We start from the raw sequence: 72,089 nt of genomic DNA on the forward strand, positions 1-72,089 counted from the left end.
CAATTATCTTTATATTTAGTAATAACTAAATGACAAACATTACAAATCAGTACAACACTGATTTGTTAATAATAAAACGATAAAACGCCATAAACTAAGGGACTAAGATGGGAAGTTTGAGAACTAAGATGTTATGACTCTTATTAATATAGTTCCACTGTCACACTCGCCCTTCGAATCAGAACACAACAACACATACTCAGTGTTGTCGGTAGAACATTTGATGAGTGGGTGGTACCTACCCAGAAGGGCAAGTACTTTTTGTGCTTAGAACAGCGTGTGGTAATTTTTTTTTTTCATTCTCGCTTAATCCGTTGTTAATAAGCGGATAAACAAGATGATATTTAGCGCTACTTAGAAATAGCACTTGATCAAGTATGCCAATAGGCGTAAGATGTATACGCTACATTGCTTTTAACGACTCCGCGTCTAGAGAATACATCTTCTGAAGCGTTCTTGCATCGCTACAGTGGTCGCGTGCATTCCATACCGCGCAATCTTCGAAGCGAGACAGATAGTATGCACGTCATATGCAAAACTAGGCTCGGAATTATTTGGAATACAAAAAAGTAGGTGTTAATTAGCTATTAAAATATCAACTACTTTGTCACTGCTTGGCCGCATCTACACGAGTCGATTGTCGGTCGACCGCTGAATCGAAACATTCAAACAGACAATTCAATTAAAGAAACCAAAATTTAACGAGATCTCGATACAATTATTAAATGTCGAATTTCTATTTTCGTACGTTTTAAACGTCTCGTTGACCGACTAAAATTAAACCGAACCCACCGAAGCTCTACTGTAGAAAACAAATTTATTTAATTAATTAAATAAACAAAAACCCTATTTGATTTATCCGTACATCCGTAAATTAATGGCCTCAGTGATGGATTTCAGTTTGGACACCGATGTTATTGCAACTATGTTACAGATGCCGGGACATGCCGGATGCAATCGTCACGGTTGTATGCACAAGCGATCCCGTGGCGCTCTTTGAAGGGACGGAGACGGAACCGCTGGGTTTTTAGTGGGTATTCCGCCACTCGGATGCCACTGAGGTTCAAACCCCGTCCCGGTCCCGCTTCATGCGGGCGAAATGCATAAATGCGTTTTTCCAGCGAATAATTAAAGGCTGGATACTATCAAAGGAAGATTTTTTAGAAAAATACGTACAATATAAATAGGCCGGTTAGAAGTAAGTTTCGACTGGTCGCAAAAATACATGTTTTCGGAAAGAAAACCGTGAGCGTTGATGACACCTTAAGCTGCGATACATGTGCAGTTTCAATTACAAATATTTTTTATCGTTTTACTTGCACTGACGTTTTGAAAAATAAAACTTCAGACCCGATAACGTATGTTGCGAGTTTTGTGCGTAATTAACAATCATAAATAAGGCACAAATATGTATTTTTTCAAAAAAAACAAACAAAAGTAGTCATAATATAAATTCATTCTAGTTTTGTTTCCTCGTTTTAGTTAATATACAAGCGTGCTAAAAATGACGATGAATTCATAATATTTTTTAAACTGCCTTGCGCCAAACAGGTCACTCTCAAGGTGTGTTATAATATAAATATACGAATAATATTTGGACGCATGTTTGCCTAGCGATTGACCGATTGATAAACAGATTTAGATCGTTTAATATTTGTTTTATTGAGGTATCTTCTATATGTATATATTTGAACACCACTGCCTGTAGACATTTGCGTCGTAAGAATAACCATTTCTTATAATGCCAATGCGTCAACAATCTTGGTAACTAGTATGTTAAGTCTCTTACGCCTGTAGTTACAATGGCTTTCTCGTCCTTCCAGCTGGAATACAACGATACAAAATATCGCTTTTTGGTGCTATGATTATGCTATGAAGCCCAAGAAAATGTATATGTATGTAATTATTTTTTACCTTTAACACAGCCTTTTTTTATAGGAAGTACCATATTTATTGAAACGTCATTAAAGGATGTTTCTTTTAAGGTTTTTTATCGGTTTCAATATTATATTGTATTTATAGACTTTTTTATCAGTATGTTATAATTAAATATAAAGGTAAATATTTAGTCGTTAAATAATTAAAATATAGTAGAGCAGCTTACCGTCGCTCGATTAATGACAACCGATAAGTTTAGTTCAAATGATGTGACGCACAGTATTAATGCTTATCAAAATGAATAACATACATATTCATTTTAAACGTATTCTCAAAATAAAAAATTCCATTTACAATTTTATAATTTGCTATAATTTTATATTACTTTCAGATACGACGTTATAAAAAGAAACGTTAAAAAAAACGAAATTCAAAATAACAAAAGTGCACTAGATAGTAAAAAAATATTGTAATGGAAGTTTTTCATTGAAATGTTATACACGTGCTAACAATTTGTCTGAAGTCGGTGTCGCGTCCTGACTATGTTTCACACACGCTGCAAAGTAAACAACTTCATTCATTAATAACGGATACAATTATAATAACGGATATATTTATTGAGAGAAGCTATAAATTATACTATCAATTAATAACAACGATGGTTCACGATTGGCTGGCTAACCTGCTATGTAAAGGTGGTTTTTTATGTTTTATTTGTATTGAATATATGTAGTCTGATTGGCAACTCAAGTGGTTACCATCACCCGCCGTTAGATATCGGTGCTATAAGAATTATTTAGCGCTAGAATATATGAGGAGGGACCAGCTAGGAGAGGGCTCTACCAGCAAGAAAGTTTCGTAGGTTTCGCGTAAATTCAACGCCAAAGGAGGCACCCATTGTCATTATTTGTGCACTATCCATTTTAAATTTCGATATAAAAAGTATTACAACAAATATTTTTTCTTATATTTTAAATATAAAAAGCCTAAAAATCAAAGGTTTTATGTTTCAACTTTTTGCAGATCGAAATTGACTATATCGAAAAACATACCTTTAAATTAAAAAAAAAATGTGTCGTCATAATTGGCATAACCAAACATGCAACTGCACCAACAGTTCTATAAATACCCTTTGGGACGCACGTTTTCGACAACCAAAGATAACATTAATAAGGCTGCACAATACGCCAAAAGTGACATATAACAAAAGACGATACTTCTGTTTGTTTACATTTTATAGCACCTGCAGTTTAGGGCCATGACGAAAGCCCAATTGACTTCCACCGTTAATAGAATCATTTACAATAATTTCTCAATATTAATTCATGCCATTTCCGACTATATGACTCTCGTTATAAGAGACTTGCTTATGAAGGTGTAACATTGTTGTTTTAAATACAAATTTGTTACGAGTTAGGCGACTTTGAACTCTAATTGGCTGGTTATAAGGAGTTTAAGTAGGCAGAGTAGATTGGTCGTCTTACGCCAAAGTGAAACAGTACAAAGGTATTTTTTTATTGCCGACATTCATTTAACCGTAACAACATTTAACTTATGTTGACTTTAAAAGAAAAAAATAACAATTTAAATATTTAGACGTTTATTTTTAAGCGACGAAAATTTTATTTAATTTGGATTTCAAGACGAAAGAAAAGAACGCTTAAACATTGTATATGTTACGATATGTTACGAAATACGAATGTTCAGTAAATGTTTATTTTATTTATTAATAAAAGAAAGTCTAGAATAATATATGCAAACATTAATATTTAAAATTTAAACAAATCGAATTAATAAATATACTTAAAGTGTACTAACGTAAGAATTAATTTTGAATAAATTATTAATAATTTAAACTAACAACTCTCTCTATAAGAGAACTGACGATACTCTGTACGCGCATGACACACGAACCTGCAAATAACTGCAAAAAATAGTAATGATCATTGCTTCCAATAGTCAAAAAGAGAATTGATTTGCTTTTTCTTTTCTAGAACAGAGTGCACTAGAGTCTGCACGCACACTCGTACGCTATAACACGTTCCTCGCTGGTTACTCTGGTTTGAGATCGGCAACCGTGTGGAAGACATCTTCATTACACGGTTAATGTACTACCTAAATATACTTGAAATTTAGAGGGTTATTTGTAATATATAAGAGAAGATAATTTTTTGAATTCATCATAAATAAATAATATTGTCGTATACATGATTTGCATTAAAGCGGCCTAAAACATTTGATACGCAGACGGTTGTTAGAAAATTATACAATTCAAATATAAAACTGTATATGGATTAGTTGTAAAGAGTTTTATTCATTTTAGTTTGTATTAGTTGCTTCAGTTGTGGCGCAATTAAATTTTGTATTATTTATGATTAACAATATCCTACTTCTATGTTCATTCAAATAGATTTTATATTTTAACTTAAGTTCATAATAAAAATAAATAGAAAATATTTGGTAAATGTATATTGGAATTGTAAATACTAAAACGATTTTCTATAAATATTCAGCGCTACGTAACCGTCGTAGCAAGTCGAAAAGATTTCAACGCGTCATGTAAACATTTGGTTGTACAGTTATGCAATAATTAAATTAAAAAAATTAAGAGTCTCATCATGAATTATTTTACAAATTACACTTTAGTGTACCTTTGGTAAATACAATACATATAGATGTTTAGAAAGGTTTATTTGGAGCAGAAGCAGCTTGGTCTTTTCATGGGTGAACACTTCTTTAAGATAACAATGATTAGGTTTTGGGTAATAAATATAGGTTCAAAACGTTTTCTATAAATTAATACGAATATAAAATTAAAATAAATCACTTACTACAATATTAATATGTACTACTAAAATAGACTCTAATACTTTATAAATATTCCAAAACAATTTATATGTATATGGTGTTTTCAGATACTATTTTTAATGGATTTTTAAAATGTCGAAAGTTATTAAGGTTCTTATAAGTACCTAAACAAACAAACAAATAAACGCGATAAGCGACTTAGGTGTAAGTATAGGTGTATATAGGTATATATTAGGTGTAAATATATATATATAGTATACATTAAAATTTTAATATAATGTGTGCGAAAGAGAGACAAAAAGTGTGTAAAATTAAAATAAGTTTATGATACGATTTATTGATCTGTCATATCTGATTGTGTTTTCTTAATCTTAGACATAATTGCTGTAAAACATCTCCGATAATGCGACAAAAAAATAACATACCACTTACCACTTTGATCAAAATAACGCTATTTTTATTTATAGTCATTTTATTGCGAGCTACATTCCTCAGCATTTCGGCGCATGCGCAAGCAAAAACCAGCACTAATACACCGTTACCACGTAAAGGGGGCCACGAGTTGAGTGGTGTAGTGGTCTGTTATGTTCCCGGTTCGATGTATAATAGTTTCACAAGCATGGTGTGCATACTTGAAAGATTAAGATAAATATGCTTTGTTGTTTATGTTTCAAACGGCTTTCATTTACTCAAAGTGATCGTGTACGAATCCTTTGAGTAAATGAAGACTAGATTAACAAGAGTATTGAAAAAATAAATAAAATATTTTTTTATTATTATATATCCTCCACTGAATAGTTAACCTGGAATCACCTAGCTATGATTTCTTTAATATTTTCTTCTTCACTTTGTAATTTTGCTTTACTTAATGAACACAAATGTCATGTAGGGGGGGGGGGGGATTAGACAAGCCTCATGTTTGCTCTTGGCCTTTACTAATGTATTTGTTAGTGTATAAGCTACATGAAAGAAGGAATAGTTAACTATTAAACGCTTGTGTGCCCAACTTTGAGAATGCTTATCACGTCTGGATTGGTTGAACAACATACGATGGCTTAAGACGGTTATGGACTTATATTAAAATTGAGTAAATTGAGTATAAATTACTCAAAATATTCACGATATTGGTCCACCTGTTCTGCTAAAACTATAACACAATAAACAATCAGTATTTACCCTTAAATTAATAATAAATTACATTAAAAAATAGGATTTTTTTTTAATTCATTATTAAATTAGCTTATAAAAGAAGGTCATAAAGGAAATTATACAAAGGTTGGATTTCGTTGGATGACACCATATTGCGCAATCAATAAGTCGTGAATCAGGTAGCGGTATTGTTTTTTTGGATTCGTCTTACAGACCTGGATTTGGCCTGTGTGAAGTTGAAAACTAGGTATACAATAATTATTCCATTCGATTGTACTAGAATTGTACCGGATTGTAGCGCATTTAGAATCTGCTCTGGATTTTTACAGTAAATGTATACATACATTTCAGCACCTCGATATATTGCCGTTCGATAAATAAATAATAATTAACATACATTACTCTGATCCCAATGTAAGCAGCTAAAGCACTTGTGTTATGGAAAATCAGAAGTAACGACGGTACCACAAACACTGAATCGAACCCGGGACCTCGGAGTGACGCACCCATGAAAACCGGTGTACTCACTACTCGACCATGGAGGTCGTCAATCGATGTGAAATATCTGCAGTCAGTGGACAGCCCAGGCTGTTAAAGGGTCTCTCGTAATCACAAAATAACTGACGTGTTGTTTGGCTGTATTAATTTAATTAACATATCGATGATATTCACGCGTCGGAAAACATTTTTTTTTTGTTATTTTCTTTTTTTTGCTTGAATTAAATATTTTTTTTAAACTTCGAACTTCTCCTAAGATCCATGAGTTTTATAGACCTTCTCCGTTATTTAATTGGTTATTCACGCTAAGAAATATATTACAAATGCCGTCTGCACTGGCACAATACTTTTATAACATATATAGTTTAATATACAATATATAAACTTTGTTTCTGTTTTAAAACGACAGTAAATTATTGCTCGGTAACGACATTCCAAATATCTTTGTTCAGAATTAAATAGTCACATAAACATATTAACGAAATTGCTCATTTTAATTTGTATTTCCTATATATGTGAAAAATTGCTCAAATATGTTAATACTTTGAAATGTTCCGAATAAACTTGATTTATTACGAAGTAAAAACTGGCACAGTTTGTATGAAACCGTATTATTAAGCTAGTTCGAGAGGAATGATAACAGCAATAAATTAAATATGCCGTTTCTTCTGATTGATGAATTTAAATTTTAACACACACTGTAATTTGACTGTTTGTCTCATTTGTGTATAGCGGACGTGTGATGACACACTGCTGACCAAGTTTGGTCACGGTGGCTAATCACAAGTGTGGCTAACCAGCTCGCAGTTGTAATAGTGCTCAAATTTATTAGCAAACACTACCACGCCTTATTCCCTCACATTGTTAATAATTCAATGTATCGACTGGAAAGAGTTCTGGCACAGGGTCAGAGCGTCATTTCCAAAGCATAGAATTATTAAAACTGTCGAATTTTAAGCGTCCGGTGACTGAAAATTCCTTGGGATTAATCCAGAACCTCGAAATCTGCGGCCTTATAAGCTACTAGATCAACGAGTCAGCAATAGCACAAATATAAAATACTGGTGTAAGTAATTGAAATCGAAGTGAAATTGAAGAAATTATTTTATTTATATCTCATTGTATTTTGTTTTATTCTAAACTATCAAAAAAAAAAAAAAAATTATAAAATAAAAAACAAAAATATATTTCAACATAGCATTATGCGATCTGCGGTATCAAAAAAAAAAACCATTTAAAATGAAATAAAACTAATTCGCCGAATATTATATCGATTTTTTGAAAACAGAAGCCAGTTTAAGTCTGAGTATATTTACTCGCTGATTCTGATACTTCACAAATTTTACTATGTTTTCATAATCCTGTATCACTAATGAAACGGATGAAACGGCTTTATTTAATTAGGAGAATTAAAATACAATAATTATTATTTATTGTAATACGAATTATTTTTATTAAAGTTATAAACAAATCACTTCTAGAAGAATAATTGTATAAATAAAAGATAGAGCAGATGTTATATGAGCGAACAAAGTGAACGGGGAACAAAGACGAAAATCGCGGACTTGCAGATCGATGTCAGTAGGTCGACGGCGGATCATTAGACGCCGAATCCGATGAGACATTCGGTCTGGTTTTGGTTATGAGCTCTTCTATCTATTATATTATTTTATTTTTATATAATTTACACGAATATTTCCAAGAACTTTTGTTCGTTTAGTCCAAATTCTATCATAATTATTATTGATTTGAGACAATCATAAGTGTTTTATTTTTGTCTATTTTAAGCTATACTGGTTATTCTTTGCTCTAGTGAATAGCTTATATGATCAAAGTCAAAAGTCAAATGAAAGTTAAAATCTTTATTCAATATAGTAGCTTTGAACTTGCTCAATGACTGTCAAAAATCTGCCATCGGTTCAGAAATAAACAACTGAGAAGAACCAGCAAAAGAAACTGAGCGGTTTCTTTTTAAATTTAAAATTAAACAGTTTTAAATTAAAATAACATAATTCATTTATTTGAAATAGCCTGCTATCGTCTCATATCCAAAGTGTGCTAACGTCTAAAAAATGTAATAGTTATACATTATCCTGAGGGATGTTCACTGAAATGTTAATGTCACTCAAATGTTCCTTAACGATACATTTAAATTTTCATTGCATTGTCTCCACTAAAGAGTTATTAGCCGTATGCAATTGGATAAAAGCACTTACAAGTCTATGCCTGTTCCTAGTGTTAACGGTATGTACGACACAATATCTGCGAAAATCTTTAATGTTTTTGCGTAAATAAGTAACAATGAAATATATATTGAGAAGCGAGAGTTGTTATTTTAATTTATTTTTATTAACATCTGTCATATATATTTTTTTTAAATATATTAGGAAATTCCTATGAGCAGTCCTCTGTGCATGAAAAGTTCATGAGTTAAAAATATGCCTCCAAATATGCATGGTCAAAAGCCTGCATGTATTGTCTCTCCAATTGTTTCGGAGTCGCATTTTTTCTAAGGACGAAATATATATTATATTAAAAACTGTCTCGTTGGTGGATAAATATATCTAGTTATTCTATTTCATCCATTGAAACCATGTTATAAGAAATTTATTCGAAGTCGATCTTGATAATGACCGGCTTCTACTCCATGTGCTGACGTATGGGGTTAATACAACGGCTCACTTGCTGCAACGTGTAATTATGGGCAGGTCAGTTTGACATCGATAACTTATGATTGTTTATTTAGCATTTGCATTAAACAGAATTGTACTATTTCCTTTACATGTTTTTGAAACCAATTAAATCTATAAGAACTATTGAAAGTTGCAACATAATTCTTAGCTGTTGGTGTGCAGATATATACTTTTTTAATTTGTAATAAATAATAATTATTTATTTATAAAATTAAATCGTACAATAAACTAAACGTTATATTATTATTAAAATACAAATTTAATTTAAAGTGAATTCATAAAAAAAAACAAAGTTTACATGTCCGAAGTAAAGTTAGAATTTTTGATTTCCGGCTCGAATAGTGAGCCAGTGTAACTATATCCCTTGTGCCTGAATCTATGAATCACTATGAAGGCAATGGCCGCTGTAACCAAAATTGGTTAGGAGGACATCACGTATTAAATATATTAAATAAATAAAAAATAGAGATACAATCAAAAAACTAACATAGAAAGTTTCCTTATTTATGATAAATATTTGAGTTTGATTTAATTTGCTAATTAAACTGTGTTCATTGCATCTAAATGAGCTTATTAATTAGATATTCGATTTGTTTTACCAATGAATATGAATTTTTGGTATTTAGATAGAGTCATAAAATGTGAAAGTATTTAATCTACTGTTACTATTTGAATCATCTTACTTACTTCACTTTAATCTACAGACATACGAATAATCAACTCTACTTATATCTCATACAACATTTTTCGACTTAAGCAGATGTTTTATGTCATTGTTAGGGCGAAATATAAAAAGGTTTGATCGCGGTTAAAAACAGACTAAAAATATGAAATTAATAACATAGAAACTCTTTATTTATTAACATAAATATTTATTTGAAGCATTGGGTGGTATTCTAGAAGTCACTTGCCAGTCAATCTTTAGGCAAATCGGTAACAATATTGGTATCTTTACTTCCGCCGTCTTCGGCGGTGCCACGAATTCAAAGACAATACACAAATTATTAACACAGTAAATAAAAAAGGTTATAAAAAGTGCTTAAATCGCAGTAAGCGAAAATTAAAATAAAATAACCGGACGTTTATTTATTTATATAGTACAAACATCATTAAACATAACTTTTAGCATAGTGTGAGGTAAACAAAGCCAGCCATTATATATTAGTACAGTATATATTAAGCCTTGTTTCCTTTTTAAAATATACATAAAAATAACTTTTTATTTTTGTCAATATTTGACCCCATTGATTGAGAGCCAACCTACTAAGTGGGCTTCGTCTAATTGTCGCTATCGTGCATGGACTATTCTTAAATATACTTGATTTAATGCTAGTACAGTAACATTAGTTTACTTGGTGGTAGCACGTTGATTTTTGCAAGGACAAATCAAATCTACCGCCAATCAGCAATATTTAGCATGTTGTGTCCCGGTTGAAAGGGTGAGTTAGCCAGTGCAACTAAAATCAAATCAAAATATATTTTATTCGAGTAGGCTTTTACAAGCACTTTTGAATCCTCATTTAACAAACTATATTAAGTGAAGCTACCACCGGTTCGGAATGCAGATTCTACCGAGAAGAATCGGCAAGAAACCCAGTAGTTAGTCTTTTTCGACATTTCACAAAAAATACAAAGTCATGTTAGTTAAATAATTATATATATGTATGTAATATATCCTGCCTGGAAGTATTGGCTCCACGCTTTTTTATCATCTATATAATCTTGTATTGAATAATATGCTTTCTTTACCAATGTATTTTTTTACAAATGTCTGCGGAATTTTATTATAGAAACGGATACCTTGCCCCAAAAAGGATTTATTGACTTTACGGAGTCAGAAACTTGGCATTATAAATAGTTTAGACTTAGGACGAAAGAATTAAAATGTATTGATTTATGTGACATTTAGCTAGCTTTGATATCGTCTAACCTAACAGGCACGGCGGCCAATCTCAAGGGAGACTACGACTACGCAGGACATATCATAGTACGAGTGCGTGCGAAAACCTTACTTCTGTTACCCTTACTCTCATAATCCGATGGGATACCAAATCTGGCACGACCAGAAAGAGTTCCAGCGCAGAAACAACGGTTTTACTCGACTTGGGGTTTGAACCCCGGACCTCGAAATCCGGAACACTATATCAAGCCACTAGATTAACGAGGCAGTCAGAATAGCCGATAGAAAAATATTTATGAGCCTATTTTAATATCTTTATTCAAATAGGCTCATAAAAGCACATTTGAATCGTAATTTGTCATTATATATAATCTATTTAACTAAATTAATAATCGATTTATGCAAGAGTCTACCTCGAACAGCTAGAGGCAGCTTCATCTTTAAAAAATAATCGTGTGACGTAATCAAATATTATGCAAATTATAAATTAATTTCAAACGGTTATATTTACAACCGTTAATACAAATACATTTTTAAGTAAAGTCGCTATAAATTGGACCGGTTTTAATGAATTTCCTTCACGGTTCCATATGACGTCGAATATTGACAAATGACCCAAGAAACTTGTTAAACTTTAGACGAGCTATCAATAATAGTTTTGTAAAATACGACATCGTGGGTTCATTATTATTATGTGTGAATCGAATATTAAACTTCATTAGTAACTTTCTACCGATAAATTATTTGACACAAGCTACAGAGCAATTTGTCATAAATTGTATTCAATATGGAAGAATATTTATTGATAATTTTATTAGAAAAATTACGGCCTGTGATAATCCAGTGGTTGTAAGACTTGAATCTCAACCGATGATTCTGAGTTCAAACTTAATCTCGCGCTCTGCGTTTAAGAAAACATGGTGGGAGAACCTCCATGTGGCGGATACGAATCTGCCACGTGTATCCATCAAGTCGCATTGCAGCAGCATGGTAGTAAGATCTAAACGTCCATTTGAAAAAGAAGGCAAAAACTGTTACTCTTTTTTGTATTAGCAAATCAAATAATAGTGTTTGTGTGAAAAGAAGATGTTTGAATTGGCTCTAAGGCCTTAAAAATTGCAAGGTGCAATTGAAAATATACTTCTTATCTGAATCGGAGAAGGTAAAAGCGTAGCCGAATATCCATAAGCACAGGCCACACATACGTGCGAGTACTCAGTACCTCATTATAAGGCAGTCGCCCTTACTCTCGTAACTAATCGTCTTTGTCAAAACCTTGAAGCTCTATTCCTCAACATTTCACCATCTCGCATTACAGTAGCGTTCTGGATTAAGCTCCACAAATACACCTTAAAAGAAGAACACGTCCTTGATTAGCAGTGGGACATTGACAGGCTTTAACTTAACTTTGTTTTACTTTAGATGGTATACAATGTTATTTTAATACACCCGATAATCGCACAGCTAGCATTATTAGATACTAAACATTAAAACAAATATAATAAATAAATAAAAAAATAATTACCGTTTTTGGAAATTTTGAAACGTATGAAATTTAAAATTCAAATTGTACAATTTGAATTTTGAAACGAAATCCAATATTATTAAATTAGAAAACGAAAGTTGACAGTTAAGATGCGACTTTCCAGTTATCCTTTCTGCTTTAACTTTCCCGTTATGACCGTGATCCTGAGATATGTTCTGAATATTGTTTCGTAGAAACAGCAACACACAAACGGTTTATTCTTTCAACGACAAATGTAGTCTGGCAAATGTACCACCTGTAGGTTTTGTCGATGTGTATCACACGGGGAATATCAGTACAAGTGAGTAAGTGAACTGTCTGAATGTCGCTTGATATAAAAATTAAACAATTTTCGATATCGATGAATTCATGAAGGAATTATCTTAGAGCTATAATGAATCCATACTAAAACCAATATCGGGTTACAAAAAAAGTTACAATCATATAATATACATTCAGCCAGTTAGTCATCGCAGTGACTTGACCCGCTATGTTCTGAATATTTCTAGTTAGCGGTTGCTATTTGATTATCATTTTAGGAATTCAGAATTCTGTCATAACATATACATGATTGACTAATAATATTATTTTATTTAAGATTTAAAAAGACTACGATTAATTAATTTATAGCCAGTGGTATTTGTAGGAATACTAACGATACCTATGTATCCAATTCAGTAAAAGCATTAAAAAGTTATTGTGGAGTTAACAAACTCTTACACACACATGAATCCCGAAACATAACACATAATACATTTTGAGTATTCGCATAAAAACATAAGCTATTAATTTTTTTGTCGATTCTTCTCGGTACAGTGTATGTTCTAAAGCTAAATGATATTCGGCAAAGCGATAGATTATGTTATATAATAATGGCACATTGGGTACTCTGTATCCTTCCTTTCCTCTCAAACCGCGAGCGGAAAATAGTAAAGTGCAGGAAAGTATATTTTTGATGCTTACCCAGTCCATTTGATTGTCTATATTTTTGTTATACTTCCATTCTTGAGGACATAGTATAATCATCTATACCAAGATTTATTTATATGTTAGTTAATTATTCAACTCATTTTTATCGCAAGAATAAAAAGGTGCATTTGTTAGTACAATATATGACAATTTTTGCATATTTTTAAAACATGCTTCATAATAATATATTATAAGACTACTGTTGTATACGGTACCGATTGACACGCTTTGCGAGGAATTTTACGATCACCATTCTTATGATGATATATTATGATATGATGAGCCGAGATGGCCCAGTGGTTAGAACGCGTGCATCTTAACCGATGATTTCGGGTTCAAACCCAGGCAGGCACCACTGAATTTACATGTGCTTAATTTGTTTATAATTCATCTCGTGCTCGGCGGTGAAGGAAAACATCGTGAGGAAACCTGCATGTGTCTAATTTCAACGAAATTCTGCCACACGTGTATTCCACCAACCCGCATTGGAGCAGCGTGGTGGAATATGCTCCATACCTTCTCCTCAACGGGAGAGGAGGCCTTAGCCCAGCAGTGGGAAATTTACAGGCTGATTATGTTTATATGTTATTCTTATGATAGGCATACATGCCTACACATGGACGGAGGAAAAGTTAATTAAGAAATTACCTCGTTTAATTTACTGTGAAAAACAAAAAATAATTATTATAATATCTTAAAAGGTAAATGAATTGTCGTACCGCTTAAACTATGTGAAGTTTATATTTATATTGCTCGGCCATTTCACACGAATTAAAGTTTACCGAGATATGCTTAATTTAGGTTTGGAGAGAAAGTTAAACAAATATTTTAATACATTGCAATGCATTGAGATGAGCGACGTCTCCTCCCAGCAGCCTACGCAGATGTAATACACCTTACTAAACGAACCATACATTTTTTTAAATATTTTTGAACATAAAATATTTGATATAAATTTCACATTTATTTTAATAAGGATTAACACGAATAAAGAATTGTACTTATTTTTTTAATAAATAAATACTCTCTATAAGGAAGGAGGCAAATGCATCTTGGAATCAATCAACGTAAGATTACAAGGTCAAAGTTATAAGGTTTCACTGTTATTCCAGCCTGGGATTGGCCATTGGTCCGCCTTATCTCATTTTGGTCGTATCGGTTTTCGATCTATTTTTTTTGTATGTCATTTTGCCAGGCTACTTGTACATGGGCCACTTGATGGTAAGTGGTCACCACTGGCTATATATTGTTACTGTAAGAAATATTAATCATTCCTCATATCACCAACGCGCTACTAACCTTGGGATGTCTGGACTGGACTAAGATGATATGTCCCTTGTGCATGTAGTACCACTGACTCACCCGGTACAACAGAACTAACATTACAGTACTAAGTATCATATTTTTTACTATATTGTCTGCACGGTTTGCTAGTCTTTGTGATTGGCTGTACCAGAATTATGGACGAAATAATTTTTTTTTTTTAATTTAGAAATTTTGATTTTATTTCCGAAGCACAAATTAATACTACTAGATATTTTATTAATTATTCCAAAAAACTGTTGTAGTTGCTTCGGTTTATAAGTACAACATACCTCGTGAAGCGCGGATCACGCCGCATACTTGGGCTGTTTTTGTACGCGGACCACACTAGGAGCATACATGATCTCTCAAGAAAGCGCGCGTTTTCGTGAAAATGAGCATTAATTTTCTGGCGCCACACATATTAACGCCACACAGGTTAATGCTCACTCTCGCGTACATGCGCGTCTGCTGTATATGCAAAGTTGGTAACACATTTCAAATAAAAAAATACTGCGATGCATTCAGTACACTGGACCTGAGTTGATATAAATGCTGTTTCTATAAACTATACTCGTACCACTTTCTTTTTTTTTCGTGGTGAAACGCATAACGCATTTTCCCCACATGATGTGGGGGTATGTGGGGCTCGCCGGCGCTGAAGGCACCGGAATACCCACTAAAACACCAGCGGTACCCACTCCGTCTTTTCGGGAGACGTCACGCGATCGCTTGCGCATACTACCGTGACGTCCTGATGGTAGGTCCAACTCTGCGGGCCTCCAATTCCCTGGGGGTTCTCGGGGTACAGAGATCCTCTAGCCTCGACGAGACTTATGGCTGGAGGAGGTGTCCATAGCGAAGACGCCTTCTCATCGGTCTTCTTCGGCAAAGCGGGTCAGCAGCCCTCATTATACTGGTACCACTGTACTGAGTGGACTCTATCTATCTTTTCATTTCAAGCTTTATTATAGCAAGTAAATGCATGATTTTTAATTTAAGCATATTTCAATATGGAATAAATATTTTATAGCATTTTATTTATTCAATATTATGTATTCACTCAATTTTTCTCGAAAAACGTCACTTTTGATTTGAGAGTCTTAATATATTTTAAAGTAGATTTTAAAATAAAGTATTCCTTATTACTTATAAACAACATACGCCAGAAAAGTTTTATAAAACAAAACTTTCTTCGTTAGTAGAAATTATACAAAATGTCTCCAAAATAATGTCACACATAATGTAATAAATAAATCAATTATTTTTTTAATTAAATATTAGAATAAATATTGATAAGATAAATTATATTTTTGGAACTTAATAAAAAAATGTGTTGCAACTTCGCCTTAACCCACGAATATCGCTTGCAACGGTACCGCGGTGACGTTGACTTTATGCGCACATTTTAGTACAATTTATAGTACGACGCTCTGTCACTGTACCGTAAATATTGTCGAGCAATATCATCTGTATTTTTATGTGGTATAAAGATCATAATTGCTTGTATAATAAAGACCAACTAAAGTAGTGTATCTGAGACAAGAGGCATAAATAAGTACCTACTAAATAATGTAAATTCACTATTTTGTTGCCATAGTGTCATTACTCAAGTTAAATCACTTCGGTTTGAGGTTCTATTGATAACTCGTTATTATGATGTATAAAAGTATTATACGGAGTAACAAAATATAGTCATTTTCTTTTGTTTTAAAATTGATGAAAATGAATGAACTCTCTAAAAAATGAAAAAAATAAAATGTATATATTTATTTTGTAATAAGAATAATATATAATATAATAAAACTATAACGGATTCTGGTTCGCATCAGAATTACTATTTGAAATGATTAATGATACAAGATTTAGAGCTTAGAGAATACAGAGGCTAATCATATAATTATATATATAAAAATGCCACTATTATAGCAATTTCTACAGCATTGATGTCAAAGATACCCTGGATCAATGAGTAGAATAATTTTTTTCGCGATATTATTCCTCAGAATACTCGTAAGAACAAGAAAAAAATTTCAAACAATGTTTTATAAGTGGTTAACAGTCCGTTTTTATGTAAGATTTTTTTTATTATTATTTCATCGTCATCCTTATAACTAACATATATGTGTGCGATAATTATATATTTATATTATTTTTTCATAATCAACGGAAATTTAAAAATATTCTTGAAAATATTAAAGACGCAAAATTACCTTACATCGAGATGTTGCGACTCCGTTAAGCAGTTTTCGCTCTGTATTTTCGTATTAGGCTATCAACACAAACTTGACGAATTCATATTCTATCAGAAGTCTCGGGAAAATGTGCTTAAATGTCACCAACATTATTCTAAAATCTAAAGTCAACCTTAGTTGTAATAATTTGTACAAATAACGTATCTAATATCGTATAACAGAATTTCCATGACAATTAATCGTCTTATCATAAGCCGAGGAGGACCTTGCGAGGCCTCAAGAGGTCCCATAAAGAAAACCATCGCGTGTCCCACTTACCAACTCGCTTACCAATGGAACGTTACATCGAATTTAACGTAAATTGACTTTTATTCTGAACGAGATAAGTGCCACTTTGGGTGAAAGTAAAAATTGTAGGTCTGTAGGCCTGTCGTATCGTGGATGTGTGCGTGTCGTGTTTATGTGAGCTAGTGTGCGTGTACGCATCGGAGATAGTATGCCGCAGGGCTGGTCAATCTAAAGAGAAATGCGTCGCTATAAAATAACTTGTATTTATTTTGATCGCACTAACTGTCTAGTTTTAAATCATATAGAAATATTGATTGAAAGAGTATTTATTGTTTAATTTCCGAGGCACACAAATTTGCACGCAAATCCGTACAGATAATTTATATATTATTAACTTCAAATTATATGATTACTTATTTCCTTCAAGATTATAACGTTAATTAAATATTTAATCCAATCAAAAGTTAATCATTTTTAGTGAATTATAATAAAAAAAAATGATTAGTCTAATATCAATTAATTTTTTTTTTTCAAATTACGGCGTATTTTTAAATGATTGCACATAATTTTATAATTATTCATGACTGAAAAGAATCAACTGTTGCTACGCTCTCAATAGCATAGCGGGCCGTAGCTTGCGCGCCCCGTAGCCAGTGGTGGTAAAATTTTGGTGGGAGTGAGTGGGGTGCGCGCGCGCCGGCAGTCGATCGACTACACGCGGCGCACGTGCCCGCCTTCCCGGAGTGAAGTGAAGTGAAAGACATTAACCCTCAACACTCGATCAGTGACCGCTGACCAGCGAAAAAAAACAGTGTACGTTGTGTCTTTGCTCTTTCCCAAAAAACGGGACGATGAGTTCTCTGGAAATGTCATTGGCATAAATAAAGTGACGTGTTGTGTTGGAGTACCATTGAGTGGACCTGGACGAGTTTTTTTATTTCTATTTCTTTACCCTCCCCCCTTGTAAATATTCGTCGGAATATTTATTTTTTATCGTTCTTTTATTTTTGCCAATTACATGACTCCTGCTCTTTTATATCTAACAGTTTTATTTACTAACCGCATGTACTATATTGATACGAATCAGTAGTTTGTATATGGAAATGGCTTTTCCCGTAAATCGTGTTAGTTTTCGGGCCGATAGTGCGAAGGTCGTTCGACGAGTTTTTTTACAGTTTTAACGGCGATCCCGCACCGCTCTGACACGAATTATTGTCATTTGTTTTTATTTAATTTAAAATAATTTTCCGTATTTTGAAATTTTAGTTAAAACATAAATATTGTAGAATCACTTTTTTGACTAATATACATAGACTTGTTTAGTTCTGAGTATCTCTACTTTTTTTACAACTTTAGCTACTTTCAATTTCTTATTCAACTTTTTATTTATTATATCTGCCTTTATAGATATCATCTATATATACCTACCAATATATTTCCTATAGTTTCTATATACTACACGCATAATTCTTTCTAGGTAAGTACGTCGTAAACTCGCCCTAGCCTAGACCCAGGGCCTTTAGTAAAGCGTCCTCTTGTTTTTTAGTCTTGACCCCACCCTTCGGCCTTACTTCTTGCCATTCCGGACTAGAAGCCAGTGCAGTGGAACATTGAGGAGTGGACTGAGTGTATCATGTTGTTGTGGATTTGACACAAATTACACCGCTGCTACGGTCTTGTTTTAAAATTTCAGGTGAGTTTAAAAATTTTCATGTCGTTGACCTATTTACATTTGTAACATTCGGTATCGAGATTAGTGATATTTGAGATGAGTCACTTGCTGTTTTTTATTATTATTGCGAACTTATTTTTTTATTTTTTTTTATAAAGAAGAAAAACGTCGTCAACCGCTTTTATTTGAGTATTTTAACATAATTTTATTAATGAATCCAGTGCTGTTAGATTAATATTTAATATCATTAAGAATACATTGAAATTAATGCTGAAATTGTTTATTGCATGTAATCATTGTCACGCAGAATATTGAGTTTAAAATGTTTGTTCAAATTAAGGAAAATACCTAAAAAAATATTTCTTATAAAAAATAAAAATTTTGTACCAAATCCATCAAACGTTCATAGTAAAATGTCATGTCAATCGTTTTATAGCTGACTGTACTTTTTGAAAACTAAGCCGCTACTAAGGTTTTCCTTTGCAATTACATTTTTTATGTGATTAATTATGAGATTCTGTACATACAATGTACATCCCATAATTATTTTTATGTATGTAGATATATCAGTACCATTTGGATTATTTTCTAAGCTTAGGATGCCATATAACCATACCTAATAATATTCGGCTCTTCATGTTGAATTAAAATTTAATTTCACGATTTTTTTTCTTAATTGAAGTAGGTTTTTATAAGCAAACGGCAAATTATACGATTAAATTAACGTTTATAAAGGCACTCAACATAGTTTCAAAATATAAACCGAGAGAATCGGCAAGAAATTCAGTAGTTAATCTTTTTCTCGAATAAGACACTCAGCCAACTAGAGTTTGCAAATAGAACTTTGGATGAATCTTAGGGAGTAATGTTAGGTTAGGTAGCTGAGATTCGTAACATATTTGACATATTTGACGTATTTGCACAAAGTACAGGCGCCGGCGGAACGCAATGTTAAGCCGTGATATATGACTACAATTTACCGTATACGAACAGCCTTGAACACTGTTTTAGTATTATTCGGTAAAATAACGATACGGTTGTTGACCTCACTGGTTATTCTATTCAGGTGAGTGACCTTATATAGAATATATTTTGCACAAATACAAAACCAGTCAGGATTAGTCGAATTAATTAGATAACATGCGTCGAATGTGTTTTTGATAGTTGCACTACTTTATACTTATTCGGGTCTAAAACACATTTGCGTTGTTATCTCACTGCGTAACACACTTATTGCTTTTAAATATATATTTTACTACAAGTATCGGCAACTTCGTTTGATCGAATTCTAGTGAATAATGTATTCTAAAACCATTTCTTTACATTCAATTTATCGAAATCAAAATAACGTTTCATCTCCCTGTTAGGCCTCGCGTTAAAATTGAAATTTCTAATAAAGAATATTGGATATTCTTAGCGGATGCCTCATTATAAATAAAATTCCAATCTTCCAATATAAGATTTCTAGAATTTTTACTTTTTCTTGCGCAATTGTAGTAAGTCACGACAAACGATTTTATAAGTGTATAGATTATAAAAATAACAATTTAATTCGGACAAAAATAACGTCAGACATAGTTGATGTAAACAGTAGTGTCAAAATGTGTTGTAAGTTCATTAAAAATTATGCGTAACGCGAACTGTAACTCAAAAATCACACCTTTAAAAACGAAACCGGTGGCAACTTCACTCGTAACGTAACTTTTAAAGTAACGTTTTAATATTTGTAAGAGCCTACTCTAATAATGTACATATTTAACTTTTTCATAAAGTTACATACTACAATCATTGCTCGTTTATTAAATATATCTAAGCATGAAAAACGTCGTAATATATTTATCAATAGAAACATTCAGTGGGTAATGTTTTTTAATTAGATTTGGGGGAATTTTAAATGTGACGAGACGTATTGTCTATATATGAGAATGATATTTGATTCATAAAAATTCTATTTTCCAACATATAATTTAGGTTAAAGGCTTAGATAGAAGTTAATGTATAAATTAAATTATTTTTATTTTAGTTTAATTTAAAATCTTAAAAATTTAGTAGGTGTTGATTATTTTAATTAATATTTTATTACTTTCAGTGAAATGCAAATTGAATCATTATCACTCGAAATAAAAGAATTTTTATTTATTTTTATTCTAATGTTTGGTGGTGACCAGACACCATTAAAAGTGATTATGTTGATGTAAAGTATACACTCAAAGGCACTTATTTATTAAATATATATAAAACAAAATTCAAATACATTATGATTCTTGTGACATCACGGCTGTTAAAAAAACAGGTGTAATTTTCTTGGTAAAATAATTTCAACTTGTTGTTATAATCTATTTGACTGTTCAAACCAAAATCACTGGTGGAGGTCGCGATGACACATCGATCCTTCAACTTAGTAACCTCATTAGTAAAATCTCAGTGAGTCAGATAAGAGGATCGCGGTGAAGCAACACAGTGGGCGGCACACGGAAGGCGTGCTATTGTTTTTGATTAGAGACATTTCTGTTAACATTTTAGTATTATTCGCTCGAAATATCCAAGCAATAATAATCCTAAATGATAAGGGATTATGAGCTATATTGGTATACACAAATAGATTTTTAGAGTCTGCTTTGTATGACTGTATCGATTTTTTTTTAATACTAATTTAATGTAATTAAGTGATAAGTACAGTTTTTGAATGAAAAATTAGTTAACAAGTGGTTTGTAAAAAAAAGTTATAAATAATAATGATCTTATATATGTTTGCTTAGCGCTCTTAATAAGGCTCGCATATTGTAGAATTTAACTCGTTAACTAATTATTATCGTTCTAATATTAAAAATTAGGTATTTTTAGAATTGGGTGTGTTTCAATGTCTTGATTTCACCATAATTTGTAATATATTATGAAGGAGTTCTTGATTACTAATTCGTAAAAAGAAATAATTTATCAATAAAAATAACTTAATAATATTAAAAACGATATAAGATTTTTGTATATTATTGGGTTTCAAATAAAAACCACACCAAAAGTCATTGATAATTAACTTAAAAGCGAATACAGACGAGACAGTTTTTATTGTGTTTTATATAAATTAAAGGTATCAATTATCGGCACTCATCCGAGTGTGAGCTCATTATAATTAGAGCAAAGATAATATTAAATTTTTCCTTGAACGTCTAATTACAGTCCCCTGATCACGAACTGACCGAGATTTTACGTGAAGCGGTGAAATATGCTCACAAAACGAATACTGGGTCGTTTCAACGGATTATGATAATTTAATTAATTTCAAACGGCACTAAGCGCCACGAACCCTCTGCTGTTTCGGTTATTTCGCATACTATTTAACGTATCTTAATAATGAACATGGATACGTATTTATTGGTGTGAGGGCTTTGTCGCGTCCGGGTGGGTTCATCACTCACCTGATATTGTACCGCACATAAATTGTGTATTGAAGTTTTCCGTTTTGATTAGTAACGGAGACAATTTAATTACAGGCTTCAGATATATATATAATATCTTTGGATGTAAGAAGCGGCTTAAATTTCTTACGGTGTAAGTTCAAATAAATGATAAAGGGAACATGCATCCTGTCATTATGTGTGTACGTACAAAACAAATGAATATCTCCTAAATATGTATATCAAAGTTTGATTCATAATCCTCATAAAAAGATGTATGATTTAAAATTTTTTTCAATTTTTTAAAAGCAACGATAACAATTACATTTCCATACATTCGCAAATCACAATATATTTACGAAATGAATCCACTCGCACCGCAATGAATCGATACACAAAGCGTACGATACGCTGAAAACCTAGTGCAGTAGAAACGCTAGAGCCTAGACCCAGTGGCTAGGTCTAACAGTGACACACATAGTGGCAACTTTCACTCGCAAGCCGCAGATGCGGCGGCAATGACCACGCGACGGTAATGTCAAGTGCGTAAACAGTTTTCACTGGACGGCGGGCGCGCTGAATATACGATTGATAATTTTTTTCGGCGCATTTTTGAGTGATTCACTGTTGCACTATTTTATTTGATTAAAGTTTTTATTAAACTTTATTTAATACTCGTTTATAATATAGATTTTATTCAACAATATTATGTTAGTGAAAGTTTATAAGCTAGTCTTTTAATATATACTTAGAGAAACTATCTCTAGTTCTTTTTCTATATTAGCTGTATCAGCGTTCGATTATAAATTATTTGAATGAAGATCTTTTTCCTCGTACATTTAGAACATCTGTATGGTCAGCATAACGACTATATTTATATATAGCTGTCATTAAAGTAACTTAAACTTACAATGATTACATAAATTTAAATACAGTGAGTTAAATACTCAATGATGACCGTTAATGATGCTTAACTAATATTTCCCAAGCTCTGTTAACACTGAGATTCCCAATAGATCACTGATGAAGTAGCTGCTGAAAGATATTGGTCAACTTGAGACATGATTCATTGAATTTTGTAACGCGTTCGAGACGACCGCTTTCCGAGGCTGCGGATCAGAGGTTACAACAATTAGAGTCGACGTGATAGTTTACGAATAAGGTGAAGTTATGACATGTTATGTCCGGATTTATTAACGTATAAATCTATATACATTGTAAGTCTGAGAACTCGTGCGAATAACTTTACAAAATCGGAATACGACATTGGATTTTTATTTACAAAAAAATAATTGAATGTTGTTTTTTTTCCATACTTTTTTTTATATATTATATTCTAACACCGTCCAAATAAATATTTTCGCAAAATGTTCGCCCGAAAATAATTCACAGAAAGACAAACCCAAACAGGGATTTATGCGCAATATTTCGTTTTGGCGTCTGTATTATCAAGATTATACTATAAAGTATAAAATATATAAGTATAGATATAGATATAATCATTTCTAAGCAACACTAGACACTAGACAAATAGTTCAATAACTCGAGACGACAGCTAGCTATTGAATAGCTGAAGTTATTCGCGAGACTGAGACACATATACAGGCGTATCACGCAACGGGTGCGGCGCGCATGCGCGTGCGACGGACATTGGCCATCGGTGAAAGCGATCAGCTGACGATACTAACCTTTCGCCTTGATTGAGTTTCATATTGTTAGAACTCTGTTATAGTGTGACCAGTCATTTAGATAAAATCTTCGCTAATCAAAGTGTCATTTAAGCCTTATTTTTTTGTGAATATTAAAACAAAAGTAATATTAAAAAATCGAAATTTATATTAATTTAAATAATAAGTAGTTTTTTACTACATTTTTGATGTTTATATTGATTTTAAAAAATTCAAAAATAGATCGATCATCGATCAATACACGTTTGATGATAAATACGTTCAATGAATAATTAAAACATGAGTTTTAAAAACGATTTTAGTTATTTTAAGAAATAATAACATCAACGCAAATAATTCGCAAAAAAAATAACTAAAATTCAAATATTTATTCTGAATGTCTTCAATCTATATCAATTTGGAAATTATTTCCAATCAAATTATTTTGCGATTAATTGATGGAGCAATCAAAATTGCACCTTAAGTCTTTGATATAAGGATGACAATAGATGGGGAACATTAGCCGTATACCGTCTGAGAACATGTTGTCACGTTGACGAAGAGAAAGCTGTAGTAAGATCCGTTCCGACCATCCATATACATAGTAATATACTTACCAAAGGAAAATTCTTGCAAATATACCTGATTACAGAATAAATAATATTAGCTGTTTGTATTGTGTAGAAACTCTTAGACGTAACCTCAGCTGAGACTTACCTTGTTTGACGTTACCTAATTCTTATTAATGATAGAATGTTTAATCGCAATGATAGTTGTCTTAAACTAAAAATTCTCAGTACTGATTTTATTCCGTCATTTTCGAAACTAAATTTTCAATTTTTACACACTAATATTACCGAAGCGTGGCCGTCGGTTTTATTACTAAGAAATTCGCTGTTTTATATGCATTTATATGTCAAATAAACAAAAACAATGTAATGTAATAAATATTTTTAATAAATTAGACTCTGCTGTTACATAACCAGGCCGAGGCTGTGTGTTAGGACGCTTGTCTCTTCCGATAGCATTGTTGTAAAATTAAAATAAACGTAGTACTAATTCTGTTTCTTAATTTATTAGGAACTAGAATTAGTATTTGAATAACGTTATGTTTTTGTATAAGCCATAAGTTTTGTATACAATAATTACGTTAATATTGTGAATATTGATTCGAAGACGCTATGAGCAGAACGCGTTGAATTCTAATACATGTCATTGAAGCAGAATGTAAGTATCGAGTGCTTCTACTATTTACAGCATTCAAACATAAAATGATATCAATATGATCAGAAATATATATGATTAATTGTTTTTACTAATAAATCGTTTTGTTTTGTAAACACATATTGTCAAATCACATCCAACTTTTATGTTTAAATGTCATGTTATTTTCTATTATGAGGAATGAGGACCATTTAGCGAGAAAGGTTTTGAAAATGGATGTGGATGGATATAGAGGTAGGGGACGACCCAAGAAACGATGGGTGGAATGTGTGAAAGACGATATGGTTAGACAGAATGTTACTTGTGAGATGACGCCCGACAGAGAAGTATGGAAGAAGAAGAACAATTTTATCCAATGAAATAAAAACTATTATTCTATAAATTCTTAAAAAAAATACTTTGTTTAAAGACAGAACAAAAAAATGTATAGATCAGCTATTGGTTAATAAAAAAATATGATGTAACATTAAAAATGGTAACTGACTTGAGGAATGAAAGAGCACATGACGCACCGAACAATAAAGTTCAAAACACATGTTACCAAAATACTCCAACTTTCCCGTCGCGTGAGGCTTTCTCCAGATAAAGGACCGCGGCAGATGTCCCGCGAACCCTTCAATCAGTCAATATTTGAATTCAATTTGGTAAAAAAAGAACATGTGCTCACTGTTGTGGGAATATTTTCGGGTACCTGAGCTATTACGCACTACTTACGAAAAGTTACTACTTCCGAAATTATTTTTACGTTAAAGAAATGGACAAATATTGTGTTATAATATTATGGGCGGGAAATTTACGATTTACGTTCTAAATGAGCCAGTATTGTTTTAGTACATTTATAAATTATTAGTTATTTTAATTTCACTTACGTCATTTAGAAAAGAATGCCTGACATGCTTCGGGAAGACTGTTATCTATCTTCTCATCTCATCGGATAAGAGTTATAGAGTAAATAGCACATTACACGTTTTAAAAAAGTTATTCCGAAGAAATGCAAAAAAAATAATTCGTGCTTATTGCTAAATAAAATTTAATTACCTTATACTCAAACTCTGTTTAAAACACTCTGATCAAAATATAAAATTTAAATATCGATTGAACGAACGCTGATTTAAATTTAGAAGTAGTTAAAATAATAAATAAATTTTACATATAAAATGTTACAAAGAGATTGTAATCAAAAATTTCACAAGCAACTTCGCACTCAATAATCCATCACCATTGTGTCAAATAAATTCGAAAACAGTCAAAACATTTGTGTCGTTTTAAATTAAGTTTGTTGCGCTACTCGACATAATGTTGAAAAGATTAATCGATTCTCGATGAATGAAAGAGTTTGTATAATATATATTATTTATTAATAACAGCCCTTTAATACTCTGCTGCTGGCCAAAGAACTTTTCTGGTTCTATCTACTGAGCAATCTCGACTTATATTATTTACATCGGCATTTAATTCCTAGGTCATTAAATATAATTTTAAATTGTTAATAATCTGTTATTAGACAGCCTAAATACTCCCGTCCTATTAACCTATAGTATCGAATTACGAACACGTGTTTATCAGACCTATTTCCGGACCGTTCCAGTCGGATGTAAATAGTTTTTTATGTGATGGGAACTAGGTAACAAAAGGGTTGAGAAGCGTATTTATGGAAAGGATATTGCTTATTATTTTTAAATCTATAATTTTATGCTTATGCCGGTGATTATAAAGATTATTAAATTTAAAAAAAAATGCAGTATTTCTAATTAATTGATTCGGAAGTAAAATAGTGTTTGAAACGTCAACTATAGGCAGTAATAATCATTTTCATTATACAATTTTAAATTTCGATACATAAAATATACATACAATTTATGTAAAATTTCCTTCTAGAAACCTTGAACTTAAAATATTCCGACTTACGTAATATAAAGTCAAGGCTTAAATTCGCTCGAGTCAATGACTCCCGTGTATCACATTTGGAAATAGGTTTTAAGAGACTTAAATATCCGAAACACATACTGTATAGAGTTAGCTTGGGAACTCGACAAGAGCATTCTTACGGTTACTTTGTTCAGAAACTTATAAATGAAATATAATACAGTACATAAAAATGATCCTATGCCGAACCATTATAAACAACTCTTATGCAGGTTCCATAGCAGAAGAGAGAGATAAGGCGATACGAAGGAACGGGATGGCAGGGGCAACGTCCTGATTTGTCAATAAACTTGACCCACATTTCATTGAGAACGAGTCTCACAGGAATCTTGACTTAGGACTCGGGCAGACGTGATTGATTTTAAATGATAAGATAAAGAATTAATATTGCATCTTATTTAAATAGGATTAAATAAATTAGATTAAAATGGAAACAAATTATTGATTTGTCCACGTTAATATATACATAATATATTAAATCAATAGAATTTGATTTTATTTTATAACAGAAAATATATAGAGACGCAAGTAGCTGGCGTTGTTTCTAACTAAATTAAGGATTAATAAATAACATTCGTTATTGAAAAAATAAAACTACCGTTTGAAGCGTTAATTATCTTTCACGTCGCCTCTGTCTGACCGCTCCTTTATCTTCTAAAGGTCCTTGTACGGTGTAACGGGGATTGAAATACGGTTTCGTGATCACGAAACCTTAAATTTCTGAAACGTAACTTAGCGACAACATTATTTCGTTTTATTATTTTTATATAAAATAAGGAGACAGGAAATTTGCAAAAACTAAAAATTACTTTCAATGTCAAATTTAAACATTATAAGAAAATATGAATATACATATTTATTCTTACTTAGGTGTGTGTGTTCTATGCATTAAAGCTATCTTAATATAATCACGGATTAATACTGCGTCAGTGTTACTTATTACTTAGCCTTAGTCTGTTATAACGGTACAGGAGGCCACGCGTACCACGTGGACTCGTAGGATAAACCGGTTAAATTTATCGTTGTGGAGTCAAATATTGTTCTTTGACGCTAATGGCTCTTTAAATTTGTTACTTTTATTATATAACTTATAAATCCAAGAAATGGATATAATATTGTCCCAGTTTTACTTGATTCTATAGTACCATTCTTTTTACAACATTACGAATAGTTTAATAAATAATTTAAGTGAATCGGATATTGTTTAGAATTATAAATTATATCTAAAACTAAAGTAAAGGGACCCTTTGTGAAGGTTCTAATGCTGGGTTAAAGTCTCTTCTTATATTAAGAAGCCTTGGAGCTTATTCCATCATACCAGTCCGAAGGGAAGTTGGTGGTTGGTAATAAACACTAATTAAGAACATGAAAATTCAGTAATTCTTGTCTGCATTTGAACTCAGCGTAACAGGCTTAGTGTTATACTTTGTAATACTATTATTTATATACAATATTTTTTAAGCAAACGTATTCTTAGTATATAAAGTTAGCTTTATAACAAATGAATAAATCAGTTAAAATTCGCTAAAGCACTGCACCAACCTGGTTCAAATTAAATATATCTAAGGTAGCTAAATCATTGTTGGTAGCGAGTTGACTCTATATAGAGGCGCTATCTCAATTTTCTCATAATCAAAGAAAAAATATTACGAATAATTTGTAAGTAAGGTCATCATGTATTTATTAGAAGTGTCCCGTTGATTTGCAATTACTATTCGAATTCCATTCAAATTAAAGCAAGATGCATGCGGCGCGTAAAGTGTTTACAACTTTTATGAACTTGAAAATGGTTTATATGGTACTAGACTTTACACTATAATAGAGATGGGAGTATCATTATTCAACACATTAATATAACATATCAGGTATTTTATTTACCAGATGTCTGACGCATTAATTTTATATTTCACGGATTAACATTAAAAATTAAACAGTTTTTCAAGAAATATCATTCAGTGTTTCAAGGGATCTTCATTACATAGTATAAAACAAAGTCGCTTAGCGCTGTCTGTCTGTAAAAGTGCGATGGTATATGTCTATCTCTTAGGGATAGGTCACAACAACCATTTTTTATCCTTTAATTTTTACGAGAAAGAAAGGCTTATTTTCGAAGCAATTTTAATCAATACAGCATTAATCCTTATCCAATTAAGTAACTTATATAAATTATGCATTTAATATAGATCAATATGGACCTTTACAGCATCTACTTTAAATGAATATTTTCGAAGATATTACAGATTTAAAACGCAGGGACATAGGTTTGTATTGTTTAATGACTGAAAAACTGTGAACGTTGTAAGACATTCTGTAGTATATTTAGTATAAGCATTGTACCCGAGCGAAGCCGGGGCCGGTTGCTAGTTACAAATAAAATATTATAAATATATAAATTGAATTGCACCGATATCGATGGTTGGTTGTGTTGAAGTAACGATGTATTGATATTTTGAAATATATCAAAAAACATATTATATTCTTCTCAATGGGAATTGTACTATAGATAGAGTTGTTAAAATATCATAAAAAATAGTCTACTGCAACGATAAATACCATTTATTTTGCTAAGCTGTCTTATTAAGCTGTATAAAATAGGACAAAAAATATTTATATTTATTTTATAAATGAAGATAATTTCTTTTAGAACATGCATATAAGATACTGTAGTATAAGATGAATTGATTTGTTATCACGCCTCCGAGTCCTGTTCTATATGGCAGCGCACGTGTCGGGCATCGAACGGCCTTGTTGAACGGCGCGCTCCACTACGTCACTAACTGTAATCTGTCGGACATTGTACCTGCTTGGTATGGAAATAAACATGTGCTATTTATAGCGCCCACTTCGATTCTGACATTACTTATGTCAAAAACGATCCGCGGTTTTGTGATTTTGCTGAGGATTAGAAATTATTTTTTTACTTCGTTGAATTATAATCCAAATCAAGATATATAGTGTATTTATATAACATATACTTTATATTTTGTCTAAAATATAAACATAGACAATTTACTTGTAAAAAAAAAAGAGTAACTACTGAGTTTCTTGCCGGTTATTCTCCGTTGAATCTGCATTCCGAACCGGTAGTAGCTTCACTTAATAGACTTTGTTTAATTGCGATTCAAAAGTGCTTGTAAAAGCCTACTTAATTAATTATATTTTGATTTGATTTGAAATATTTTTCATAAAATATTGCCGTATAGCAAACTGAAACACAAAAACAAAAATTAAGCTAAGTTACTAATTAGTCTGCAAGCAGCAACGAGCGTGACGGCGATTGTGTGTCTTTTATTTTGTGGTCAACCGAGCGTTCAGTTCAAGTAACTACGTCACTTAACTGTAACACTAGTAACCATTATGAACATTACAATTGTCACAGGTCTGGTCCCACCGTTAGATGTGACCATAATATTAAGCCTATACGTTATTTATAAATTAGCTATTTTTTTTAACGCTTTAAAAAAATATTTTTATCTTCATAGCCGGCATATTTGGGGGGCTATAATTTATTCTGGAAGACGTGAAAAGCTTAAGAAGGGCTGGTGATAAGTTTGACTTTCTTGAGTAAAATTTAAATAAAATAGATCCCAAATTTGGTTTTAATATTTCTGAATAATTTGGATTTAGAATTTCTCGGCTGTAAGGCTTGGCTTGTCTCTTGGAGTTAATGTATTCGATAATATAGGTATGTTGTTTTCACGTAATACAACCTTATTTAAGTTTGTTTAACATCAAAATAAATTAGGCATACCTTTAAAACTGATTATTTAAAAAATCAATATAATTACATGGGACATTGTTAATATTCAAACTATGCCACAGTGCAAACAAATTTAGCCAGACCATTTCAATCAACGAGAAATTATCTTTGAAATATTATGAAAGACTTTAGATGCAAGGGAATAAATAAAAAATCTAAGCATTTTAATAGAATCGTTTGAACAAACTCCGTGTAATTGAAATAAGTAAAACAGTGCAACATGGGTTATTGTATGGCCTTGTTGGTGATCGGCCAACCGTGTGGCCAGTTAGCCTCTACGTCACTGGCTAACTGTTCTGCACGTGGGCATAATGAGTATCGTATCGTTATACTTTGGTTTTATGTAGAAAATTATGTTTTATATGTAACGGAATGTAAAAAACGCCTTCATTATCTAATTGTTATTTAGTGGCAAACGAACAGTAATAATGCATCTGCAATAATAATTAAAGTAATTGTTACGTTACTTAAACGATTCAAAACCAAAACAAAGTCGAGAAACGACGAAAATAGATATTTATTGTAGGTATACTAGATGTAGATCTTGTCATAAAACTATCTCCTTATAAATTACTTGGAAGCCTTAATAAAAAATCAGGGTGAGACTTAATGCATGTGTTTTATGCTAAAGGTAAATAGGCCACCTGGTGATGAGCGGTCACTGCGGCTCATAGGCATTGGCGCTGCAGTAAATATTTACTATTCCTTACATCGCCAATACACGACTAAACTTAAGAACTATGGTAGGGCCTTTATGCCTGTAGTTACACTGGCTCACTCACGTTTCAAACCGGAACACAACAATACTACGAATACCTGTTTGGCGTTAGAATATCTGTTGAGTGTGTACTTCCTACCTTGCCTTACCACTTCTTATAAGAATGTATCTTCGGTTAAGATAAATCGCACTACATTGTCGACTCTTAAATTTGAATAGTAAACTTAAATCAACGAAATCTCATACGTAATATAGGAATCACGTGGACGTAGGATAAACCGGTTAAATATGATGATGATTCTTTGACATGAACATACTTTGACGCCACTGGCTCTTTAAATTTGTTACTTTTATTATATAACTTATAAATTGAATAAATGGTGTAACATTGTACTAGTATTACTTAAATAATAAAATTAAATTAACGAATACTTATACATGACGTAGGAATAATTAAATCAAGCGTATATTGATGTGTAGGTTGATTCTTAATAGTTGAAAATTATTTGAACAACTAAATAATAATTACTATGAGAGTGTCGCTCTGTTTCTCCGTGTTTGATTACGGAACTCTAAAGGCTACTAACGATTAAGCAAATTTTTATTCAGAAATAAATTCGCAAATTGTTTGAAATCGTTGTGAAACTGATTTAGGCGTAGTCAATATTTTGTAACTTAACAATACAGGCTGTTTCTGTGACGCTCTATTAAGCAAAGAAATAAATATTAAAAGTTTGAATTTTTGGTTGAACATGTATAAATGTTACTTTATTATTTTTATATGAGATAATATATATTCACTATAAAGTCCGTACTTAAAACATCAAACATATATTTAATAGGAATATTAGTGTAAGTTACCTTAATTTATCAAAAATTATGTTAAATTTTAAAGGAGCGCTTCATACGAGACGAGTCGTTTTCTTTATTTAATTATCACTTCATTTTTCATTGGTTGTAATAAACAATACAATTCACCTACTTCTTATAAGTCATGCGAACTAAAATTAACCGCTTCTACGTGAATCGGTGGCAATTCTTAGAGACGTTTCACTTTTTGAGCTCCCTCCACCCCTCTCTCCCTCCCCACGACCGCGAAACCTCCTTTCAAAGTCAAGTACAACGTGATGCGCGGCCATTAAAATGACGCTTTGTACTCTTGACCCATTCTGTTTACGCCAAAAAGTGGAGAATTAGTGGCGTTAAATTACACGCACTAGTAAAATTCGAAATTTGATTTTTTTATTTTTAACAGACGATAAAAATATATAGTTACGGACTTTTTTGCTGACTCGAAAATATAACTAAATTTTAATTTTTTTTATTTAATGTATTAACCTACTTAATGTTTAGTAAATCTCGTTTCGAGTGAGGTCGTGCGGAATTTTTGACATACATAATATTTTCATACGATATATTTTTTTATTTACTTTTACTTTATATAAAAAATCCAGACGATGACTGAATTAATAATAATAAAACTTTCGTTTCGATGCGTCAAGCGTGACTCGGTCAGATCAGAGACATCCGTGTCTACAGGATGCTGACCAAATGTGACCTAAATATCTTAACATGGAATTCCATCGAAACCTATCAAGTTTTTGAGTTTACGTACGTATTTTTTATCTTGCGGTATTGTTATGGGCTAAATTTTATACGTATGATTTTTTTGTAATTTCCCTTTATACAGCTTTATTATTATATATATTTTTAAGGTATACACGTTATTATACAATATCAATAATATTAAGTTATATACCTTTTAAAAAACAAAGTAAAATTAATCCAAATATTTAAAAAAAAATGAATTCCATAATGTGTACTGAAGGGGTGTACTCATAATAATTCTATATCTTCATAGAAATAAAGCTATATTTAGTATACTAGACTACATTTTAACCAGCCTTTAAGTAAAACAAGCTTGTAAAAAGTATACTACATACAAATATGAGCGCTTTAACATAGAGCTTTACGTTTCGGAATGTCTATCGTAGCGTAGGTATTAAGATTTCATGTAAACACTAAATAATGTCACTGTTATTAGGACACGAGCCCATTTAGGTCAAAGGTGCCAGGTGGTCATGAGATTACTTTCGTTTTATTTGTAAACTTTATTAACAATTCATGGCTGAACCGAATCTGATGAAATTTACTATGAAGTATGTTTAACAATAAGGAAGGACGAAGACAAATATTAGATTATTGAAATTAGGGTTTACTTGGTGGGGCTTTGAGTAATTTTATCTGTGGAGTACGAATTACTTGTCATATATACTACTGTCAAACATCAATACTTAGCATTGTAGTGTACCGTTTGGAAGCAATTGGAAACAATACCGATGTCGTCAAGCGGCCCATTTGTCAGTCCACCTACCTTATATATAAAATTTAAGAAAATACTCAGGCATATTTACACTTACAGTTGATTCTTAAAACTTAATATTATTGGTTACTTTGAAAAGGAAAGTTTTATACACTTGTTAAAACGTTTGCGATGACATTTAACCAGTATCCAGGATTAACTTCACATTGCAAAACTATGATCGATAATGGCTAAGATTTTTACTATGCAAACAATCTTCTACGAGTACTAACATCACACGCTCAGCACAATTTAAATCAGTCTTTTTCACTTAAAAGATTTAAGTTAAATTAGTTCAAATTATAGTAACAATTTTTTTATACCAGCAGTACTGAATGTGAACTTAATTTCAAAGTACAAACAAAATTATCATTTGTCATGATCATCATTGCGCTCTAAGGTTTTATAACAACAAAGTTATATCAGAACCTTCTCAAGACGGTCAAGCTCTTGATAATAAGAGAAAAAAATTAGAAAAGCATTCCTGCAACAATATCGGAACATCTCGTCATTAACATACAAAATCACAATTTAATTTAATATATTTCCAAATTATTCATAACCTATATCCAGACAAAGTACTCGTAGATATAAAACTCATTTATTATAACATACATATATAAAACTAAATTACTTGTCAACAGTTATTAATGAAACAATTTATATTTTTTTAAATCAAAATCAGAAACAATAAATTCAACTGCAATGAATTATATATTCGATGGTAAAGATAGGAGGTCCATCTGGTTCTGAAAAATGTATTGGGGTCAGCGTACCGTTACCCGGGAGTCAAACCTGTTCCTTCTTTCGGCAGGACACGAAATAGATATAACGTGTGCCATGTGTAAACGATGGTTTTGAAGAACAAATACATTTAAAAGATGAATAAGTATTTTTGGAGCCAGAGGCAAAGACAAATTTCTTTCAATATAACATATTAAAATGTTATTGCTTATTTCCTAATAATAATAACTTTTTAATACTTGTATTGTGTCATGTATAATTAGTATAAATTTATTTACGTTGCAATCAAATAATGGTGTGATTAAATAGATTTATATTTAACTGACAATATTTTATTACATTTTCTTGTATCTAGACACGCGGTAGCCTGTCAGCCAAGTTCAAGTAACAGACTGGCGAGCAGCACCGTGTGTAATATTACACCAACCATTTGGAGCCACTTTTGACCTCCTCATAACTCAAAAACTATTTGACATAAACGTGTCAAATTTGGCTCATATATTGAGACTCGCGAGATACATATATGTTCCAAATTTCATAAACGCATCTCATACGGTTATTTAGATATTTACGTCTAAAAATCGTCATTTTTATCACTGACTAACCTATAGATCAAAGCTATTACCTACTTCCAGGTGACCTAGAAGGTTCAAATTTGGCATGCAGGTAGATAATTAGGCCAATACAAAGAAAAAAATCTGAAACTGGTAAATTTTTTATCATTTTATTAAGCCAATACAGACCTTAGGCTACAATATATTATCCTAAGTTATCAGAAGAAATGATATTTTATGTAGTTATAAATAAATTTCAGGAAGGACCATTGAACTTGGCACCCATTTAGATCTCACTTCTTTTGTCGTTGAAGTCAACTACCAAGGTATATATCATATTATTGGACTTGGCTCTCATTTATACATTTATATTTTTGATCGGATATTATACAACTGTTTACATTACAAAACTTTTTTTATAATAACTGGAATAAACTGACGACAGCCTGTTTCATTTATTATTTTTTTATTGGATATTTAATAAAAAAAATATTTTAATAAAATGTTTAATAACGGCCCTATCCAGATGCTTCTTTCTCTACAATTTCGTCGGTCTTAGAACAACATCAAATATGAAAATAAATAAAAGGTATAAATATTAGTTAAATATTTTATTTAAATTACTTTGTAAAAACAAAAAAACAGCTGTAGATTTTAAAGGTCATTCTTAATTAATAGCAGACGGTTGATCTACTCTTTGTAAACAAAAATTACTAAAAATCACGATATTATTCAAACAAGCTAAGAGGAATCGTTAGGTATCTAGCGCGTGACAGGTGACACGCATAGCGGGCTCCGTCGTAAACCTACTTTAAAGTATTTTCGTTACGGATTCTTTTATGCAAATCTTAAATACCACTATTCCTTTATAGCTTTTATTGAATTCCTAATGACAGAAGTCAGTGCGAGCAGCCGGCAGCTATCCTACTGTTGGAAATCAGCGCTATTTTGATTGAGTGGCGAAATTTAAACGATCATATGAATGGCTTGAAATGCCCGTGTAGTAAGAATTATAGCGTTAGATCACTAATATTATAATTACGAGTAACTCTGTTTTAACGTCATCACGACTAATAAACACTTTTAAATTGATATTTGACAAGTTCATAGAGACAATAATTGTTTGAGATATAGTACACGAACATTAACGAATATGTGAAAATATTAAAACAAAAAACCCGCTCAGCTTCTCTCAACGTACTCAGTTGTTGATATATTTATCTTCGAAGGGAACTATTGCCTTATTTTCCAAAAAGTTTGTATTTTAATAATACATTTCATTTTAAAGGTTCAAAATTAAGAGCTCAGTATAGTAATCTAATAATTACACTTAAACAAAATAGCGATAACAGCGTTAATGGAAAACAAAAATAATGAAAGATAAGAACACATTTAACCGTATATTGAAATTAATATTAACATTTCCAGTAAAAACGAACGATACATTGATATAGCAACTACTACGAAGAATATATTTGCAAGGAAGTTCAATATCGAGATTAACACTTAGTTCTTTAAATAATTCAGTTCCTCCTTTGATCTAAAATATGTACACGCGAGATTTACGCAGATTTGTACATTGTAATTTCGGCCTACTTTAAGAGTTCTGCATGAGGTTTAATTTAATAATTCGGTCCGAATCGATACTACAGTCAGATCGATATCTCCAATGTTAAAGTAAGCTACTTCACGCTCATCAAATACACGTATGCGTGTGTCATTCTGATCATAATCATAGGTATCGCAAATAAACATTTATTATGCGGACTGAATGAGGAACGACCACATTGACTGATTTTGTTTTATTCTATAGCATTTATACATAAGGCGCCGACATGACCCAATGATATAATATATAAATTATATTCAACGTATCATTAAAATAAATAAATAATTTATTTAAATTGATATAATGTTATATAAAATTAACAATATTGACATTTAATGTGACTGACGTTTCCAATTATAGTTTTTATTAGCATTCTTAACTCTTTTACAAGTGATACATTTGGGCAAAGCCATCCCATAAGGAAGGAGCTACAAACCACCCCACCCTGCTATTCTATTTCACTATGAGTTAGTAGATACCTACTATTATACACCTGGCAGAATTTCTCCCGCCACGGGCAGTTTATTTTTTTTATTACGACGTTCTCATTCATGCTGAGAGTAAAATAAATTATAAACACAAAATAAGCATGTGAAAACTTTACTGAGTAAAGTCGGTGTCTTCTATGTTCGAATTTGACACGTGATTTTCATTCAAGATCTTGTTTTACCTACTAGGACATATTAAATATATAAGGTAGAGTGAAAAATTGATGAGAAATGAAAGTAAAATTAATTAACACTTTTGTGATTAAACTTGTACCACTGAATCACATCATCACTCACAATGCGAACTCTTATTGTACGAGATTGTATTCGGGCAGAACCCGTTACGCTATTAAATTAAACTTTTGACAGATAAAGCGAGCCGATGCTTTAATGAATGACATGTCGGACGATGGACCGACTGATCTTTAGGTTGCTTAACACGTCTTGATTGCTTAAATATTGATTCTAAATATTTTATATTTATTATAATCATGATTCTCATTCTAATTAAAAGTCACGGCATATTTTTACATTACATTAACGGTCTGTAAATTTCCCACTAAGGCTAAGGCCTCCTCTCCCTTTGAGGAGAAGGTTTGGAGCATATTCCACCATGCTGCTCCAATGCGGGTTGGTGGATACACATGTGGCATAATTTCGTTGAAATTAGACACATGCAGGTTTCCTAACGATGTTTTCCGTCACCGCCGAGCACGAGATGAATAATAAACACAAATTAAGCACATGAAAATTCAGTGGTGCTTGCCTGGTTTTGAACCCGTAATCACGCGTTCTAACTACTGGGCCCTCTCGGTCACGGCATATTGACAGAGTTGATTTTATTAAACTGCAAAATTAAGGTTGGTTTTAAGCCTAACGTCCTGTGATATGTAATTTTGATGATTTTCTTTAATATGACAATCATATTAACACTATAATCTTTTCTAATGGATACGTGCCGGGGGACAGCAGCATTACAATTTATTGCATGAATGCATATCATTTCTAGGATATTTGGCGGTTAATTTCTTAATGTAGTGTTAATAGTGTTCTGAAAGAATAAGTCACAAAATATTTGGTACTATATTTTATTATATAGTTAGAAAATAATACACGCTTTATAAAAACTCTCCGAATTTCTTGCTAAGGCTCTTCTCAGTTATTTTCTTCTCCGAAACGTCGGATATTTTTACTCCGGCTACAAGTGTAATGTTTGTATTGAGTAAAGAAATTTATCTACTTTATAATCTTTCAAACAAAAAAAAAGTTGTCCCACTATCGTGTTCTTCAATACTAGACTATAAATAAATTGACAGTTAAACACTTACAACGAAAGTTGTCTGTTAAAAATATAAATTTGAAGATTTTTCGCTTAACTGATAAAAAAACTTACTGATAAACTGAATAAACTTTATCCGAGTTATTATTATGATGCGTTGATAAATGAGTCGTTAAAATGAAATATTTAATTTCATATATTATTAAAGGCACATCACTATTTATTTGATATTAAAAGGCTCGTTAAAACGATTGCTTTGGTGTATAATATACGTTATTTATCAAACTCCGGCATTTGTTCTTGACATTTCGGTAGCGATGCACCTGTCCGACTACAAGCTGATTTTGTTTATCAATATTATTGTATCATATCACACCACCTTGTTAACCAACTATCTAATACAATATTTTTATTTAAACAAAGTTTTCATTACGGTATTGGGCCTTATCCAGATAGAAAGACATTTACACGATGTTACGAACGTACCTACATATAAATAGATAGATCTGTTTTCTTTTTAATAGTTATAGATGTAATGTAATGTGTACATCGGTTTCAATTTACTCGCGATATTGCTATTCCAAATACGTTGCATACAGTAAATAACAGAAATGAATTGCAACCGTAATAAAGTTGTCAATATAAATATATTATATGATTACATGCTGGTGTAGTTCAACGGTATTGGGCTGTCTTGCGGTATTTAAGTTACGTTAAGTTAGTTCAATCCTCACGCAACCCAGGAAAGCACGTCTGAATTTTCATGTGCTTATATGAATTGATAACAATAAGTGCTTAAATATATACAAATATGAATTAAAAATAGCTACTGTACAAATCCTGACCGCGTGGAATGGTGGCAAGAATGCTAGCAGCATTTCCCCGTTGAACCGCAATTCCGATCCTCTGGGCTAAAAACGAACCAGCCCTCCTGTCGCCAGTGGAGGCAATGAGGCGAGGTGTTATACTTTTGATGAAGCTTTTTGCACCATTAATCCAAGGGCCAAGTGTTTCGACAGCAAATGGGACAAAAAGTAATTTGATATAAGATACGAAATGTGCTTATATTGTTTACGATTCATGTGTCTAATTTCAACGAAATTCTGCCACATGTGAATCCACCAAACAGCATTGGAGCAGCGTTGTGGAATATGCTCCTAACCTTCTCCTCAAAGGTCGAAAAGGCCTCAGCACAGCAGTGGGAAATTTTCAGGCTGTACATATTGTATTATTTAACGAATACGCATATGTAATAATGCTTGTCTTCTTCTTATAATATAAAATTAAATGTATGTTATAATAGTAATTAAGTATTAAAACCCGGTAAGGTAAATTAATTTTGTGAAAAAAGTTACATTAATAATATATGACACAGCAACATCCACGACTTCAGGCAATTTGGCGTAATGACGACACGAAACTTTAAACACCTACATTTATATATATAATTGTTAAATAATCTATATAATTAATGATCAAAATTTACATTGTTTCTTTTTCTTCTTCAGTCTTGTGAACTTTTACTAAAACGAAATGCAAATATAATGTAACAAACAATTGAAGAATTAAGTATTGATAATGTATTTGTAATCCTTTTTTTGTCTTGTCTATAAAAGCCTCCACAAGTGAGAAGAGGGTTCGTTAAGTTTTTGCGTTAAATAGCTTATTATGTTTTTTGTAATCGATTTTTTAAATTTCAAACCTGTACCTAATTAATATGTTTGTGTAAAGTGTTTTTTTCCGTACGATGTTATCGAATGTTTCGGAAGGTGTACACAGATGGTAATGGTCGCTATTTATTCCGCGGTACACCACCTGTCCCGAGTCAAGGTTCAACTTGGAGCAAAGGTGTTGAATCGACATATAAGTTTACACGTGTACGACTTGAGTATCAAGACGAGGGGCTACAATTACTATTTGCATTTGATATTCATGTAAAAATATAACTAATATTATTATTCTAAGATATTTTTTAGGAAGATTTCAGCAAGCAGAGGCAGAAATTAATCTCATTTGTTTCTCAGAAAAGTTTTACCCTAAACTTTTAAATGTGGACATCATCGCTCTAAAAGAAGATATATATTTACGTGATTTCAAAATGTATAATGTGGTTCTTGTGATTGAAAATAAGTACTTGTATGTGTCGCAAATGTTCTGAGATACTTTTATAATATTCATAAAATGGAGCTCACTTGGGTTAATATAACAAAACTAGTACCGCATTAGAATTATTTTTTAAGTAATAAACAATTATTTTTAATATATTTATTCACTTGGCAGTTACGGCTGCGCACAAAGGGCTACGACTTAAGTAGTCTATCTGTTTATATCTGTTTCCGTGTAGCCGAAGCTACTTATTATATATTGAAAAATTATGGATTAAATAACTAGTAATATTATATTTGATCATTATCATTAAAATGAGCAGGCAAAATAAAATAAAAATTGGATCAAGTAATCAGTTGCAGTTAACGGATTCCGAATATGTTGAATTTATATAAAATAATATTTAGATTCTCCAACTTTGGAAATATTATCTGACGTTCAAACGAACGAAGTCGAATCTCATGTATATGCAAAATATGTTGCTTTAATAATAATTTCCGTTACAAGTATTTTCCCTTCGTACGACAGTAAATGTTAAATTAATTATATATGATACAAGCCAGTTAATCTCGAGCAGCCCGACCTTTGGTTTATCTGTCGCGGTAACGGTAACCGCTCACCAAGCTACCACCATTTCGCGCACTCACCGTTAGCGATAGCACTTCATTACTAACGTAATTGTTGTATTTCGACATTGTTCTCACGATTATCTCGTATTCATCTGTATCGGATGATAATTGTTTTGTTCGCGGATAGTTTAATGGCGGGTTAACTTATATCTAGTTTCTGAAACGGTGTTTAACGTCAGTTTAACTGGCTTGACTTTAATCTGAATGGTCATTGGTCGGTGACAGCTGATGACGTAATAGGCGACAAATAAGCATTCAGAGAAAAGTAAAAATAAATAATTATTCAGCATTTCAAAAACCGAAGATTAATCAGTTTGCATATGTCTTGCAGCAAAGGGGCAAACGAAAGAATTCACAGTTTAATCCGAAACTTTTTATCCGGTATCATCCTGACTCTCTTTTATACACAGACCGTAATTAAAGCGAGTATAATTTGCAATTGTTTTCTTGTCTAGTGTTGTTATATGACTTTAGTTACAAAACTGTAAAAATATTAATTATTCAGATACGTCAAAGTACACCGATTTTATATGACGTAGTATATTTATGAATATAATTTAAATAAAATTTATTTCAATTCGTAATTGATTTAAATCATCCTTTTAACGTTATGAAGTTAATTTGAAAACCAAATAAAACACAATTCATTTCTAATAACGGACGCATTGACAGTCTACATCTTCCGTCCACGAGCTCGCTCAACATAATATATTGTTTAATACGCAAGTACAGAACGTATACAATACTGGGTCGTACTATCAGAGCCTTTCCCTGTTGTACTAATGTAGGCTATAAAGCAGGAAGCTCTTAACTAAAGGCCCCTCTTAAGACAAAGTTGACCCAGAATCCAGTCTGACAGATATTTAACCGCGGTATAAAGAATGTTTTAATACAATTATACATATTTGTGTATATATTTTGATCGATTTTTTAACTGCCGCGTTGAACAAGTGTTTTTATGATAACGCTGCAGATTTTAAGGCCCTTAAGGCCTTAAGAATAAAATTTATTGAACTTTCCGTAATGAAATTCATAAAGTCCGTGATAGAATACTAAAGAAAACCTTACGGTTTAAATACAAGGAAACAGTTTCTCTATGAAAGAATCACACTGATATTACACGATAAATTTAAAAACACTTAAAATGCGTAGGTTTTCCTACATATATACGTACTATGTCAGCCTGTAGGATACTTTACAACTACGTTCAATGCCCACGGATGAAGACGTATGGCTTGTTAATATAAAAATTAAGGTTGCAGTATCTCGACCCAGTGACCGCACTGACGGTAATTAGTCTATGAGGATGAAAGATCACATCTCAACTCGGCCCTGCCTCCGTCCCACATAAAAAGATAACAACTTTATTTTTGGCCTGAATTGATGGACGAGTAATCTGTGCGGACGTTCTATGATGAGAACTTAATAAATCAACTAATAAACCTATAACCAGTGCGAATAAAACAATCTATATTTTAATTTTCTTTAGTAAATTTGTTACAATAACTTGACTAACTTTTTAATGTCTTGGCTTGACGGGCGTATTGGTATAGCAAACCTCGTTTTTTGTTTTGTTTTGTTTGGAGCTCGATATTTCGAAATTATCTACGAATGTCTTGTTCACGAGACTGACGTTTGCGGGTAGATGTTGACGGCATTAGAAGTGTCCATATCGGACTACCTCCTTTCTCGTACGTTTGCTGCGTAAACACGGGTCACCACTACCACTGTCACTTTCACCCCTACTATTTGTTTTATTTATTTCATGCATATGTATACATAATAAAAATAACCATGTTAATTTAAAATCTTATATAAAGTATTGATGTTTGTCTGTTGAGTACTGATCAGTGGATGGTATTCGAGAGTCTGAACGAAGACTTGTCACTGATTTGGTAATTAATATAACATAATTTAATTTATAAAGCTTTGCTAGTTAGAGATGAAGCTTCCCTTTTATATTTTGATTTTGACTTTCAATAAGAAATAATCAAGACTACACTATAATTGTATAATTAAATTAATATAATAAATAATGCAATAAAACATCTAGAAATATTGTTAAAAATTCTTGAATTTAATATTTAGATAACATAATTTGATTGAAGATAAAACATAGAGCGACATATCTAGAAATAGATCGAATTAATGTCGACCTGCAATCGGCGCACTCTCGGCATTTTATCGGCCCATCTTTATTGCTTCGCTACTCAAGCGTTTGAGATAAATTCGACACGTTCCTCAATACAAGTAGAGATTTACTTACTCATTGGTCTATTGGCCAGCTTATATCGCTGCATCCTAAGATCCCGGGTTGAAGGCAAATACGAACTATAAAAACTTATTGAGTTTTTCTGTCAACAAATTTTCAGTAACTCCTCAAAATTAGGACCTTGTAAATGCTACTTAAATTGTCTATAATTACTATTTAATTAAGTCAATTCGTTTAATATTGAAACGTTGCACACATTTATTGATAGTAAAATTAAAAACTCCAACCTTAAATCTCTGCGTGCGAAGTTTTCTATCACGTTTATTTCTTCAGAACTACATATTTAGTGTAACTGTGTTTTTCATTCTTTATCATTATGCCTTCTCAAGTTATTTTTTATGCAAACGAATATCAATATTAGTCGATATAAAGGCAAAAAATTGTTTGGAATACAAATACATGTATTAATATCTAGTTGACGAAATTGTTACTTCCTGTAATAAATTGTTAGACGGTAGAATAAAAGTTTATATCTATTAATTGGTGGTAGGGTCAGTGCAAGCCCATGTGAGTAGGTACCACCCACTCACCTGATATTACCCACACAAGGAGTATAACATCTTAGTTCCCAAGGTTGCTGCAAGGATGGTAAATATTTCTTATTATAATGTCAATATCTATGGGCAGTAATGACCAATTACCATCAGGTGGCCCATTGGCTGGCCTGCCTACCTTTATTAAATAAATAAATAAAAAACCCGCGGGAGGTGCTAAGCAATAAATAAAGTGAAATTCATTCCTACAAAAAGAGCAAAACTGTTTACTCAAAACTGCGTAGAAAAGCGAGCGAAAAGAAAACCGTATTAGCGACCGAGTGCGAAATATAAAAGTTGTCAACTCACAAAACTGGGCTTCAACATGCAACGCTGGTCAAATTTGAACCTTAATACCCGGATATAAGGATGTTGTTTTGCAATTTCTATTTACTAAGTGAGAGTGTATGATATACTTACGTTTAATGACAATGTGTGTTCGTTTATTATCAATATAACGTTAAATTTAATAAACGTTCGTATAAGTAAAAGTTTAGTTCTAATTATACTTATAAACGAGCTGTATGTAGTACGCGACTCATTTCACTGGGACACAGGCAGTGCGTAGATACCTTGATAGTCCTTATATATTTCGGAATAAATAGTCCACAAACATAACATAATTTAATATAATTACAAGGTAGAGAATTCAATAACATTATATTTTGAATTGTGATCACCTCTGTATAATAAGTACATATATACTTCTCTTGTATGAATATCGCCAATTGGAATTTTATACGTTACAAATATATTTAAATCTGTATCTCAATTGATCAATCATACTTAAATTGTTTTTGATGATATTTATAATTCTAAGGAGTTTTCCAGTGTGTAATCCAAATTATTTTCGTAAACAATTCTTTGAATTAAAAATTGCTTTAAAAATTATAATTGTACTTTTCAAAATTTCCATAATGAAAACATTTGGCATTTTATTTTAAGGTACAAAACTCTCGAGGCGGGAGCAATGCCGGAAAATAATATAAGGTCAGAACTCTATTATTATATATGTATATTATATTATATACGATAACACTCCGGCGTCACCTCACACTTATATTATTTATTCATTTGTTTCTGTTATTAAACATAGACTACAAACAACCGGAACGAATAGAAACTTTATATAATCACGCATTAGTTACCGCTTCATCAGCTATCTTCTGTAGGTGAGCCAGTATAATAAGCCAGAAGAGACATGACATCTAAGAACCCGTTTTTGACGGTACATTGATAGGATTGTTGGACAAGTGATTTATATTTCTTAGGGTTTATGGACGAAGGTTACTCAGAATCAAAGCCCAAGTTTACCCCCCTCAGACCCCGCTAAAGAACAATACTTAGTACCGTTTCCATTTGAAAAATGAGTAAGCCAGCGTAATAACAGGTACAAGGTACATAACATCTTATCTTAGTTCCAGTGGTTGGCGGTACATTGACGGTGTAAGGAATGTTTATTATTCCAGACGCCAATTTATTTAGAGGACAGTGATTGCTACCATCGACGCTCGTTTTATTACATTTGTTGATACAAAATAGATATCTTACATCTTTACATGAACAATAATATAACAATAAAATGAAAATACATATCAGGTATATAATCATTACAGAACAATAGACCTGTAGTTTTTTAAAGTCAATCATAGCAGTGTCATACGTACATAAGCTTACAAAATTAGACATGTATACCAACTTTAAACAAATATGTATGTCTGTTTGTAAATTTCTATATGTAATATGACCCGTCCATATTAACTCAAGATCGGAGGGGTCAATAAACCATCCTTTTATTTTTTAATACGATTAAATAATTACTTCCAACTAACTGCAATGTATAAGTGGAAATTATTACGCGTCTAATATCAATAGTTCATCATAATATTTAAAAGCGCGTTACCATTTTGACGGTAAAACCTCTATGTTATCTCATTTCTCATTCCTCGGAGGATTCCCAAGGTCAAGCCAGGGGTCGACAACCCGTCCCGTTAGTTCCCGGGCTATCCCGTAAAAAAGGACAATGACCGCTCACGGAGCCGCTTTTTTGAGCATTGTGCATTTGGTAATGATTTTTTGTGGGAATACTTTGTTATTTTTTAGATTTCGGTTTTTTAATGTTGTAATTGATTTTGAAACATTTCGACTTGTTATTACTGACTTTAACTTGACTTCGCATGGCACAGTATTATTATGTGAATTTTATAACACATAGGCAATACACATTAATACACGATAAACATTTTATTATTAACTTAAAAATAAATAAATAATATATAACAACATATTATACTACAGTAGAATCCGGTTATAATGACTCCGCTTATATTGGCCAACCGTTTATTGTGACGTACTTACACTATGAAGTTTGGTTCTCATATAAAATTCTTTGTAAAAAAGTCGGATATAATGACTTCCCTTAAAGTGACAGTTCGCTTATTATGACACATTTTTAATAAATTGTGTCCGATTAGAATGACGGACATGATTCTGTACACCTTCGGTAATGTTCCCGGCGACGTTCGGCACCTGGCTCTATGTTTTTAATCTGAGTAAGTTATTGTCACTCAAAGGTCGTCTGCAGATTTGTTCATAGCAATATTGAAAATATTAATTTGACCATGGCTATGTCTTCTATACACAATAGTATTAGACTGTTATTACAAAAAAAAATTAAAAAACAAAAGCAGACAAAAATTACAGATTACTTACAGAATATAGTACATACATACATGTTTCGTATGTACTTATTATGTGCAAAATATATATATTTATATATTTTTATTTTTTTTCACAAAACGCTTTGTATGACGTCCGGTTATTATGACGTTTTTGTCAATTCCCTTCGATGTCGTTATAAACGGATTCCACTGTATTTTTATTATGCACGTTTAACTCGAGTTCGTACTATGATACATAACATAAGATTACAACAGAACAGCGCTACTGATGTATTGCTTAATAAAATGCAATGTTTCCAAAAGAAAAGAAACTAATATAACTTAACGCACGATATATTCGTCTTTGACATATTTAATTGTTTTACTATCATTTACAAACGTTCCGGTAACAATAAATAATGTTTATTTTATGTAAATGAGGTCCCAAGGACGTTGTGTGAGAATGTGCCGAGCTTATTTGCATTTTGATGCACGTTCATGCATGCAGGGGTTTCAATCAGAGAGCGAAGCGTCATGCTAAAAAATATAACGTATGAATTTTAAAATATTATATTTAATTGAGAACAAATTATAAGAGTAATGTCTTCTGAATATCGTATTCATTTTAAAGTTTTATTAAAGATACGTTAAAAAACACTTTATGATTAATGGTATGTTTTGTAGTCCTGCATCGGCCTATATATAAAGCCTTACGAGACTTATCATTAACTCATTTCTTTAATACACTCAATACGATTTCATTGAATTTACTATAAATTTTTAACGTTGAATTAAATATGATTATTAATATTACGGTAAGCTTGCATAGTATTGTGACAAGTAGGTACTGCAACATTTCGTCAGCAGGATTTGTTCGATCATTGCAATCTTATAAATATATATAGTCTCTAAATTTTGTTATTATGGATTGAAATATTAAGCTGTTGAATTCATATTTCTTTATTCAATGTATAAGCTTAAAAATTTACTTAGTGATAGTCACAGCAATAAACTACCATTTGTACACTGAGAGAAACCGGAGATAGAATTTTAGCGGGTTTTTATCAAGTATTATAATTAAGTATCTTCAATAGAAAGAGAGCCGAACAAAATCATTAATAATTCATTTTTTAATAAATAACACTAAAAACTCTTTGCAATATCTAAAGTAATTTTTATTTACTTTATATAAGGTTTTTTTAATACAATAAAAAATACGCGACAAGTACACATTATATTTTAATTTATACATACGTGTTCAAATATTGCAAATGCGAGTTAAGAATCATTTATTGTGTATTATAAAATAACGTTTGAATGAAACATTACATTTAGTTTTCGGAACTCACTCCAGATCTTACGTACTTATGACTGCGCGATCACGTCTCCCCAAACCCGTTGATAACGGTACGGCGATTGTTTGCTTTGAACAATTACAAGGATCACAGAAGCCGAGACCTTTTGTTCTTCAATTACTTCAGTCGGCTTTATGCAAATTATCTTTAAGAGTTATAAAAGTGATGTTTTCTGTATTAAAACGCCGACTCCTTTGTCACGTAGAATTTTAAGGTAGTCTGAGATAAACGTGTAAATAGTTTACTTTTATATAAATGAAACAAAACAGTTTTGTTTGTATTGAAATATTTATTTTAGTGTACGATAAACGTGATTTGAATTTATTAAATGATTACTTCGAAGTAACTTAATTTACTTATTAATGTTAAATGAAGGACAAAACCTAACTAACTATAATTCAATTTAGAAGAAATAAGCCTTGCGTATTTTGAAAATTGATGAGGAGATTTTTAAAAATAACTCGCAAATAAATTTCATATTTTGCAATAAAGATAATATCCTATATATTGTCCAAAATTATAAGCTGTAGCACAAGCCGAGTTCATGAATAATCCGTCCATTAAATTTCACGTGATGCGTGTACAAAATAAACTTTAAAGGTTATTTTAAAAACTGTGTTTGCAACGGTCGTGTCACACTTAGTGAATAATCGAATATTATTTTTTAAACGTATAAATATCGATGCTTAGCGCCTGTGGGATTCTTCGAACTATTAGGAATCCATTTTTGGTTGATACTCCATTAAATAAAGTATAGCAATAGCTTTTACACGTCCTCCAACCTGATCCCCACTTGTGACCTTATCCTTTTGAGAAGGTTTTTGGCTTATTTAATCATGCTGCAACAATTTGTCAAAAATCATTTTAAAATTGTAAACTTACGGTAATAACTGAACCTAAATTATATATACTGCAATAAACACTGTATATTATTTTAGGCTCATAACGGCACAAGTAGTTATGCCGACTTTATTAGGCAATTAGGATCATAGATACCGCCTTTTTGTCGTGGACTGTTTTTGCAAACCATATCAACCTTACAGCCTTTACCATTAAGGTGAAATTCCTTTGATTTATATTGAATTTTTACAGTTTTGGTTCGAAATGTATTGTTTTGTTTTTAGAATTAGTTTTCGGGTAATGTTAAATGATAGATCTTCCATTTAGTGTCAAGTTACTGTGCGGTCACGTTGTGCGCGCGTGGAAAGATGGAATTTTGTTTTTCATTTTGTGCTCTTATATTTTGATTTTGTGATGAATTGGATTGGGACGAGGTACTGTATTTTTTAATTTTATTTAAGCTAAGTTATATGTTTTATAATATTTCATATGTTTTTTGATGTAATTAACTTCAATAATAATAATCGATTTTACGGTTATGCGCACACAGGCAGATAGACAAACAATATTAATTACTCCGTGTTTGGCTGTTACCGCCAACTTATGTGTGTGCAACTTTAGTTTTTTCAAGCATTGTGATTATCAGCGAATCATTTATAGGTATATTATATTTACAGTATATTTTGTTGACTAGAAAATTGAAACAGCTTTGTGGATGTCAAATAAATATAATGTTGATACATGACCGATTTCAGTCATATTATCAATGAATACTAGCTCACTCCGCGCTTATTAAATTATTATGTGCGCAAACACAAGTGCACTCTCGATTCACTTTCAATGCTTCACGTGCTACGGCGCGAGTGTGTAAACACTACCAGGTTCTAAATTTCTGCTTCAAATGCCGGTGACATTTAACTATAAGTTTATAAATGTAACAAATAAAAAACAATATATATATATATATATCTTTTTATCTCTGAATACTCGTGACGTTTCGATGTTCCATTAAAAGCTAGGTATTAAATGTATAAACATTAGAATTAGAAAAAACTTGTTCCAACTTTTAATCAACAGTTATACAAATATTAAGATGTTTAAATAAAATATTTACTTAACATCGATTTAAGTATAATTTATGTTATTCGTTACGTTAAAGTACTTTGAATTATTACTATAAGATATTAATATAGTAAATAATTAATACATTGCTGAGGAAAGTCTTGAAGTATGTGCTGGGTGTGCAAGTGATATCATTTATGATTAAAGCTGTTTATTAGTAATAATATCGCGTGGAATGTATAAATTCTCCAAATATCATTTGATAAAAATAAAATTATTTTAAAATAACATTTAATTTCATATTTTCTTTTATATATTTATATATTATAGCTTGCTATATTTTTGATCACCAGTACTAAGTATGCCACATTTGATTTCAATCGTTTTTTGTAATATTAAATTGCAATATTTACACATACTAGCGTTAAAATAGTTATATTTATATAAAATCTCGTTACAATAAATTTATTCCATTTATGTATGTAAAAGTTATTTTTAGCCTGTAATTGTTCATAAAAGTCAGTATACGCCTGATAGCTTGTATAATTCTATGTGAAATAAAGCCCTTGAAAAGCTTGATACTTGCCGACGGACATAGGCTTCTTATCAAGATCAAACAAGTAGTACGAATTAAACACAAATAAATCTTGAGAAATAGTAGACCGGAAATATGCTGAATGGTTATTTTAGTTAATAAATAATAATATAAGGTAGTACTGATATTATAAATTTCTCTTACATAAACTATAACAAGAATCCGATGTTCTATTAACACTGCGTTGTGTTATTCGCTAACGGATTTAAATATTTTCATTCATCTGTTCTCCTTTAAGAAACCGCTAATTCAATTTGAATATCTTTATTTAATTATATACGTCATAAAGTTACTGAAAAAATAATAAATATTTAAATCTTATGTCTTGTGTGGTCTGTACTCATCGACAAGGCTTCAAGACACGTGACCCAATGACCAATATGCCAGCGCCAACCCCACCAACGAATTCTTAAAAAATCCTATCACGAATTTAATTTTTGGGCCAACCCACACTCGCGCCCGCATCGAAAATTTGTCGCCTGACGAGCGAGATAGCAAATAAAACGTACGCGACGCAAACGAGAGTGAAAGAGAGGGGTGAACGGAACAGGGCCAGCTAACGGTACCCGCACGGAAGTGTGTCAGTGGCGTAAAGTTAGCTCCTAAACGGTAGGTCGTAAGTGCGTCTATTAATTTGCAATCTTGGTTGTAAGCAGTAAGATTGAAAGTCGCTTGAGTGCGATCAAGTTTTCGATTTTCACGGCGCTGATTCACTACAATGGCGGCTGATGTCTACAGAACTAAGCTAACCTACCTCAAGGCTAGGGAGATGTTACAGATTGGACTACGTACTTAAGATATAAATTACCGTTTAACTTTTAATAACTAACCTAATGATGTTTTTCATTTTTATCAAAACATTTGACAGCAACTGAATAAAACGTTTCTCAATGTAGCGACATTGATATCTTTGTTTCAATTTCAAAATATAATCTATACTATAAGATTTACGAAAATATTTTAAATGAAGTTATCATAAGTTGTACTGTACAAAATATACCAGAATGTACTGTTAAGAAATTACGAGGCATTTTCACCTCTATTGCTTATATACACTGAAATAATGATATTATATTATCAATAACAGCTTAATAATTGTTTTAAAACAATTTAATTAAACCGTAAATATAAAATTTAGTACCAAGATGCGACATTTCCAGATTTACCAATAAAAGAGTTCAACGAGAGCTTAAGACATCATTCGAAGTATTTTAAACGGTTGCACGGTTATGACACAAAAATAAAAATATTATTACTGTTTTGAAATCAAATAAGGAACTCGCATCATTTCGTAAAATCTACTTATTCGGTCATGTGTCATAGGTTAACAGCTGTCTTCGCAGTTTTTTTTTTTATTTATTAAGAACTGATAGATGCGAACTAAAACATATAAATATTATTAACAAGTCAGCTTGAGCTATGCAGGTGATATATATATATATATATTTTTAACATAAAAAAACCTGCAAAAATACGTTCTTACTTATACAGCGATTACTTAGACTATATATTCATTGATTATAACTCTAATGAACCACTTATATTTAAAATTATAATGTTAATGTTTGAAGTAACGTTTGCTTTCTGTAAATCGAACAGATGTGTTATAGGAGTTTGTCGACATACTCAAATAGAAAGTATTTTGGTCCTTAACTTAGACCTATCTTGAAGAGCAGATCACTTTTTGCATGTAAAGTTAATATATACTACAAATATTTAAAACGGGATATTTACCATGTTTTTTATTTTTATTTGGTGGAGCTCGATATTTCGACATTATCCACGAATGTCTTATTCACGAGACTGTTAATAAAAATCCCGTACTTGTTTGATACTGAATTATCCCGTTCATAAAAAAAAGTTAATATTGTTACATTTCCAAGCATCATAAAACGTCACTGATAGAATCTCGACCCCTTTTATAAAATAGAGCAACTTTCGTATAAGTACATTATAATTACATTTCATTTTTTTTCCTACAGACACATCGATAATCGAATTAGACGTCAGTTTAAATGAAATCTCACTCGGTGAGCAGTGAGTTGCAAAATATTTGACTTAATCATTTAAGAGCTGAGCTAATATATCGATTTATTATAATCGAATTGCGTATTTTTCACAATTATGTGCATTTTTACAAGAACAACCTAAATTCACTTCCGCTGTCAATTCATTGTAATAAAATTCAGCGGTAAATCTTTAATAATCGTTTCGGCGCGCGGCTTCGCCCACCTGAGAAGGCATGGCCTTTTGCAGGTGTAACCAATGCGTTATTCCAGGGTATAATCTATTTCTGTAACAGATTTCATGAAACCCATCCGTACAAATTCACGTTTATAGTATTAGTAATATATTATATTCGAATCTGGGTAGCCTGCTTAAAGATCAATTCTTTGAAATCATCGTATTCTCACTATAGAAGTATTTGCTTTCTATTTATATTTTAAATCAATTTTTCTTGAGTTTCAACAAGACCGACGAGAAAGTAATCTACTTTAACTTAGTGAAAAACTTCGTATTAACGTTAATTCTGTTCATGCGTTTAACGCTAATATTTACAAATCGGATACATACATTATGCTCTCTGTGTCTGCTGTTGTCAGTTAAAAAAACTAGGTTAAGTGATCTAGTCTTTCAGTCTAGGTGTGCTGTCGCCTAGCGCCTAGCACTTTCACTGGCGAGGCCCATCAGAGCGGATAATGTGATCAAGACTTTCCCGCGAATTCGGATCATCATTGATTACTATAGACGTCGGATGAAATACGCGTTTACCCGATCGTATCAAGACGAGCAAACACGGTCGCGGTTTCGCACGCGAACATTTAAAAATATAACGGATGGGTTGATTTAACGAAATTGATGATTTTCGCGCGATAAATTTGTACGTTTTATGCGAGTTATGTATGTGTTATCACAAAATCGTAAATCTCTATGTTTATTTGTGTTGGTGTGTTTATAAGAATGATTTATACAATGGGACGGATATGAACTTTGGATTGTGATTGGAACTGAGATATATTTAAAAATTGAATAAACTCAGCGCTTCGTTTTAAGTTTACGAAAAACTTGTTTATATTTGAATTTGTTAAATATCTCTTACTTGAGTCTTTATATCAAACTTGTCAATTTCTTGTCATAAATACCTCGTCAATAAATTTAAATTTCTGTTTACGTATTTATTCAGTAAGTCAATCCAATCAATTATAACACTTATTAATAAAATAATTGATACTTAAATCATTTATTGAATTGATTTTGAAATAAGTTTTATTCTTTTATATCCGTTACGATTTCAAAATAATGCATTTGTTTATTAAATCGAACGGTAGCTGAAACGCACATTGTCTTTATCGGCGGTCGTATCTATTTTATCGTGTATAAATATTTCAAAAGCGTTGTATTTTAATAAACTAGACTCAGTAGTAGTATCATTTTCGAAGCTGAATCTCTGGACTAATGTGATACTTAATTCTATCATAAGTTGAACAGTACATAAGAAGAGGCATATATTAGTAATTGTCTCGACAAAAGTATTGTAAATGCATATAAAAATGTGCAAACCATTTTAATTTCAAAAATGTATCGATAAATTGTTTACAATATATCAAGGTAAGAGCTCGAAATATAATAGAAATACACACGCGCCATCAGTGTGTATTTCAATTGTAAATTTTATTTTATTTATTCTAGGTTTATATCACATAGAGATCATTCGAAACGATTCATTAACTAAATTATAATTATTATTAAAAATTAAATGTTCACATTTTCACTGCGGTCACGTTTGGAACGCAATCGATTCTATTTGATTTTTTTTCTAATTACGCCACTCGCTACGGGCCAACGACCCGCGCAATCGCCTTTATGAACTGAACGATTTACGAAAAACACCCCAAGGCCGATTCGGAAGCCGAGACAAATCTTTATTATAAGCGAACTTATTTTTTACACAGATTGCAAATTATTGCGTGCCGCCATTTATGTTGCGACAGTGTGCGTGTTACAACTACACATAATAAACTGGACTAGGCAACGTCGATTACAATGAAAGGTCTACGTTTATTTGACAATAGAGTTTTTATATCCAAAATGAACCATGATTACTTGAAATGATTCTATATACTTTTAAGATTAATTATTTAATATCGTAACGTATATATAATATTAGCGAAATAATATTGCTCGGTGTGTTATGTAATGATTTGTCCATTGTATACGTATAAGTATAAAACGTACAATGCCTAACGTCATGGTTCTTAATAGTTTTGAAAGATTGGGTAATCTACATTTTAAAAAAAGCCATGTCTAAATGTTGGTATAAACTAACTATACACTATAATATATGATACATGTTTAAAAAGACTACATTGGTTTAATCAAAATCAAACAATAATTATTTATATATAAATAATATAGGCAGACAGGCAAATGGGCGCCCGATGTTAGGTGTACCGGCCGAGGTCAATGTCTATTGACGCTGTAAGATGTATAGTATTCATTCCTTCCATCGTCAATGCGACATCCACCTTGTCACCTAAGATGTTATGTCCCTTATGCATGTAGTTACTCTAACAAACTCACCCTTAAAACCAAAACACAAAACACTAAGCCTTTCTTGATAATGGTATTGCTATTTGGCGGTAGAACATCTGATGATCGGGTACCAAACCAGACGGGCCTGCACGATGTAACAAGTTCATATATAAATCTCATCCTCTCTTATTCCATCATAATGCACCAACCAGACCTTCTGGATACAAATGTGGCGGATTTTCATGAAGGTTTCCTAATTTAGGAGTTGTTTTAGATTTGTCGTGTTGTGCTTAAGATTCACATTTGAACACTGGCCTTTATCGGTTTTTCTGTAAAACAATAATCTCAAATAACAATCATAAGTACAAATATTTATAAAGAAATACCCAAATCAAACATTTTGTTACTTGATTATATCTCACTACTGCTTACTAAATTATTTACGTATTTCAAACACTGAAATTTGCGTATTAATATAATCTATTTTCGTTACTGTTTAGCTGTTACAAAGAACACGGTCAGCTAACTCGAATAACTCGGTTAATTGTGCATGCTTAGATATACTCGCAAAGTGGATCGCCGACTGCATCGCGCATACGGCTATCCGTCTGCTCATCGCCAGCAATCTGCTTAATTAACTATACAAATAATATTTATTTAATAACATTAAATACTCGGGCGACTGTGCTTCGGTTCTGCTCTCGGCTCATAAAGCAAAATCTAATTGTACCGTTTGAAACGCAGGCAGTTTATTATAAATATTTAATCCAGATATAAGATAGAAATAAGTAGTACGAATTCCATGCGAATGAAGCGATACCTCACACATCGTGAAAATAACTAGAGATACAAACTAATATATTTCTTTATATTCTGAGACTATTGGCGTGCTCGGCGATTATCTATCGATCGGTATCGTTTCGTCTGTTATTCCAATCCGCTTGACAATGATTATGATTGACAAAATATGAATTACAAAATGACTATTTTGCAAGGAAATAACGTAAATCAGTCTCTTAGTATGCGAATGAAATAAAACTAGTAAGCAGTCACTATCGTAGCAACACCGATAGCTAGTGAAGCGGAGCGGCGCGCGCGCCGGCAAAATGGAAACGATTATTTAGCGCCAATATCTTGATTTCGTATTCGACTAACCTACATATAAATTACAACATTAATAATATACGTGTTTTCCTTTACAGACAGCGCGGCAGGGTGGCGGCGTCCAAGTATGGCGGTGGCGGGGTATCCCTTGGCTCTGGCGTCGCGGTGAGGCGCGGCATGAAGTGTACGGGCGTGGCGGGCGGCGGGCCCGGTGGCGACGAGCTACTGCTGGGCGCCTGTTGGCTCGATCCGAAGCTGGACAACTCTTCTCCGCCCTGCCACGAGCTTCTTGATTCACTTCTCGCTCCGCCTCCGCTCGCAGAGCTTAAGCCTCTCCCTCCCTTCACTGGGTACACCGGTCATCTGTCCATCAACGGCATCTCAGGCCACCATTTCCATGCCATCGCACAACGTCTTCCAGAGGAGAATAACAACTACCCCACGCAAAGCGGTTACGGTGCAGACCACGATGTCGTCTCATCCTCGACATGCGCAGCTGAATCTGAGCCTCCAGATTTAGAAGACGTAAAACCGTTCCCTCTTGATGTGCCCGATACAAAACCCTTTCCTGAATCATCCGTGCCGAGCGTCGCCGATTCTTGTGCGAAGTCTTGTTCACCGCCCACAAAAATATTCGACGATAACACCAAACAGGATATGTATGACATAAGCTCTATAGAAGATATTGCGGCGATCATCGGATCTGCGATCGCCGATACGACGGTTCCGTCACAACCGGAGGACCCAGAGAGAAATGATTCTAGAGACAGCTGGATGGATATCGACGCATGGATAGCTGGCGCTTACAGTCAACATGGAGATAAAATAGTACCGCAAGATTTGTCCGAGTTCGGCCTTCCAGGTTCCCCACCACCATCTCAATCCAGTCACCAGTCTAGTTTAGATTATCCATGCAAATCTAGCCAAGATTTTACTAAAACCCAGGAGTTTATTCAAAAGAACTTGGGACAAGCGGGTTCAACGCTACAGTCACTTTTATCACATAGCTACATGCCGTTGCTCCAAAATAGATTACAAAATGGCCCCCCTGTTAAACAAGAAGCACCTAGCTCGACTAGTTATGGTATGGACGTGATATCGACATCATCACCTCCCGGCAACGCCGTCTCGACTACTGATGGAGTCGGTGGTCTTCTCAACGGTCGTTACGCACCCCATTACGCTCTCGGCCTAAAACCAGATGGCCTTTGCAGTCCAGATAGACTATTAGGCTATCCCCACGCCCACACGACGACGGTTACTCCATCAAATAAGAGCAAGCGAAGTCGAGCGAAGGCAAAACAAGCGAGTAACGGAGGCAGTCTTCACGGAAGTTCACTAGCATTTGCATCTGCTACATCGGCCGAGTTGAGTGGGCTACTTGGCAAAGAGAAACCAGTTCATCGCTGCGGAATCTGTAATAGGGGGTTCCTGAACAAATCCAATATTAAGGTACATCTTCGTACGCACACGGGAGAAAAACCATTCAGATGCGACGTGTGCGCGAAAGCCTTTCGTCAGAAAGCGCATCTGATAAAGCACCAACAAATTCACAAGCGAATCGGGCGGGACTAGGAGACAGGCGGCTCCTACATCGCTAGCTCAAAATGAAGCATTTCTATAGCTCGTAGTTGTGTGCGTGAGTGTTGTGTGGACGGACATATCTGTGTGTAGGTGCCTCTCTAGAATCTCATGTTAGGTTATTTGTATATGATTTCTATTATATCGGCATCATTGTCTTTTAACTTAGTTAAGAACGATGTTCACGTATTATAACCCTGTAGATTAACACTCCTCCTAAGGACAAGTGCAATGTTAACTAGTTTTAAGTTCTTCAAATTTATTTTGATGTAGATAATATTGTTTATAATATCGTTACGTAGCGAAGGTTTATTCGACGACTTGTAATCTTCATTTCAGTAGCAGTAAGTCTTCGACGGCGATTTCTTTCGCTCGTTCGTTTATTGTACGTTTAAAAATCATTATCTCGCACATGACAGATAATAGTCGATTTTCCACGGAACGCGAGCACAGTAACGTGTACTTGCGACTCGCGACTTTCCCCATTATTAATAATTGTCTTCGTTTGTGTGAATACTTACTCCGATTACCTATTTATAGTCAAACTAATGATTAGCTTTATAATATATAATTTTAGGTACTTCGTATAATGAAGAGACAAAGCAATTGAGGCTATTTTAACAGCGATACTTATATTGCCCACATTTTAATGTTATGATATTTTTATTGAACAAAAGCTGTTTAACTTTACTAACGCGAAAACCCCAAATCTTATTTTAACACGTCACAAACATAACATTATTAATTAAATGCTAACACTTATTATTACTCGGAAGTAACGCAATGCTTAAGCGGATAGGTCAGTACGTCATAATAATTGTACGAAGGTGCAAACCAAATAAAAAACTCATTTTAGTCGTTGTCTGTCTTTCTTTGAAACCGGTTTCAATGTAATGATTAATAGTAAAGTATCTTAAGGATAAGTCTAAAAGACAAAATTAAGAGCGAAGGCTAAGTTACAATAACGTCAATTCAAATCCCATGTAATTGTAAATTATTTAAAAAAAAAAAAACATTAATATCGGCTTCTTCCAATATTATTATATTAACATAATTTCATTTTCCTAACTAATCGTAATTGCATGCTGAATTCTAATAATTCATTATATTTAACAAACCACAATGACACATCATCTATTAAAATTCCGACAAAATCCCGAAATCGTGAAAAAACGCCAAGAATCCTTCGCGGTGCGCAGGCGCACGCGAGCGGAACTCGACGCGTCCGGGAAGCGGATGGAGAAAAACTCAACCCGATGTTCTAATAACAGCGATCCGTTGTTGCGTAATATTTACTATGAAGGGCTCATGTAATATGAATTACTGAATAACGTAATATTCTAGGCGTCAATAAATTTCTCGCGACATTCACAGGTGGCGCTGAACAATTCTCGTTCAGTTTTCCTTTTATTTAGTAACGTCTTTAATTACTAGTTTTGATTTATTCACTAGTTACTTTATATCCTTAGAAATTTCTAAGGATATTTCCGACGTATAAATAAATATATTCTTAAATAATGAAATAAGATTTTTATATTATTTTATTTATGCCGGTTCAATAAACATAAAAAAAATAGAACTATTAAGTATATATATAATACTTAAGAACGACAATTAAAAGAATATCGACACTAATAAATCAAAGGCTTCCATAATACGTTATACACTTGACAAATATCCATGACATGCAAGGCTTATATATTTATAACCTTTCAAACATTCCATCATATACATTTCATACGTATAATTAATTATTTTAAACATTGCGAGCGTCTGCAAATGAAGCGTAGGGCGTTATAGGGCGAAAGCCTTAAGGCCCTGAATAGGCGATTAAGCCGTGCTACTCACTGTGGGCTAAACGCGCGGTTGTGAAACGCTTATCAAAATACAGTGCGTAAATAATACAGTGAGAAGGTGATCTATAAATTTAATATAATTGTTTAAAATTTTTAAATTAATTTGATTTATTTCAATTTATTATCATTAGATTTTCGTGTTTCACACGCAGCGTTTCCTACAGCGTTTGTAGACTTAATAAAGTACCTTTTTTAGAAATAAGCAACGTAGTTTCTAAGTATTTATTTGTAACTATAATTTTTGTAATTTTATTGTAAATCCTTCTGTCCATTCTAGCGTATCTAAGAAAATCGGTGTACTATCAAATAAGTAACGTGTGCCTTCATACCGTCTTGATAACATTTACTGCAATCTATTTAAATTATACAATATTACATAAGACATTTATTTGATAGTGGATTGATTAACTTTAACGATAATCGCGTATTTCATAAGGAAAAATGTTATATTTTCGAGAGGTTTTTTTCATTATAAGTAAATTGTAAATTAATGTAAAATAAATGGAGATTTTTTTGTTAATGATAAACTGCCTGTCATTTCACCAAACCTTCGAACACTTTTACAATCAATATCTAATGAGCTCGTATCAAATATCTCACTAAAAGTCTAAGAAGTGTGTCACACGAGACATCAGATCAAACAAAGGTGCGAACGACGAAGAGAAAGATTCACGGTTCACACAGTCGGCGATTCCCGGGCGTCTCGGAAGAAAGTCGGATGTGAAAATAGCCATAATGTACACACAACGAATTGCCTTTTCGCGACAGGTGCAGGGCACACAGAGAAAACGAGCGCACACAAGCTCATATATAAACGAGACCTTGCACGCACGCGTAGATAGAGATAGAATAAAAAATACAAATCAATTAATATTTTTTTTTAACATCAATTTTGTTTAAAAAAAGAACTTTGAATTGAATATGTGACTTTTATACCAACACTAAAAAAATATAATCGTTTTCCGATATTGTTTCGTATTTACTATATAAAAAAAAATTAATGAGAGACAGCTATTTTACGTTCAATGATTATGAAAACTTAGACACAATATTTCTTAATGATTTTTATGGCCAATTGACTCAGTACTGCTAATCGATTTATATAATTTAATTGTAAAGAGATAGAATTAAATGAACTGGTCTAGCTATTTTTTTTCTATTAGTGTAAAAATGACCACTATAATTATACAATTAAGGTTATCAAGTATTTGAAGTTACGTAAGTTTTCTAGTATTGCTTTCTTCTTGATTAATTTCAACCAACTACGCAGGAACTATAATAAAGCATAAGTTTATTGCATCTGTGGGGAGTATTTGTACTCGTACTTGCTGTTTCATAACTATATTCCGATGGGCAATGAGATGACCGGAGATCAACAACACCAACTGCTTACATCTGATGCACAACACAACACTACTAATTTCCTGACTCCAGGCTGTGAGCCAATATGGTCTATTTGATGGTTGTAAAAATCTAACCTCAATTTTACAAAACGAGGTAGTAATTAACATACAAATTTAACAAAAAATAGTTTTAATTGGATAAGACTCATTTTCCAGTTGAAAAGAATATAATTACTTACTCTTTTAACGTCACCGTTAATATAAAACTTGAATGCTATATCGTAACGGTATTAATTGTTGAAGAGTTAATAAAAATATTATAAATGTGAAAGTGAATCTTTTTGTGTGTCCTGATTTTTCGTCTCAATTTCAAGTCAAGAAATTTGACGGACGAATAGTTCGATACTTAAAGTATAGTTAACTTAACTCTAAATTAATAGTAAAAATAGACAATGATATATACCTAAATAACTTTTAATTAATGACAATCAAAAATACATCAATGTAAATTTATAGGTAAAAATAAATATAAAAGATCTGACAAATCATCGTTTAACTGTTTATGCTGACGCTACCTGCCGGCGAGATTCTTTCTCCAACCCACTTACTGTGATTTCACCGAGCGACGCATGCGCGGAGTAAGCACGTATGCTACGAACTTATACCTTTTCATAGCACCATGTATATTAAGACTCGTACTTTTTCAGTACAACTATAAAATAATTATTAAATATTTAATTCATTATTTAATTTAAGGGAAAGTGGTAATTATATTAAAATTAATAACTGAATATCAAATATTAAAAAATAAAACTATTTTTAAAAATAATTTAAAAACGTATCATCGTAACAATCAAGTAGTGTGGGCTATCAAACAAAAAAAACTAACACGTTTTAATTTTAATATAAAATATAATTTTTCATTATTTTTTTTTTCTATTTACTCATCCAATTTGATAAAACACTTAAAGTAGTCGAGTGCTAATTGAGAAATATTAAGTAGAAAAAAGGCTTAATATCGTTGGTGTGTAATGGCTTTTATTACATTTAGTATAAATATTAAAATTTGTTTATCACAGTAGTATTAAAAATGAGAGAGCTCAATTTTTTTTTGTTACTCAATCGAGTTCGATCTCGTCGTCACTAATGAAATTACTATAGAAATCACGTTAGGAGAACGATAGGAGCATATTGTGTCACGTGTTCAAATTTTGATGTCGTAGATTGGCCAACGGATAACCTGATAATAAACATCAATGCGTATAGCACTTTAAGAAATATTATCCAATCCCATATCGCCAATGAGTCGACCTTGGGAACGAAGCTACATTTCCCTACTTACCCTTCAAATCTCAACACAAAAATGTTAAGTATGGCTGTTTAACGACTGAATATATAATGTAAGGATGGAGCCCAGAGGCTCGCACAAAGCCCTCCCACCCAGTAGCACAGTGACAGTACATATTGTAGCGTGATGGATACACACGTGGTTATACGAACATCATATATGATGTTATATATATAAATAAAAATTTAAATTGAACCCTCTTGATTTATTTTCACATGAACTTACCTTTTTACTTCTAAAAGAATAATGTTATTATCTACATAATTATACTTTGCGCATTACAAAAGAGAACCTTATAGTCAATTAGCTACCAAAACATATGCTTTAATACTTATTATAAATGGAAATACCCGTTTAGATGAACAAGATTAGAGCGACCGTCAATAAACGCGAAACCCCCTGTCTAATCAACGAACCGCCCGACTTAAACTGAATAATTATTACAATTGAACTGACTTCTTCGGGGGAAATATGAATTTTATTTACTCAGCGTCACCTACCGGGGTCCAATCTAAGCTCACTCGATCAAAAACATATAAAAACATTCATCGAAATCAGTCCAAACATATAAGACGTGTTTAGATATATACACACGTACGGAAGATTTATACATATATTTATATAATATTATATAGAATTTAATACCTAAGTTCTTGTCTTAAGTTATTTGTACAACATTTGTATTAATTAAACGAAACGTTAATGGATTATTTACATAATTGTAATCACGGCAACGTACGTTGAGCTACAACCGCTAAATCTGCGTGTCTCGCGACTAACTTGCCGCTAATACAGCTGAGCACGCGTATATATAATTGTATATAAAACATTTAAATGAGATACAGACAATTACATAATGAAACGACGATATCGGCAGGTAAATAATGCAGAATTGTATTAATCAGAACAATGTTAACATATATATGACATTTATATGCTAACAACTTGGATTCGATATACTCGTATCACGTTGACACGGAAAATTCTACACGATTTAAATAAAGATGAAGGAAATAGATTTGACGTGCTTTCTGAAATATGGGAGTGTTCAATATGGAAATTTTCAAAATATAAAGCAGTTCCTGAGATTCTTAGTGAGCCCAGTCCTACAAACCAATAAACCAAAAATAGAGTCATTATACTATAATTACACAATTTTTATAGGATTATTTAATATTTCAAATTGTTTCCGTACATATCTACTTGGTGGTAGGGCTTTGTGCAAGTCTGGGTAGGTACCACCAACTCATCAGATATTCTATCGCCAAAAAACAGTACTCAGTATTGTTGTGTTCCGGTTTGAGTTGGGTGAGTGAGTGTAACTATAGGCGCAAGGAACATAATGTCTTAGTTCCCGAGGTTGGTGGCGCATTGGCGGTGTAAGGAATGGTTAATATTTCTTACAGCGCCATTATCTGTGGGCGGTGGTGATCACTTACCGTCAGTTGGCCCATATGCTCGACCGAACCTATACCATAAAAAACACAATATGGATGTTGAATTGTTATAGTATTTAAAATAAAAACAAAGTCAAATTTAATGTTCTGTAAATACCTCATTAATTTACCTAAAATACGTTTAAAAAATAATAAGGTTTTAAAGAACTATCACAGGTCAGTAGCGTTGTTTTATGATAATGACAATTTTAAATAAATAACTAATCAATATGTTTCGTTAAAGATATTTAATCATTAATGACTTATTCTATTATAACCTTTAGAACGGCAGATTTCTTTTACATTTATTTGATAATAAACAATTACATACCTTTTCAGAATTTCATAATATAATTTTGTGCGCAAACTTATTTTTAGTGTTTCATGTTCGAATGCAATAAATTGAATATTAAAATATGCAACAGTGAAACAATTGGTATATAACTAATAATTATTATTATTCTTCAATAAATGCATTTTTTTAAAACTTAAAAAGATCAAATTTCCGACGTTCGGCGCACGCGATGCGGACAGGGACCAGCTGAAGTGACTTATTTGGTAAATACAATAATACCACTTTAATATATTATAAGACAAGATAAGAAAACAAGCCTTACTTTTTTTCCTATATTTTTAAGGATGATACTAAAACATAATAAAAAAAAACCAAAATATTTGTAGTGTTTTTTTCGCCATGTTGGTTGAGTTCAAAAAGTTTTATTTTTTAAACAATTTTAAAGTATACAAATAATTAATGTAAAATTTCGTTATTGCACGCATTTCGTTATATACACAAAAGGTTAATAAATAAATACGCATAAACTTATTCGAAGTAATCTCTTACAGACGACCTTAATCATAAGTAAATAAAAGTCAGGTATATGAAAAGTGTAAATGAAAAAAGTACGTATGTAGTGCTCAAAACATATACTCGTTAATATGCATACAATGCTTTAATAAATATATTTTATTTTGTGTAATTATTTTTGTAAAAAATCCCACAAACGAGAGAAATTTAATCTCAAACTAACTGTGTGAGTATATTCATTTTGATAAACTATCATAACTATATAGTTTTATCACTACTGGCAACAATGACGGCTCAATAGAGAGAGACCTCATTCGCATCAATTAATATAATCCACGCGGTCTTTGTTAAAAACTTAAATGCTCTAAGAGTCACATTTATTATAGTTTCACATTTATACTTTTTATTCTAAGAAAACTACAATAATCTATTCGAATGTTATATGATATGTATGTAGATATATATTCTATCTATTTATATTTACTTGATGGTAGAGCTTGGTGCAAGGCCGTCTGGATGGGTACAACACACTTGAGATATTCTTAGCTACAGGCACAAGGGACATAAAGTCTTAGTCCCCATGGTTGGTTGAGCATTTGTGACGTAAGAATGGTAAAAATAAATTGAGGCACCCATATCTATGGCCAGTGATGACCACCAAACTATGATATAAAAAATATATCAGGGAGAATCACGAAATAGAAGATATATTTGTTTTATCTTAATTATTATAATTCTTCATAATTAAATAAATTTTTGAATTATTGAAATTAGATGTTTAATTACAGCATATACGACACAACTACACAGGCTGTATTTAGAATGCATACGAACCCCATCTCCCCTCTCCTCTTCACCTCTGTATCTTAAAAGCAGGTCATAAGATAACTATACGTAATATATATAGTGCTCTAATATGAGCTGTCGTGAGCCTACCAGGCGGATATAAGATCAAAAGTTAGGGAAAGGTAATAATTGCATTTAGCTAGGCAAATGTAACAAATATATTTTGTTTAGTGCTATTGAAAAATACCCGATGCCTAATAAATGCCGCTACAAAAAGTTTTGCATTCTTGTAATCATGAAAGCATGATTATGAGTTTTCATCGAGCGGTTTTCTTTCACGTAAAAAGGTAAATTTTAGTTATTTAATGAATATATCTTAAAATGTGGAAAACATTTTACAAAATATTCATTGAAATAAATAAGAAACTTGAATGAATATATATATTAAGTAGGATGAAATTTAATGACACATACCACGAAACTTCATTAACCCCGATAAATCAGCGAAATATCGGTGTCATCGACCCATATCAGAAACTGGTAATAAATGAAAGGTCAGCGCAACCTTTAGGAACAGTGAAATGCAGCCGCCTTGCCCTTCATACTTGAACCTGCGTCTCGCGACCTCTCGAGGGCTAAGGCTTAGCCTGGTGGCGACATTACGTATGAAGACAGCGGCGAGACGTCCATTCATACAAGAAATACAAATATGGTTTGAACTGTAAAAAAATAAGTTACAGTATGTACGTGTCTATTTGGTTAAGTCCTTCTTGAAGTGATTTAGAGATAATTCTACTGGTCTAATGGACGGTTCGTGGATACGTGACAAATTTCATTCACTGCATATAGATTTCTTCACGGTGATTCCCTTTGCTGTCGAGCACGAGTAAAATTATAAAATACAAATGAATTGAATAAAGATTTAGTGGTACTTCAACGGGTTTTAACTCATCGTCAGTCGAAAAGAAGTTCTTGCCACTCGGTCATCGCGGCTCTATGTATTCGCGATCACTATAAATAATAAATTGATTAAGATTATAATAATAACCAACAAGAAATATTGTATACAAAGATCAAAAAAAAGTATTCGTCGTTTTACACAAAATGAATGACCAAAGACAAGAAAACAAGAAGGTTAAGTTCCAATATTCCGATATTTCTATCCTGATACTCATTCTTCATCAAAACACAGAATTTCACAAGCTGCATTTCTATGCTACACTGGAAAAAAAATATTTAAAATAGTAGACTCACACTAGTACAAGTGAGTGTCGTGTTGTGATGATTTAGACGACACGTTCAGTCTTGCACTCGTATATTGTTTATAAAGGCGTTTACGCTATTATGTATGCACTGATGTCTCAAGGATTTTTCTTTTCACATGGTACAGGTAAGCGGACTGGCCATTAGACCACCTAATAGTAAGTGTTCACCACTGCCCATAGACATTTGTAATATAAGAAATATTATCTACTCATATACCAAACTCGGCAACTCAAATGTTATGTCCCTAGATAAACTGGCCCACTCACCCTCCTAACTGGAACACAGCATTAATAAGTATTGCTTAGCGGTAGATTACATGAAGTGTAGGTGGTAACTACCCAGACGCGCTGGCACGAAGCCCAGTCGCGAAGTAAATGTTTTAACATATAAATATTTTAGTTAAAATTGGTTTCGATATAGATTTATTATTATTCAAAGTAAAAAATATTTAAAAGAAATTCTTATAACTTGCACCGAGAAATCTTGCGTTTTAGGTTAATACCATTAATTGTTCGTGCGATCAATGTATACTGTGATGGCGAGCTCGTGGTGTGATTTCTTGATACTTGACTATACTTGAGAAAATGCAAAACATCAACATGAGATTTTCAATATTATTACCGTATAGATCTCACGTTTGGGGTCGGGTGTTTCGTTGGCCCACATTATATGACATATAACCTATACATACTGATAGATCGCTGAGATTATCAAAGGAAGTTCAATTCGAGACATTTATAATTTATACATTTGTTTATAGTTCGCTTTGTATTGTTTGAGAAAAGAGTATTGACTGATTTTCTTAAAAGCTAATTTTGATAGAATCTATATTAGCTTTACTTGGATAAGACGTGGAATTATAATTTCTTTTTTGTATGTATTAAATTGTATAATTTTGTTTGAGGCACAGGTAATTGTTTCATTAATTATTTATTACAAGGAAAATCATTAAATCTCTGTCGTGATGATTTCCTATTTTCACGATTGTTTTTGTATTATTTCTAAACACGCTTGATATTATAATAATACGCACAATAGAGTATGCACCCTTATGATGGTACACTACTAATAAGACTATGTCATCCGTCTGTCTATCACAGAGGATGTAAAAAAAGTAATGCGTATTTATTTTAAATTTTCTTGTGACTGTAGTAAGCCTTTCACGTTAAATTCAAATTTATACATTACCCTGAGTCAATACATAATTCTAATTAAATAAATCACGTCATCTTCGAAAGGGGTTTAGTTAATATATAAATAACAACAATTTTATATTTTGGAGTAAAATACATATACGCACATTAAAATTATGTTTTTTTTGTAAAAATATCAAAAACAATATGGTCTTCTATCAATCCATGATAACGTTATTTTAATTTTATTTTGTAACTTTATCAAGAGCCTTTTTGAATGTAGAATATTTATGATATTTTTCATTGTGAACTTTCCAAATCTCAAATAATTCTATGTTGGGCTCGATATTTGGTCATATATTAGTCAAACATACATACTTAGTTCTAATAGCCACGTAATGATGAAAGGAGATTTTATATTTTAATAGGAAATATTCCTGGAAAACCTGCTCTACAAAATAGTGCTGCAATCATACGCATCCTGTAAACAAGTAGAGTTTCATTACATTAAAAGTGGCTGGCTTCCTTTTTCCACAGCCTCTTTAGTATACTAAGTTTAATTTGGGATTTGATGGGATTGTGAATTTTAATGAGATGAGAATATTAAGATCTCAATTATATAAAACTTATTGAGAACCGTGAAAGCCCGGTTATAAGAGGTGAATTTTAACCTGTTATTCTGACTTCAAGCCCGTGGCGAGTGCCACTGAATTCATGTGCTTAATTTGCATTTATAATTCAGTTCGTGCTCGACGGTAAAGAAAAACATCGTGAAAAAAGCCTTTACTGACAGATTCTCATCTGCCACCATCCCGCATTGAAGTAGCTGGTGGAGTTAACTCCAAACTTTATCCTCAAAAGGAAGAGGAGGCCTTTACTAACAGTCCTTATTATCAGGCTGTTACTTCATTGAAATTACTATTTTATTCATCGCAATCAGGGCACGTTTTGAAAAAACACCGTAATCATAAATAGGCTTTTGGTAAATAGACTAACCTTGATTACCATTAAATCTCAATCCACTGCTGAATATAGGCCCTGGGTTGCCAAAACTCCCGGTTATCCTCCCACATCCAATCGGATCCCGCACCGTCTCCTAGCGTTCCTTCCACCTAGTTGGAACGCGCCCTACGTGTGTGACGAAGCTGCCATAAAAAATAGCATTTTGAATTGAAAAAAGAAATATATTAATATTGATGCTTTCATTAGTAACTTAAGGATATGTAACAAGATTATAGATACGATATCGCAATTGGCAAATAAAGATGATTACGTTATAACGATTACCAGCAAACAAGTGAATCTTGCTACCGAATCTCTAACCCATAACCTTGACCGTGCAACCTAAACGGAAGTTCCGTTTGCGCGGGCGACACGAGCGAGACGACGAGAGCGCGCGAGAGAGAGGCGACTATGGAAAGTGGGCCAGTAGCACGGATCGCGGACGCGTGTGCCACATCCGTAAACACGATAGCTCCGTGGTGGGAACTACAGGCTGTTTCGTTCGTGAACTTGACTTTAAGATAATACCGAGACTAAAGTTTGTTGATAGGTATGTTCGAAGTTGATAAATTTTCACTGTAGGTACACACTTGAAATACCTTCATCTAAGATTGTCTCATTGCTTTAATATATAATTAAAGCCATATATACTTATATCCTATTTATTTTAATTAATTAACTATTGAGTAGGCTTTTAGGTGAAACAAGACAAACAAGATATTTAAGTTTTTCATACCTTAATTTATCACCTTATAAGTACATTTTCATATTGGCATTTTATTTAACTAAACCATATAAAACATTTTATGATTTTAACCTTACTCATACAATCCTTTTTCCAATAAAATTTGTTATTTAAATACCTTTGATTTTAATGTATTAAGTTTTGTTTTAACTTAATTGCGTCATAACCATGCAATGTTTATCACAACACGTTTGAACACGCCTGAGGAGTCACGTATTCTCAAATTACAGTTAGATTTACCAGATCTTTTTAAGTTTAAAGTGACTTTTCCTGTCCACAGATTGTTATCACAGAGATGAGATTGTAGGTATACAGTTTTTTTTTTAACTAAACAACATTACTGAAATATTATTAGTACGCAATGTATTTTTTTATAACACTACTAATTAAGGTATATTTATTTCATACTTACTTTCATTTCACACAATAGATCAGCTCAAATCTGTACTAAGTAAATAAATAATGTGGACCGGCAACATTACGAAACGATAAGAAACTATATATTTATTTGATTATAGTAAAACCTCTTCGTTATTAATTAATAGGCTTATAAGTATACTAGCGAGCTGCTCCGGCTTCGCACGCGTGCAATGCTGATACTAAATATACGACAGAATGTCTTACAACGTTTAGTTTTTCAGTCATTAGACAATACAAACCGCTATGTCCCTGCGTATTAAATCTATAATATCTTCGAAAATATTCATTTAAATTACATGCTGTAAAGAGCCATATTGATCTATATTAAATGCACAATGTATTTAAGGTACTTAATTGGTTAAGGATTAATGCTGTATTGCTTAAAATCGCTTCGAAAATAAGCCATTCTTTCTCGTAAAAATTAAAGGATAAAAAATGGTTATTGTGGGCTATCCCTAAGAGATAAATCCATATACTGTCCGGGACTTTTTTAAAAACCTTTTTAAGGTGTACAATACTGTAGTACATTATTTTATTCTATCTCGAAGGGTCAGCCAGCGTTAGCAATGTAAGCGGAAAAAATGTGTTTATTTACGACATCACTTCAGAAACCTCTAAAATTATCAGTGTTTCTCTACTATATTGTGCATGTATTATACATATAAACATTCCTCTTGAATTAATCTATCTATTAAAAAAAATACATCAAAATCCGTTGTGTCATTTAAAAGATCTAAGCATACTTAGGAACAGACAGCGGTAAGCGACTTTGTTTTATACTATGTAATGATAAGTATTAGTAAATACTCTTTTTATTTGAGAATATTCATATATTATAAAACTTGTTACAATGTTGGGATATAGTTTGTGACATTAACCTCCAGTATCCGAAGTGGTTGCCCATTGCGTCATTATCTGCAATCGACCAATAACAATTTAGATTGTATTGAAATTAGTTAATTTCAGAAACTGGAGGAAAGAATTGCAAAGAGTTGCGCAACACAGAGATTGGCAACTTCGTCAATGGAAACGCACCATTTTTTAAATATGTGTACCATCACACGTAATTAAAAAATGGAATAGAATTATAGCAAAGTTCCAAAAAAAGGAAAGGCTACTGCTATTCCAACCACAAGAGGACAAAGACAAAAATAACCAACGTTTGACATCGAATTGTCGTGCAATATTTTGCTATAATCTATAATATTAGTTTTTGGCGTTTTAACCGTCAACGAAACTGTTATCGGAAGTAAAATTAGAGTGGATACAAGTATTCACGTGGATCAGTGTTGTGTTATAAATAAAGATAAATTAATACTAGAAACTATACGACCAATTTTTATCTAATATGGGTACGCAAGGGAAATCGCTAACGAGCGATCTCTTCCTGGCAACTCGGGGGCAGAGGAAATGGTGTAGGATTTCAAGTACAAGATACACTCGGATCTCTACCACGTTGGATGTACATAAATAAAATATTAAAAAGTCAATAAATGATTATTATTAGATTTTTGATTACTGTAAGACCGTAAGTGTGTGTGTGTGTGTGTGTGTGTTTTAATAGCCAAAGGTTTGTTAAGTCTGTTCTCGACAGCTTTATCGATTATGTATTGATTGTAGTGATTCCATCTTTATTGAATAGATTAGTTACTTTGATGGTGGTCTCTTATGAATAAATATTAAATTATTCTCCTCTAAAATCGGGAAACTAGGCCTTCCAATAATTATTATAAAAAAAGAAAAAAAAAAATATTACAAAAGGAAAAAAGAAAAACATTTTCACACTTTTGACAAGAATCAAAGAAATGTTACTGTCTTTGTACAACCTTCTGTTTATCTAAATTAGGATGTCACACTGACTGTGCGAATGGGGCCTCGACGAAGGTTGTATCTCTTATTTTGTTCAACTGACTCTACAACACTCCTAATGTTTTACTATTAATATTGTATATTGTTGATATTGGTTTTATTCCTTTGTATTCATTCCTGTTTTAATATATTAAATGGAACAAAATCAAAGTGCAAATAGTTTACGTGTATGAATAAAATTCATTTTTATTTAATCTAAGTAAA

General features: G+C 32.2%; 1 protein-coding gene across 4 annotated transcripts; it reads left to right on the plus strand.

Annotated features, from left to right (window-relative positions):
* Positions 1 to 17,901: 17,901 nt before the first annotated feature.
* On the plus strand, positions 17,902 to 58,221 carry Ich (ichor). Of its 4 annotated transcripts, none has more exons than XM_064221012.1 (4): positions 17,902 to 18,025; positions 18,688 to 18,898; positions 45,089 to 45,133; positions 56,391 to 58,221. In XM_064221012.1, exons 3-4 carry the CDS (start codon positions 45,114 to 45,116, stop codon positions 57,865 to 57,867), a joined length of 1,497 nt encoding a protein of 498 aa, XP_064077082.1. In that variant the 5' UTR covers positions 17,902 to 18,025; positions 18,688 to 18,898; positions 45,089 to 45,113; the 3' UTR covers positions 57,868 to 58,221. The 4 variants fall into 4 exon arrangements, with proteins under 4 accessions (XP_064077082.1, XP_064077084.1, XP_026485105.1 ...); XM_026629320.2 differs by having other exon boundaries at positions 17,911 to 18,018; positions 18,752 to 18,898; XM_064221013.1 differs by having other exon boundaries at positions 17,914 to 18,022; positions 18,752 to 18,898.
* The last annotated feature ends 13,868 nt before the right edge of the window (positions 58,222 to 72,089 follow it).

This window comes from Vanessa tameamea, chromosome 5, assembly GCF_037043105.1.
Source record: "Vanessa tameamea isolate UH-Manoa-2023 chromosome 5, ilVanTame1 primary haplotype, whole genome shotgun sequence".
Classification (NCBI taxonomy): domain Eukaryota; kingdom Metazoa; phylum Arthropoda; class Insecta; order Lepidoptera; family Nymphalidae; genus Vanessa; species Vanessa tameamea.

Bases quoted from the DNA above. Each gene is read 5' to 3' on its own strand.
- Ich (XM_064221012.1), top strand. From the start codon at position 45,114: ATGCCGGAAAATAATATAAG. The intron at 45,134-56,390 runs GTCAGAACTCTA...TTTCCTTTACAG, and splicing joins ATGCCGGAAAATAATATAAG to ACAGCGCGGCAGGGTGGCGG.